The 72,089-nt window shown below is 38.7% G+C and overlaps 2 protein-coding genes across 4 annotated transcripts; one reads left to right on the top strand and one right to left on the bottom strand.

Annotated features, from left to right (window-relative positions):
* The first annotated feature begins 4,495 nt into the window (after nt 1–4,495).
* On the top strand, nt 4,496–32,845 carry LOC105042303 (serine/threonine-protein kinase EDR1). Its single transcript, XM_010919451.4, has 13 exons — nt 4,496–5,085; nt 6,069–6,491; nt 7,089–7,192; nt 8,605–9,884; nt 10,281–10,321; nt 19,885–19,953; nt 20,088–20,188; nt 27,408–27,486; nt 27,617–27,715; nt 28,792–28,860; nt 28,956–29,005; nt 31,779–31,955; nt 32,270–32,845. The coding sequence occupies exons 1-13, from the start codon at nt 4,660–4,662 to the stop codon at nt 32,403–32,405; spliced, it is 3,054 nt and encodes a 1,017-aa protein (XP_010917753.1). The 5' UTR covers nt 4,496–4,659; the 3' UTR covers nt 32,406–32,845.
* Nucleotides 32,846–59,290: 26,445 nt separating this feature from the next.
* Nucleotides 59,291–67,156, bottom strand: LOC105042304 (uncharacterized). 3 transcript variants are annotated; one of them, XR_831501.4, is made up of 7 exons: nt 66,974–67,154; nt 66,623–66,728; nt 61,034–61,078; nt 60,498–60,606; nt 60,144–60,360; nt 59,662–59,983; nt 59,291–59,453 (listed from the first exon to the last, which is right to left on the bottom strand). XR_831501.4 is itself a non-coding variant. In XM_010919452.4 (6 exons), the coding sequence occupies exons 1-6, from the start codon at nt 67,025–67,027 to the stop codon at nt 59,786–59,788; spliced, it is 729 nt and encodes a 242-aa protein (XP_010917754.1). In that variant the 5' UTR covers nt 67,028–67,154; the 3' UTR covers nt 59,580–59,785. The 3 variants fall into 3 exon arrangements, 2 of the variants coding, with proteins under 2 accessions (XP_010917756.1, XP_010917754.1); XM_010919452.4 differs by lacking the exon at nt 59,291–59,453 and having other exon boundaries at nt 59,580–59,983; XM_010919454.4 differs by lacking the exons at nt 59,291–59,453; nt 61,034–61,078 and having other exon boundaries at nt 59,511–59,983; nt 66,974–67,156.
* Nucleotides 67,157–72,089: the final 4,933 nt, after the last annotated feature.

A 72,089-nucleotide genomic window follows, 5' to 3' on the forward strand; every position in this document is an offset into this window, starting at 1 on the left:
GACTCCCATGATAGATAAAACTTTTTTTATAAGGATGATAAGTGAATATTTGTAAAGTAATACTTTTTAAATCTGATTTTCTATAAAATTTTATTTTGTTTTAATATTTGAAGCCATAATTTATCTTTCATCAACAAAAGGTCTTTTTAGACTTTTTTGGACCATTATGTAAGGACATAAATCAAATAAAACATGATAATTTGATAACCTAACCCTACTATTAGAAAATGATCTAGTCAAAATCGTAAAACTTGAATTGCTAAGATTACTTGATCAAGTTTACATGTGCGCTAGAATTAAATTGATGATTAATAAATACATTATCATACTGAATAGTCAACACTAGTAATCTACCTTGCAAAATATTATCATGGGTATAGGTGTAAATGAGGAATAATGCTTGACTTGAAGAGTTGGATATCTTATTATACTTCAAAAGTCAGTAAATTTATTGTCAAACTTATGTATTAGTGATAGGTGTCATGGACTATACTCTTGATAAGGAGTATAGTAATTTATTGGGTTTAACAATGAGTGAGGGCTTAGCTGTCTAGTATAAAAATTATTATAATAATATACTAATCATATTAGAATGTAGACATGGTCAGGAATGTAAGACCTGAGCTTGGGTAGTAACTTAAAAAGCTTTGAAAATAGTTATTTTTAAAAAATAATTATGATTTAATTAATTAGTTTCAAAAAATATTTTATATAAATTTTTTTATAAAAAGTTTTTGGCACCATTTTAATAAACCATGACATCATATAACTAAAGATTTGATAGTGCAATACTCGAGGGTTATATAAGTACATTGGAATTATAGATAAGAAATTGCAATATATAACTTATGCTGGAATAGCGAGATCAACTAGTTTCATTCTGCTCATTAGGGATTTAGTAATATAATATGGATGTCAAAATCTTTTGTTGGACCATGTGGCTAATACGTAAATAAAGCAGACCTAAAGGATAGGTTATCAGTAAGTAGGACTTGATTGACCTATTGCAGTAACGCATCACGCATGTATTATCTATCTTTGGATCAATTGGAATGAGATTTTAGCTGATAATACTCTATCAAAAAAATTATAGATTTTTGATTGGAGAAGTGATTGGCCTAAAAAAATAGCATGAAAAATTAGCTTTGTGCTAGATGAGGTGGAACAAGATTTGAATAAAGCAAGTCATGGTGCCACTTGGATGTGATCCAAGTTTGTCTAGACTATGGGGTGGGTGTAGCCATGATTTCAATTTCAAGTCCAACTTGAGCTTGTTTGATCTAGCTTTAGAAATCATCAAATTTAAGTTCAAGAGTAAATCGAATCGGATCCAATTGACTTGCATATATTAAAATTAGATAAAATTGAGCATAAAAAAATTTTAACTGGAATCTTGATCCTCAATTTAGGTGGACAAGAGGTGCAACTATTGAAGAATTACAAGAGAATTGGATTATGTTAGTATATTAGGTTAGATCGAGTGGACTCCAGTTAGCCTATTTAAGACAACTTATGGAATTAGATAGAACATTACTTAATTAAGCATATAATTGACCAGTTAGTGATAAGTAAGATAGAATGAAGAGTGAATTAAATCTATAATGACTTAGGATTGATAGAATTGGAAGAAAATGAAGAAATTAGCCTTCAAAATTACAAAAATGTGTTAATTTATTCAATTAGTTGTAATTAGGTTCAATTGATCATTTGAGAGAAGGATAGAGTGAGATTTGATCAATCTGAGATATAAAACAAGATAAAAAAGTCAGTATGATGTAGATTAATCAAAAGCTGGAAAATTTTGATTTAGGAATGGGATCATTTTAATTTTAGGTCATAAAGCAAGAATGCCTAGAGCATGTATGATAAATTGATCGAATTTCAAAGATGGATTATGCTAATATATCAATTTTTAGCCCATTTCTTCATAACCATCTCTCTTCCATCCCCTTTTTTTTATTAAATTATAAATTTTCTAATACTATGTGCATCACAAATGCCTTTTGCTTGTAAGCAAAAGCCTCTTTAGGCTTTCAAGTTTGAGCTTATTATTCCTTAGGCAAGTTATTATGACTTTTGGATAGAGAAAAAAACCAAGGGAAAGATTATGAGGTTTCGCATTTATGTGATAGGCTTAGGACTTTCACATTATAGATATTAGATAGATGGTAGATAAATAGGAATTATACATAATGAAATAGTATTACTAGTTAGGAGTATACAATTCGACTAGACTTGACAAATGTACTTTTGAATGTGAAGGACTCTACAATACTTGATTGTTTGAAACAAGATCATTTGCGATATTCATTATCCCTTGCTTCCTTTTCAGCGATTCCTATTTTAAAACTCCCTATTTTGCCATGTAGCCTCAAAGGCATCAATAAGTGCTTACAAATTAACACTCCATATCATTTTCGAGAACCCCACCATGCTTGATACATCAATGAAAACTTACGTAGTGCTTTGGTTTTCGATCCATATTGGCACTTAGGATCTATTTTTTGATGGATAAATATCATGAAAAAATTGGTTAATTTTTTTATTAACCAACTTATCCATATTCTTATACTTTTTAAATGGACCAGTTATTTTTCCATCAGTAGCATTTTTTCATTAAATGGGAATAAGTCTTATCCACTTGGGAGATAGGTAAGTTAATTTTCCATTAGTTGAAAAAATAATTTTCTTTTGTTCCTAGCATATCCTTAACCCTGTAATAATAATAATAATAATAATAATAATAATAATAATAATAATAATAATAATGTATTATATTATTATAATATATTTTATTCTAATATGATATATTATATTATTATTCTATATTAGGAAAGAATTTTTGTGAGAGCTTTGGATAGCTAATCAAGAAAAATAAGAAGAGAGCGAGTTGCCATCTTGTGTTCTATGAAGAGGAGGTTAATAAGCAAGTCTAATTTATATATATATATATATATATATATATATATATATATATATATATATATATATATATATATATATATATATATATATATATATATATAAGGTTCTTCGGTCTTATTTGGTTCGAATCTAAATCGACGAGTTCTCATCTCAAACTCAAATTTCACTTTCATTATCATCTCCCGTTCGTGCAAGATGGATTCGGCTTCAGTGATTCACCATTTGAAGATGAGAGAACATGATTGAAGTCAATATAATATAATATAATAATTATTATATAATAATATACTATAGTATAATATATTATTATATAAAAGATATTATGAAAAATATGGATAGATTTGAGCAACTTACTTAGAAAAGTATGTAATAATGCGAAAAAATATCGATAAATTATTTTTCTATCTAAATATTATCTAAAAAATATTTATCTAAAAAAATATAGATTTTTCGATAAGTTTTTCATTCTTCAAAAAAATGGCCCTTAAGATTTTTATGCAAATTTATTAAAATTTATTTGAAGAAAGGTTGAAATAGGAAATACTTCAGAGTCCACTGATTCTAAGATTTCTTCATTATCGAAAATAAATAGATCCAATACTAAATAAAACTGATTATAGATAATGGAAAATCCATACATTATAGGAGTACCCAGGATGAGTAGAATTTATCCATTTTTGCTTAACCATAGAAAACATTAGGGATGGTCAAATAGCCCTGAATAGGAGCGAGCCATATTATTACATGGACTTCTTTCTTAAATTACTACAATTTGGGAGAAGAATTAAAGATAAACATGAGATAGGCTTTATTTTTAGAATTTTTTTTCATATGAAATTAAGATTAATCTTTTTCTAATGAATTCTCTAATCTCTTTGAGATCCATGCAGCTGGATGGATAATAAAGTTCAAAGTATTTTGAGATCCATGCAGTTGGTGATCTAACAATTAATTTATGAAGGAAGGTGTCTTCTGTTTTAAAGATATAACCTCGATTTTAAATATCAAATTTTTTCATCATTATAGATAGATCGATAGTAGATAGGTAGGCAGGGATTTAGATGATCAAAAAATCCTATTACTCTTGGAGTAGCCCTGACTCACGCACAGAGACCTGACCCATTTGCTTGCGGAAGGTTTTGCAATGCTTGACCAGCCTGGCAAGGGGCCACGTGCCAATATTCAGTGTCCCCTGCTCTTCTCACACTAATTCGTGTCAGCGTTACGACACTGACAAATGCCTGCCAAGTAACTCCACGGCACTGCAGCCAAGCGCCCGACGCGCGATGCACCAATGGAGACCCACACTTGCATCTAATAATCATAATTAAAAATAATTAAATACCACTTCCCAAATTTAATTGACCCAGCGACGACTCACGCCCCCATCCAACCCCGGACTCTACCCCCAAAAGTCACCCCAGGGGATCCTAGCCAGTACACATGGTCACAAAGTTCTGGGTGCAGCGTGGGCCTGGTGATTTTCCAGTGCTCATTGGTTATATAAAGAAAGTAGTTACTTAATTGGTGAATTATTTACTAAAAAACCAACGCCAGCCCTGCCGCGGTCCAAGAAGCCTCCCCTCCGCCATCGTTCCTCTCTCTCTTTCCTCTCCCACCCCCCTCCTGCAGCCCGACATCTTGGCGAAGGAAGAGGAAAAAAATCCCCAAAATCCGCCAACACTCCCACAAATAGCAAAAAAGCGGAGAAAGAGAAGGGGATAAGAGAACCCGATGAAGAACATTTTCAAAATCCACAAGAAAAATCCCCACCGATCCAACGAGATCGCGCCCTCATCCGCGTCCGCCGCCTCCGCGACCGCGACCGCGGCATCGCCGTCGCCCGCAGCTCTCTCCCCCTCATGCGCCTCGGACCACCGCGCGGCGGCGCAGGGGACGGGGGCGACGCCATCGCCGCCGTCGCCCTCCCCGCCGGCGGAAGCCGCACGGCCGACGACGGGGGACCGGCAGGACTACTTCTCCTCCGAGGAAGAGTTCCAGGTGCAACTGGCTCTGGCGATCAGCGCGTCCAAGGAGGAGTTTAGGGCTGATCCAGATGGCGATCAGATCCGCGCGGCGAAGCTGCTGAGCCTGGGGGGCCACAGGATGGATCAAGATCGGGAGGACGGGACCGCGGATTCGCTCTCGCGGCGGTATTGGGTGAGTTCTCGAATCTTTTCTGCTGATTGTTGGTATCGGGGGTGGAAATTGTAAACTGTGAATTCGAATTGGGGGTTTGGAGTTGGGGTTTTGGAGCTAGGCGCTTGTAAATTAGGGAGAGATGGGAACTTGGAAGAAATTCACTGCCTGATTCTTAAAGAAACGATGGTTTATCTTTGTGGCTAGCAATTGAGAGCATTTTGGAACAGTTGCGTTTCTGAGATGTTTCTTGACATTGCAAGAACACTTTCGTTTCGGTTGAACCCTAAGTGTGATTGGGACATTGATTGTGAGAGCATGCCTAATGATTAAATTTATGTTTTAGTTTTTACGTACTTGTTGACGTCCTGCTGTAGTCAGTTTGGGCTCTTGGTGATGACACGGTGAGCTGGAGTCGATGGAATTGAAGAAACTAGTTTCATGGTGGATTAGCCATGTGTGCCATATACGATTTGTACAAACTCTTGCCAATTTGGCTTTCTTTTTATTAATTAGTATGCTGTTAGACTTGCTTGAAGTAAGCACGGTTATGGGAATGAGTTGTAAAAAATTCTGTACTAATTCGATTATATTATAACACACTATGTTGGAAGTTCTCTCTTCATTTTCCTTTTCATCATTCTGTATGATTACTGAGATGTTCAAAGGGATTGAGCAACCTCGTGATTTAAAAGGGTTTTCTGAAGTTGTAATAATCAATTGTTGAGTAAACTAGTAGCGCACATGTTTGTGGCATGCGTATATGTACCTGTTCTGTCTGCTGTCCGTCTGTCTGTATTTGCATGCGTGTCCATGTGCATCTGCCTATTTTTGTTGTATGGAAATATATGAACTGCATGTTCCTTTCAATGCCTTTTCTTGTTATGGAAATAAGTGGTGGTGATTTTCCCAACATGCTTTGCAAGAACAATTAAATTTTCATATGTGCATTCTCCATTGATCTGCTTTCCTCTATTTTGATTCACATCTGCTGTGCTTTCCAGGACTATAATGTGCTTGACTATAATGAGAAGGTTGCTGATGGGTTCTATGACATATTTAGGCTTGCAAGTGATTATTCAAGCCAGGGAAAGATGCCATCACTTGTAGATCTCCAAACAAGCATAGGAGATCTTGGTTTTGAAGTTATTATAGTCAACCGTTCAATTGATACCGCCCTATTAGAGTTGGAGCAAATTGCACAGTGCATTTCTTTGGACTGCCCTGTTGCTGATACTGGGCTTTTGGTGCAAAGGATATCTGAGCTTGTTACGGAGCATATGGGTGGTCCTGTTAAGGATGCAGGCGACATGTTAGCTAGGTGGATGGAGAAAAGCACTGAGTTACGAACCTCACAACAAACTAGTTTATTACTGATTGGTTGCATAAAAGTAGGTTTATCTCGTCACCGTGCGCTACTTTTCAAGGTTAGTTATTTCTTTCTTCTCTTATGGGCAATTTAGGTTACATTGGTTCTCCCCTGTATAGGAGTGTCTCAATACTTCTTTCTTCTCTTATGGGCAATTTAGGTTACATTGGTTCTCCCCTGTATAGGAGTGTCTCAATACTAGCTTTTGGCATATTAGTTGCATATATATTTCTCATAGTAAGTTGGCATGACCAATGGTGACATGGGTACAATACAGTCAGTGCTACATGTCTAAAGACGATGTGTTTGTTAATACATTCCAACTTCATTAAGACATTCTATACAAAAAAAAACAATTAGGGGGATAGAGCTTAGTAACACTGTATGCTTTTGTTTGATTCTGGGTTCAGCAGGGTTTGTTTAAATGGGAAAAGAAACTTGTCATTTGTTGTCTGTGTTATGCTGTGTTTACATCTCTGTAATATGGGATTCTGATTCAAGAAGGATCTTTGTTTCTATGAATATATAAAGATGAAGCTTTTCTTTAATAATAAACTTAGATAGTTTTGCCAACAATCTTTACTTTCAGTTTCCTTTTTTATTTTGTGTGTACTGGACACTTAGTTTTATCAAATAACTACCCACCTGAATGCAGGTCCTTGCAGATAATGTTGGCATTCCTTGCAAGCTGGTTAAAGGGAGTCATTACACTGGTGTTGATGATGATGCTGTCAATATAATTAAGTTGGGTGATGGAAGGTTTGTGCATCTATATTCTATGGGTTCTTCATGTATTTCATTGCCTTAATTTCTTTGAAGATGTTGTGCTATGTAACATTTTGGAAGTTTTCCTCTTTGTAATAAGTATATGTTTTCAAGATACTTATTTCTTATAATCACAGAATTTCTAATTTAATTTCAAGTTCAGAAATTATAGCCCCAAGATAATGAAAATTCTCAACCTTTCTTTATACTTCATTACTCACTGAAGTGGTGTCAATATTTTGTACTGCCCAATTTTTTTCTCATCTAAGTCCTTTTGTGAAGATGCACCACAACTCATAAGTTAAATAATATGTCATCAGATAAGATACTCACAAGCGCCACAACTCATAAACTATATAATATGCTATCAGATAGATACCCTCAAGCATTATAGTTGTCAACTAGTTTACTGCATTGAGTATTTCTGCTCGTATTAGTAGGGATGCGACTTTGCATGACTTGTCATGCGTGTATACGTTTATACATATAGTATGGTTGGTAAAAAATACTTTCCCTTGATTTCTGGTAAGAGAAGAGAACAAAGCTCCGGAGATGCTCAAGATTGGTAAGCATAAGTAGTTGAAAAAAATGCATTTCTCGACTGGTACCTATGATCAATCTACAAGAATGACCCCTTTTGTTTGGTTGAACGCACGAGAGGAATTGGAATGTTTATTATTATTTTAGGATGTGAATATTAAGTAACTAATGAAATTTATCCTGTTCTTAGCTGTTTGGATTTCCTGGATGATGCCTGGATGACAGACAGCTTATCATTAATAGCCTTCTTCATCTGAATAACTCATTTATTTGAAGTTTTCAACTTAAGCAACTAGCAATTGGATATATGTTGTGAGTCTAATTACATGCAAATAATAACCAGCATGTCACTGTTGTCAATATTCTGTCTAATTCAAGTTTAGTCAGCAAGTAAAATGAATACAGCTTGAATCGTACTCTAGGGGCCTGCAATTTTTGGATTATGTTGCCTGCTGAAGAATCATATACAGTGACATGTTCTTTATATATAAACATATGTTCCATCTTCTTTCCCTTTTTTGAGCACTGTGCCGATTTGTCCAAAATGCCTAAAAATTTATCCACTACAATCTTTCAATTCATTTCATATAATTTCAGTCAATTATGTATATTTAGTATCTAGATTGTTCTTTGTTTCCATTCTTCAATTGCATTGAGACAATATCTAGCATTATCTTGTGCCAAAATTGACAAGAAATTTACAGTTCATTTTACTGATTCACACACATCATTTCTTTAATTTTATGAAAAATGTAAAAGCATGGCTGTTCACTTGTATGCTAAGTTTATCAACATGCAAATAGATCTGTCTATGGCATTAAATCTAGTGCCGACTGCCATTGTTAATTTGTACTATTCTGCATTAGGGAGTTCCTGGTTGATCTTATGGCAGCCCCAGGCACCCTCATTCCTGCTGATGTACTCAGTGTGAAGGATGCTGCCTTGAATTCTAATGTGCCAAGACTAAACAAAAATGCAACTCCTTGGACAGCAAATAGTTCACTGGACAACTTATCTAGAGCAGAATCATCATTTGGTCAACATATTGGTGGTCATCATACAGGTGGCAATGGAAGTTCTGCTTTAAGTGACAATAAGCATGGAGAAGCCATGCAAGTAAAGACAATAGTGGTACCTTCTGTTCAAAATGCTTCTGCTGTTACATCATCAGGTGCTGATGGATGCAGTTCTAGTGGTAATACAAATTTGTTTTTGCAAAACCAGTCAAATCAGTTATCTTGTTCTACTAGTGCAACTTCTTCAAAGCAGAAAGGGGTTATTGAGGTTCCTGTGGATGGTGATAGTTTAAGGAATGAAAAGTTGAGCACAGACACAGATTTACAAGATACTGCAGACTCTACAGACCCTTTTGCAGATCTGAACCCATTCCAGGTAGTTGGAATTGGCAAGAATTCTGCACCTTTCAGAGCCACTGATATTAGAAACACTGGATACCAGAGACGTAGAGAGAGCATTGTCTCAGGCCCTGGAAGACCTCAGCGTCCTCTGGTATGGAAAGGCCAATCTGCATGCAATGAGGTTCCTAGCACAAAGCAGCACAATTTTGTGGATGGGCCTTTTCCACGGAAAAAATATGATCTTAATGCATCATCATCTCAAGTGCAGAGCTCTGCTGGAAATATACACTCCAAAGGTTCCAATGACAATATTGCTCGAGTTTCTAGTATTTCATGCTCTTCTGGTGTAGATATGTCTGGTAATGAGATGACTAGTGTTTCTACTCAAACTACAGCCTGTCCTTCCTCTGGACTTAGTAAGTCAAGCATTTCTTCAGAAAAGAATCAACATAGTGAACTGGAACGTAGCTATGTTAATGCCAGAACAAATAAACCATTTACTCAGTCATCAGAAGCGAAATATAAAGGGAATGATCATGCACATGAGTTGGTTTCGCAAAGTAGCATGCCATACCACATAAAGGAAGGTAAAAAGAATGTTATTGGCAAACGTGATTTGAAGTACCAATATGATAGATCTGTGGGAGCAATTATAGAATCAAAAGATCAAGAATCCTCAAATTCCCCATCACAAGTGAGGCCAAGTAGGCTTGATCCAATGCTAGATGATGTGTCTGAATGGGAAATCCTGTGGGAAGACCTTGTAATTGGCGAAAGGATTGGGTTAGGTATTTTCTTAACTGGATATTAAAATGAAGAAACTTTGATAGACACTTTCGTCTTCTTGCATGTCTCTTTGCTTCTGTTTATTGAAATTTGCACACCGATCTCATGATATTAACCAAAAAAGTCCCAAATTAGATTCTTCTGAGGATGTTGTAAAGCAACTTTCTTTTAACTAATATAGCATTCAGTTTTTACCCACTTTGAGGTCAAACATTCTGAGGTTTCCCAAACCCTTTCCATACAATGTTTCTCCTAATGCTTTTAGTAGCATGTTTCATGTTCTTATTCTCATTTACCTCATGAGAAAGGGGTAGGTGGGGGTGAGAAGATTCTTTCACATTCAAGAATGTCTTCTATTTGAGAAACTAATCAAAGGTCATTCTTGGTTTTCTGAATAGGTTCTTATGGAGAAGTGTATCGTGCTGATTGGAATGGAACGGTGAGTAGTCTTAATGGTACTGACTGTAATGAATTCTCACAGGTTACACACTCCTGAAAAATGATCTGACCAGAGAGGAAATCATTAAATTCTATTTTCATTTTTTTCCTGCAGTTCTTTTCTTTGGGCTGGGAATGATTTTTTTTCATGATCATCTTGTTTTGTATTGCCACTTTTAACCAAATTTGATACACATAATAGTTTGCTTTCTGTATCTGTTGAATCAGTTTTGAAAAAGTAACACCACACAGAGAGAAGGAAGAAAGGGCAGTTTCATTTTCTTGTTGGTCGAAAAGAGACTTTCTCTACATTTCGTTGATTTTTATGATCTCAGATATTTTCAATTATTTAGAACAAAATTCCTGAATATGATTGTACCCTGAGGCAAGTGGTTATATTTTTAAAGGCTGTAGTTGTTGATAGTATAAGTGGCAACCTTCCATTTATGCTAGTATCAGACATGTTCAAACTGACAAGTAATTTTGCTGCATTTTTTTTAATGTTTGTGCTAATTCTGTATTCTCATTCTTCTGAAAAATGCATTATCGTAATACCATTGTCTTTGACAGAATGATAATTTTGTGTTATACCCTTGTCTTTGCACTGATTGAATCACGGAATCAGCAGATGAAGAATGGATTATTGGTTTTTCATTGGCTGGATCTGAATGATTTTCAGTGTTTTTGGTCTTCTTAGTAGACAGGCAGTTTCATTTGGCTCTCTTTTCATGCCTGCCATCAACTCTGCGTTGTAGGCTATATCCTCTAATTGTGCTTAACTGTGATTTGGTATTCTACATGCAATGTTTGTAACCTTACTTTTACCCTTGTCTTTGCACTGATTGAATCATGGAATCAGAAGATGAAGAATGGATTATTGGTTTTTCTTTGGCTGGATCCGAATGATTTTCAGTGTTTTTGGTCATCTTAGTAGATACAGTTTCATTTGGCTCTCTTTTCATGCTTGCCATCAACTCTGCCTTGTAATCTATATTGTCTAATTATGCTTAATTGTGATTTGGTAATCTACATGCAAGTTTTCTAACCTTTACTTTTGCACCAATTTATATCTACTGGTCTTTGTATAATTTGTCTATATAGCAGTTCAATTTTGGATATTGTTAACTGAAAGTATTAGGCTTGAATTTCCATAATTGGGTGCACCAGATTCCTCTTTGCTTTGAATGCCCATCATTGAGGGAGTGATTCTGGGTAATCTGCAATGTGCAAAGAATTATATGATATTGCTGCTTAGCGGCTGTGAGAAATGGCCAATAAGCAAATGAAGATTCTGTTTGACTCATTTTGTAAGAAGGAAGGTGCTCTGGGAAATGATGAGATTGTGGATGATAAATACCAAAGATATCTACAGGTTGAGAAGAGATGGTAAATTGGTTTTGGATTTTAGAGGGAAGGAAATATATTTTTTTTCTTGGTTGTGGACTTTTGAGGTAGATAATGCTGAAGGTTATTAATGAAATGGATGACTAATACTTGACCAGAAAAAGACCAATTGGAAGTGGTAGTTGAATGGTAAAGGATGAAATATTCATTAATGTTATGTTGCAAGATATGAATCTGTTGACCTTAGTTTTACTAAAGATCTGGACTTTGGACTCAAGTAGATGATTTGCCCCTTGGGGCTCTTTGGCTGGTCAAATCACTTTTATATAATAAATTCTTTTTCGCATCATTTCCTAATAAAACTATTGTTGCTTGTACTCTAGTGTTGAGTTATTGGTTACAGACATGCATTTAAATGGACGCTGATTGTTTCAAGGTTCTGTTGGATTATTAGGAATGGAGAATCCTGTTCCTATATTGCAGACTTGTTGCTCACACTTACCAAATCCTGAACCATTTTACCATGTTTAACCTATTAGTCTTTAAAAATATATTAAGAAAGAATTAACTTTAAACATAAAGAAACATATGAACATAGTTATAAGATGTATGTGGTCTGGTGATTCTTATGGACTTATATCTTGTGGATTTATTTGGTGTATGGCCATGCTTCTCTGGTAGTATAACTGCCATATTTTTCAATAATTAATCCCAATCATATGCAATAGGTTCCTAATTGTGATTGCTACATTTATTGTCATTATATAAACTTAGAATAACTTTTTTGGATTACATTAGTTCTCACTTTATGCAAAGCAACATGGAAAAGAAGGATCTAATTTTAATGATAAAAATAAGCATGATTTCAAGGAATCCTGGTACTTTCTTGGAACTTCTGTTCTTCTCATGTAGAAATCTTCATGAAATATATGAGTCTGAAATGTCACCAATTTGCTAGAGATCAGGTTCTCTGGCAGTGGGGATTATGAAAGTGTGGATGATGCCATTCGTTAGGACATTGTTGGAAGTGGATTATTCAAATGGAAGACGATGTATACGTCATGATGCATTTCCTTTCTGCATGAGGTGTCACTTGTTGGATTATTGCCTGGGTGCCCTTAAATACTAGCATGCTTTTAATTGACAGAAGTAAGGTTTTAGGTGCCATATCGTATCATGCCAACTCATGGCGCAGACTAGGATGCAGTCAAGAGTATTGATAAAGCTTATGTGTGGGTGTTATACTATGTTTTATAAACAAGTAGGGAAACTATTACCAGCTAAAGAGTTGTTTTGTGCAAGAAAACCAATTAAAAGCAACCAATTGCAACATATATGCATGCTAATTGCAATTATGCATGTGCAGTGCATAATCTAAATTAATATTGCATACAATGCAACCATGTCATGTGATGGTCCTAGTGTTTGATGTGTGAGTCTGTAACTGATTCTAATCATTAGAGACATAAGAATGATAAAAAAACATACATTTTTTTTACCCATTTGTAAAGATAAAACATATATTTTTTATGCACCAGACATGCTATGGAAAACTATGCATACATATTGGAAGAGTTGAGCAAGGATTTATTATTTTGACCAAGGTTCACTGTACCAATATCGGAGCCTGAATCAGTCGGTTAGTGGTAAGGTTCGATGACGCCCCTGTGCCATTCCATATTGGGCCCATGAACCGGCATAGAGAGGGTGGAGAGAGAACAAGAGAGGAAAGAGAGAGAGAGGGGAGAGGTAGAAAGGGCCTTTAGAGGTTGCTAGAGAGCAGTCGAACTTATTGTACACAATGGAAGTTAGAAGAGGGCGAAGGGAGGGAGAGGGAGAGGAGGCCGTCGGAGGCCTCTGGAGGGCCAGCAAGGCTACTTTGCCACCATTGAGGCCGGTGAAGGTCGGAGGGGCTCCTCCCTCTTGAGCGAAACAGGGGCTTAGTTGACTTCAATCGAAAATCTTAAAAACATAGAAAAAATAGTTGCCGACTTCATTCGATAAGTCATAAAAAAATGAAACAGGGGTCGAAATCTCTGTTTTGAACGGGAGGAGGGCAGAGCCTATCCTCCGGCTTCATTGGCCTTGATGGTGGCCAGGAGGTCTTGCCTCCTTTGAAGGCCTCCTCTCTCTCTCCCTCTCCTTCCTTCCCTCTACCCTCCTCTGACCTCCATTGGTGCAGCAAGCTCCGCTATATTTAGATGGCCTCTAGAGGCCCTCTCTTCCTTTCCATTTCCTTCCCTCCCCCCCCCTCTCTTGCTCTTTTTCCTTTTTTCTCTCTTGCTCCTTGTTGGTAACTTGTTTCGAATGCTGGAACCATCTCGATCGTCCATCGGTATAGTTCGACAAACCATGATTCTAACTGCTCATCTATGTGTCATGTTATCACATAAATCATTTCATTACCCTTTGTGGTAGCCTCTGTGTCCCTAGGATGTCTTCCATAGAATTTGTTTATAATGCTTCATGGTGTTAGTTAATAGTCTATATCACCATTTTCCCTTTCCTTTTCTCATACTCTGATAATAGGAGGGATGACTACTCCTAGAATCAAGATTCACTAACTTGGAACCGGACTTTGTGCCCGCGGCCGGCAGTATGAGTCGGTATGCCCCATATCAGACTGTATCAGGAGCTCGAGCCGACATGGAAATATGGAAGAATCAGGGAGGAAAAGAAGGGGGAGGGAGGGAGAGGAAGCGAAGGAAAGGAAGGCTGGCAGAGATGCTGGTGATAGCCATCAGAGGATTGCTGAAGCCTTTGGGGTTCCACTAGAGAGATTAGAGAGAGATAGAGAGAGGGGGAGGGAGAGAAATGGAGGAAGGGGAAAGCGGCAGGGAGGCGGCCACCTGGCGGCCCTCGTGGCCGTCTACCCACCACCTTCCCCTCCATTTCTCTCCCTATCCCTCTCTCTTTAATCTCTCTCATGGAGGACTGCGGAGTTCCGAAGGTCTCGATGGGCCATTGCTAATCTTTTGATCTCCTTCCCTCCCTTGTACTCTCTCTCTTCCTCTTTTTCCTTCTCCTTTGTTCCATTTTCGCCGTTGTTCCAAATCGAATGTCTAAACTGCATAAGTTGGCCTTCGATATGGTTTGGCATGCTCTGAACCTTTCGATTCGGGATAATTCGGCATTCCATGCCTAGAACCATGATTTGCATCTTAGGTATAATAGTTAGATCTAGTCTCCTTGGTTTATAACCTTGAGTCTTATTGGAATGATACAAATATTGCATCACTATAACCCCTTTTTGTGGGCCCGTGGTGATTGTTGTCAGCTTAGGAACTTGGCACGTCAACATCTAAGGGGTGTAAGCAGGTGGCTGTTATCATTGCCAATTGTCATGTTGCCTACAATATTGAAAGTACCAACTACTGTTGGTCGCCCTAGTTAACATCATGGCAAAAGGTCAAGTTGAATGTCGCATCTTTTGATTGGGTTGGTTTCAAAGTCATTCTCATTTCAATGAAGAATGCTAGATGAACCTAGTCCACACAAAATGGTTTGTAGATAACCATAGTTAGCAAGTGTTGCAGTCAAGGGCTCCGATGGGTCGGCTGGGTTAGTCTATATGCCCACGCACATGAGGTATTGTTCGCTTTGGCCTGTATGAGGTGCTGTATGGTTTTGTCCTATGTAAAAGGCACCTCGCTGGAGGGAGAGAAGACTCCATCCCATATAAGCCAGATTTTCTCTTGATTCATAATTGATGTGGGACTAAAGGTGCCGTCCTCCCATAACAGTAGCCCCCTCAGTCAAAGGAGACTGTGCATGGGTAGGTGGATCCCACAAACGGCGTTATTGTTGTGGTCAAGGGATTTGATGTCTCAGATGGGTTGGTCGATGCGCCCGCACACGAGGTATTGTCCGCTTTGGTCTATATCAGGTGCTACATGGTTTTGTCCTATGTAAAAGGCTTCTCGCTGGAGGGAGAGAAGGCTTCGTCCCATATAAGCTAGAGTCTTCCTTGTACAATAACAAGTATGGTGTCAAATTAGATAACCATGCTCTTTTAATATTTCTAGTAAACCATTTTGAAACCAAAATCAATTTTTTTATGGAAGGAGTATATTTTGGCCCAACTCGATGATATTGCCAAAAAACAAGTCAGGTAGATAAGATCTTGTTAGGTTATTTCAGAATCATACTGTTTTCAAGGGAGGATTTTGGGTGAAATCAAATTTCTTTCCTAAGAACATTGTTTATTCACTAAACTCAAGATAAAGTTCATGGATATGGCCAAGATTAGTTAAAAAAAAGTTAATCCCATCAATTTTAAGCAATTGAATTAAGAAAATATTAAGATTTAGTTATCTTACAAAGAAATCCGACCCCTTGCCCTCCAACATACACACAACAAACACGAAAACAAAAATAGGTTAGAAAGGGAAAGGGTAAAACATACTTGACCTTTATATGGTGACTTGCAAGTATGGTAGAATGATGGCTTTGGTTTTCACGTTGTCAACAGAATTACCAAACAAGTTTCAAATGGAGTTCATTTGATGCTCTCCACTTTCTCCTTTATCTTCAAAAACAGCAAATAAGCTCCTCATCAAAAAAACCACCCAATAAAAAGTAATGTGCGTTACTGGTCTGATCATGTTTTTATAATGGTTTGTATTGGTCATATCATATTGCTATGTCTTGATAACCAATGTTGATTGGAACCAAGGTTCGTTGAATCGATCCAAACCGGATGGTTCAGGGCGTGCATAATCATACCAATGGCTTATCGGTATGGTTCCAACATGATGAATCCGCAACACCAAAGGAAAAAGGAAAAGAGAGAGGGAGGGAGGGAGGGAAGGAGAAGGAAAAGCCATGGAGGCCCTTGGAGGTCGTCTAAGGTAGTTGGAGGGTTGTGGAGGTTTGTGGTGCACAAGGTAGGGTGAACTCGAGAGAGAAATAGAGACAGAGAGGGGGGAGGGAGGGAGGGAGAGTGAGAGCCGATCGTGGTTGGCGATGGCTGCCAGAAGGCTAGGGAGGCCCTCGGAGAGCCCTCCCCCTCCATTTGATTGAAACAGGGGTGAGAAGCCCCTATTTTGGTCACGATTCATGATCCTTTATTCTTTGCACTGCTTCATGGTGAAACTGGCAAAGCAGTTGTTGGCCTCACTGTAAAGTGATAAAAAAAATTCGATGGCGAATCATGATGGAAATAAGGGATTCTCGCCCTTGTTTCAACCAGACGGAGGGGGAGGGTGCTCCGGAGGCTTCCCAGTCCTCTGGCAGTCACTGCCTGCCGCAGCCGGCTCTCCATCTCCTCCTCTCCCTCCCTCCCCTCTTCTCTTTCTTTTTCTCTCTATGGTTCACCCTATCCTGCACACCACAGTCGTCTGTGGCCCTCTGGTGAGCATCTCTGTGGCCAGCTAGCTTGTCGCACTCCTTCCTTCCCTCCCCATCTCTCTCTCTCTCCCCTCCCTCCATCTCTGATTCTCCCTCTCCACTTTCTTTGTCATGCCGATTTGGGCTTGGTACAAGGGTGCACCATATTGTAATGCCAATTGGACGGCCTCCCTCTCCACTTTCTTTGTCGTGTCGATTCGGGCTTGGTACAAGGATGTACCGCACCGTAATGCCAATTGGCCGGCCTCCCCTTCTGGTTCTCCCTCTCCACTTTCTTTATCGTGCCGATTCGGGCCTAGTACAGGGGTGTACTGAACCATAATGCCAATTGGCCAGCATGGGGTCCAGATCCGGTTCGGCAAACCTTCATTGGTACATATAGTGCAGTGGGTTGAGATTGTTGTGCTATGATTCCAAATTGCGATGGAATGCGACACATGTTAATGCGTAGTGGCCAGGGTTTGCCATACCGGACCGAACCGCCCGGTACGGGGCGTGCCGAACCGTCCCGGCGAAGAATCGAGACGGTTCCGGCATGCAAAACGGTACATGCCGTTGCCGGAAAGAAAAAGAGAGGAAGAGGGAGAAATAGAGAGAGAGGGAGGAAAGAAGAAAAAGAAGGAAGGGGATCCGCCGGAGGGGCCGTCGGAGGCCCTCCGGCGGGCAGCCGTGGCCGTCGGGCGGCGGAACGGCCTCCCGCGGCTCCGCACGGGGAACAGGGGCGGATTGCCCCTGTTTCTCGGATTTTTTTTAAAAAAAGCTTTTTCAAAACGAAGTCGGCAAGTGGTTTGCCGACTTCACTTAATTAAGTCGGCAAACCGCTTGCCGACTTCATTTTGAAAAAGCTTTTTTAAAAAAAAATCGAGAAACAGGGGCGAATCGCCCCTGTTCCCCGCGCGGAGCCGCGGGAGGCCGTTCCGCCGCCTGACGGCCACGGCTGTCCGGTGGAGGCCCTCCGGCGGATTCCCTTCCCTCTTTTTCTTTCTCCTTCCCTCTCTCTCTCTATTTCTCTCTCTTTCTCTCTTTTTCTTTCCCGGTTTCCTTTGTCGGTTTGCCTCGGTTCGGAACGGAACGGAGGCGTGCCGTATCGTAGCGCCGGCCGGCTGATCCTTCCACCTGTACCGGTACAGAAAACCTTGGTAGTGGCACTTCATACCTTTGTTAAAACAGTGGTTGTTTGATGTCATACATCAATGTTTTACTGGTTCCATAATGTTTTCAGTGCTTCTAAATTCTAACAATTGAGGGATGAGTTCAAATGTTTGTTGGGCAGTTAGACCATAAACATAAACATAAACATTTGGTTTCAGCTCTGCAACCTCATAACCTTGTTTATGAAAATGGACTATTGTGGAACTTATAGAATATTTGCTTGGCAGTAATAATTAAAATAGCAGGTCCACCTCCATGTAAATTAAAATGAAGGAATTCTACTACTTTGTCTCTGAAAAAGTGTCATTTTATGTAGTTTTGGAAGTGGCTTGTAGCACATGAAATAGTATCTCTGTTAGAATTGGCTTCTACCTATGGATCAAGAAATATGCAAAAGCTTGTGTTTTAGTATTGCTTGGCAAACAATTATTCACAATGCCTATCCAGAGTAGTTAGAATAATGCCTAATGTTTAGGGTAGAATAGGGCATCCCAGTGTATGAGGCTTTTGCTGTTGTGGGATCTATGAAATGTCAGACATATGCAACTAATGGTTATCATAAAGATACAGGATTTGAATCATTGTTCTAAGTCCTGGGTGGTACTTGTCTATACTAGGTGTCCCCGATCATATTTTTGATTGTGTGGGTCTTGAGATGCAGCTGGACCCTGATCACCTCCATACCAACTGGTACCAAGCAATATGGGAACTGACATCCATTTTTATGGGCCGATTCAAATTGAGACGAGCATACAAGGCATGTGGTCCCCTTTCTTTTGCTGTTGGCATTCCAACAGGGAGAGGAAACAAGAAGGGAGAAAGGGAAACAAAAGAAAAAAAAAAAAGAAAGCAGCTGATAATCTAAAAAAGAAACAAAGGAAAAAACATTAATACCTCACTAAACCCTAATTTATGACCTAAACAAGCATAAAAGCATCCTAAACAACAATTTAAATCATCAAACAAAGGCAAAAAATAGGGCATCCTATATGTTTCAAAATGCTATCGTGTCCCAATTGTTGGTATTGTACCATCCTGGAACCACATCGGCCTGGTCTCCAATCAATACTGGTATGAGGACTGACTTTGAACCTTGATTTGAATCATACAGTCATTCAAGCCAAGTGAAGAACAGTTATTTCTTTGTTTGATCAAGATTTTCAGTATTGGTGGGATGCCGAGGCTTTCCACTGCTGGACGTGCCGGGATAGGGGCCTATCCCAGGTGTCAGGATGGAACACATCAGGAAACTGACCAATGGCACAGGATATCCACTGCCTCTACTGTCAGTACACAGGGCATCCTGTTCCACGTTCAGGATGGCTTTGTTCCATGTTATTTAAAACCTTGGTTTGAATTGCTTGACTGAGAGTAAACAAAAGTGCATTAATTTGCTGGCTGCTATGCATTTCAACTATACTACATTTGTGAAAACTTTGTCATGGTACCTGAAGATGGGTTATCAGGAAACCGTTCAAGCTACACTGTCCTGTCATCTGAACATTGAAATCTGAACTCCTGAATAAGCAGAATTGAAGCACATTCTTCATATGTCAATAATGGTTAGCTATTAGTAGTCATTAAATTTCATCATAATTCTTTCACTGCGCATTTATGGAGGAGTTAACCATATCATGAGAGTTAAACATGTAAAACTTGCCCATTCAATATTAGCTAACTATATAATCACATTCATGCCTTGTGTGTTTTCAATTACAGGAAGTAGCTGTGAAGAAATTCTTAGACCAAGATTTCTATGGAGATGCTTTGGATGAGTTCCGAAGTGAAGTAGGTGTTCTTTTTTTCATCTGTAGTTGACTTTTACAGCATTTCTTGCAAGTTTGTATCATAGGCTTTTGCTTCAAATGTTATTACACATCAATAATGAATAATCTTCCACTAATATGGCATTGTTTGGCTAGGTGCGGATAATGCGCAGGTTGCGGCATCCAAATGTTGTTCTTTTCATGGGTGCTGTGACTCGGCCTCCAAATCTCTCCATTGTTTCAGAATTTCTCCCAAGGTAAAACAAATTTCCATCATACATTATATCGCTGGATTTGAGACTATAGTGAAAGAACTTTAATTCTTACATTCAAATGCCAAGGCATGTACCGGACACCAGGGGTAACCAAGTCCTGTTACCTTTGGGTCTGCTGAAAAGATCATCTGAGAAGCCAGTGATAATTGTATGAGTTCTGGGCATTGTTTGCTGACTTTTAGCTTAAATTAGTAATCTATTAATGGAGACCTTGTCCATTTTGTGCTTTTGAAAATGAAGATCACCACTTAAGGACCTTGTCTTTTACAGCATCATTGCACTTTTGATCTATTATCGAAAAAAAAGGGGAAAAAGAAAAAGAAAGTCCTTAACACCAAGAATTAAAACTTCTTATAGATACTTTGTCCCTTTCATTCTTATCTTAAACATTGTTAATGAATGTCCAACAGAATAGCATAGGCAACAACATCTTATGTTGGTAACTAGCAGCGATATGTTTAGTGAGACATGATGAGCTGGCTTTACTGTTGGTGCAAGTAGACCTTTCATCTGTTTTGATAGATAAATAATGATTCACCACCTGTTTTGATTATTCAAAAGTGAGTATGATTGTGCAGGAAAGTCCCTTTGCAGGCTAAAACTATCTAAATTATTTGATGCACAATGGAGGGAGTTGAGGGACAATTGATTCAATGAAACATGTAGTATCTTGCTGTTCATTGTGAACCACCTGCTGCAACTAGTCGTATTTGCTGCAAAATTGATCAGTTTTGCAATTTCATTGAGGGCAGGGCCTTGAAATAACCCATGTTGTATAAATTGTAAACTCTTGGTTGACCATACCATCTATTTACCATGACCAGGCTGGATTTGAAGGGCATGTGTTGGACTCGAGCCAAGTGAATCCTTTTTTTTTCTTTTTAAAGATTTGGAAAACCTGGCATGCATAAAGGAAATATCATTACTGTGTCACTTGCATTCTTGGAAGAGATCAGTCTGGTGGACAATTGATGATGGTACAGCAGTTGTGGATGTGAATCCATGGTAAACTGGGGGAGTATGGAATCTCTGCGAAGTTGGGTGCCAATTGCTGGAATTAGAGAAGACAAAATGGGTATATGGGTGACTTTGGGGCAGCTGGCTGCTAGTTTTAAGAGTGGTATAGCATTTAGAGCTATAATTGGAAGGAGAATTTGGAACAGTAGCAGTGGCTAAAGCTCAATAAGGAGACACTGACAATTGCTGTGGATCTAATTAACCAATAGAAAAACCATTGATGCTGGGACCGTGGAGAGATACTGGGGTACTGATTGTTAAAAACCTTAGCAGGTTGGGAAGCTGGGACTGTGGAGAGATACTGGGGTATTGATTGTTAAAGCTTAGCAGAAAAGTGGGCCTTTTCTGGGCACTGACTCAAGTTGCATATGATATGGTCTACTCTTGCAACTGACACCCAAGCTTTATCTGAGTTCAAGATCAGCAGTGGTTCTTCTAACATTAGTTTCTTGAAACCCAAATGTGCATGCACACCAACCTCGCCATTCTGTCGATTTCAGGCAGCTATTCTATTTTAGCATGAATATTAGAAGCAATGATAGATGATTACTTTGAGAGACCAGTCGTCTTTTACTTATTTGATACATGTTCCAAAGATGGCTTACACATCTTTGACTGCCTTCTTTCTTCCAAAATATATTGGAATTCTTCTTCACTTTGACCATAACCTTGTCATGCTGTTTGATTATGTAAACGAGAGAAAATGAGGAAAGCTGTTCAACTTGGGAGTGACAATCCTTATTTTAAACGGATTTTCCTGTCTTCCCTCTTATTTCATAAACTATTTTTCCAGCACTGGCTGTAAAACATCTGGTTCACTCCTCCCTCTTTCACAAGCATACTAAACTTTAATCTTCATTCCATTAGCTAGAGATTTGATGTTATATCTGGCAGTTATGGTTACACGTCTTTCATGAACAATCCATTCCTTTTATTTAGCAATTGGTAAGTTGTTGATTTCACTTTCAAGTTTTAAAATTTTGGAACCATTCTGCTCAGGTCAAGCCACCAGATGGGTTTCAGTTTGGCAGTTCTAACTGTTTTGAAAGTTTTTCTAGCCAAAAAAAATGCAGAAAGTAGAAATATGCTAAAATATCACAAAATGGAAAAAATATAAATCAAGGTAACCTCATTATTTTAGAATATGTTGTATTGATTAGGATTTTTGGCTATACTTTTCAGTGGTTTCATTTGGAAACTCCCAAAATTTACAATGGACCATATTAAAGGAAACAAGCCATGTTTCAAAGTATGTTAGTGTGATGCATCATTATTGTTCAATGAGAATCTAACATATTATATGCTACTATTAAATTCCCACATGCAATATATGGTTCACAAAAATAATAATTGTTAGGTAAGGTACCATTAAGTTAGTTTATTTAATTTTTTCTATTCTTTTTTGATTGAAATGAATGTGTGAATAGCAAAAAGAAAAAAAAAAAAGATAAAACCTAAAAGTTATAACAAGAAATATAAATAAAAAAGTAGTAAAAAAGATAAAAGAAGTGCAAAAAAGGATCATTCTAAAATATAGTAATTATTAAAATATATAATAAAATAAATAAATTTTTGAAATAAAAATAAACTGAAAGAAACATAAAAATCAGAAAAATAAAAACCTTTATAGTAAAAGTAAAATCACTAGACAGAAATAAAAATCTAAATACATAAAAAATACAGAGTCAGATAGCACAGGTTTTTAAAAAAAGCAAAAAAATAAAAATTTAAAATAATGTGGATGAATTAAAATTAAAAAAAAAGTTTAATAGAACAGAATAAAGCAAAATGTAAAAGTACGTAGCAAAAGAATAATATGGATCACTTAGCAAATGATATAATGAACGAAATACAATATACTTTTATAAAATAGAAAATAAATACAACAACAATGAACTTAACAACAAAGTGATAAAATATAAAATATTTAATAAACTAAACATGTAGAATAAAATCGCAAAACATGAAACAAATACTAAGCATAAAAATGCACGAATTAAATTCCTACCATAAAATAAAATTAAACTAAAGAAACACAATAAAAATTAAAATTGTATAGACAATATTATAAATAAAATAAGTAAATAAGGGGGATATGGTTGGTGATCGGTATTGCTTTGAATTGTGAGGCATGTAGAATATATCGTAGGGGCAGGGCGGAGCAGCGAGGAAAAGGGGGAGAATCTAGCACGAGGGAGGGAAGGCAAGAGATAAGGTTGAGGATGACAATGCTTGGGAAGGGAGTGAGGAGGGAGAAGATGGGGGAAGTTAGGATGCGGAGGGGGTAGGGTGGTTGGAAAAGAGGGAAGTTGGAGAGATGTAAGGGAAAGAGAGGGTGAGGGGATGAGGGAGAGAATATGTGCAAGAGAGAGGGGGATAGAGAGGTGATTGTGAGAGGGAAGTTAGGTTGTATCCTGGACTAGGGAGATCCTCTCAAAAAGAGAGAATTTTTATGTTATTAAGAATAGTAAAAGAATTAACTTTATTAGTTGAGAGTATTTTGAAATTTATTGAAAAACTTGTTGAAGGAGAATTTCATCTAAAATTATGATACACATAATCTATTAAAGAATATACCACAATTTGAAATTTCCTTTTTATGTATAGTATAAATATGTCTATGTTAATTTCTAGTATTGCCAAACCTATGAACCATGGATTCAGGTCCCAGCGGGACGTCCCGTGGGACACCGGGATGGGGTATCATCTCATGTATTGGAACAGACCGTCCCGTTAGCGTCCCGATCGGGACACTTTGGGACATCCTTTGTCCCAAGTGTCGGGACAGACCGGGACGGCAACGCGTCCCGTTCCATGAAAAAATCAGAACGGCTCCTTCCCACGGGATTTAAAGCCTTGCTATGAACAAATAAGAACATAAATAAGAAGATTCTAGAGAGGAAAAGGAGCACTTTATTTATTGATGGATGTTAACATTTTAAATGTAAACATTTTAATGATGACTAAACATTGGAGTTCGTGGATGTTGATGTCATCACATGGGACATGAGTATGACTATGCTATGATAATAACTCGGCATGACTCATGGCTATTTTTTAACATGCATGTAAAAAGATATAAATGTATATATTGCCGTATGCTAGATATTTTATATCCTATTTTTCCAATATTTTCCCTATCGACATATCCATATTTTGTCATGTCCGTGTTTGTCCATGCTTCATAAAAGAAAGATTTGCTGCATTGTCAAGTATATTGACCCATGCTAGTTGTTTCTTTCGTATTTCTTATAAGTTAAATGATCATATTGTCATTGGAGAGCTTATTTTAATGTTGTTTAACTAACACAATCTTGCTTCTCTCTCCGCATGGTGTTTATTGGGATACCAATGTAGTGTTTTCAAGTTCAAGTTACACCTAGTGTAACTTTTATAGTATTACACCTTTTTATATTGGATGAGTCACACATCCATGATTCGAGTGGTTGGATGTGATCTATTACTTCTATATTGCAATACACACCAACAATTATATATTGTAAAGCGCTCTAGTCTATGCATCAAGTGGTCGAAATTGGTCGGTTTAAATAGTATGAGAGAAATTGATGACTTGATACATAGGCTAAGGGTCTCCAAATCACATATTTTTTGTGAATAAGTAGATTGTAGGTAGTAGTTTATATCCAAGGATGACATGGATCCCTATCGTCCAATTCAAAAAAAGGTGTAACTTCATAATTGTTCCACCAAGTATAACTTGATCTTGACCCTATATATGTACACATACATAGACACACACACACATATATGTATATGTATACCTTTCATCATGTTCTTTTGAATTTGAGAGATATATATTCATTTCCTTTTTTAATTAAAGATTCTGCACTACACAGCATTTAATGAACATGAAACCAAATATTGTAGCTGAAAACAATTTGCATGTGTTGTCTTTATTGCACTTGGCATTGTGTTACATCTATTTTACATGTTACAGGAGTTGCTGTTTGCTGCTGCTTTTTTTTGCCTCCTATTCTTATTATTAGTTTGCTCACTATTGGTTATATGAATCATTGAATACTGTTAGAAAGTGAGATGTGTTTTAATCTTAGTATATATTAGATATGTCTCTATAAGATGAATGCTAGATAATTCTATTTTATTATATTAATTTTGTTTTGCATCATTTCTTTGCATAGTTCTCAAGACTTGTGATATGCACTTTAAATCATAGCTAGCATACTAGCATATGCAGTGGTATTAGTAAATTATGTTCAACCATTACTATTTCCATCTTCTGCTCTAAATGTGTCATTTCATCATACTGAGAATGCTTTTTGGGCTTATATGACTGCATCTCTTTTAGAGATGGCAACAGGTTGGTTCGGCCAATATTCATACGCGCCCTGCAATTTAAAACCCTGTATCCATACCTGCCTCAGGTCGGGTCGGGTCGGGTCTGGTTAAGTTGAGTAATGTAGATGGTGTAGGTCAGGTTGGAAAGATAAGATGGGTATGCCAGGTTTGTAAGGAACCCATCATGCAAACATTCTAAAATAATTGTAATTTTGAGAGAGGGGTTTAGATAAAGATTATATCAAATTGGATTTGGGATGGGGCATACCATTACTCATACCCAATTTGAACCTGCTTTGGGTATTTTATCTAGAACTCATATCAGCCTCAAATTCTAATTGGGCCAAATAAAACCCACCCATTTAGGTCGGATATACCGTATATGATGGGTCAGCTATAATTGCCATCCCTAATCTCTTTAGGATCTGCCCCCTTTTCCAATAGGCAATGGCCATGGTTTGACTGGTCCTTCTTGTGAGGTCAAGTTTTGATGCTGGTGAATGTGGAAGAATCACACCTACAACAGATGGCCTTAGAGTCCGTGTATCATTGCTCCTTGTCACATGGAAACATAGGGGAAAAATTAGGAAGAAAAACTTGCATATACTAAGCATGTCTTTTTCTTAATCATAATTATTGCATTTTTTTTATTTTGTTGTGCACCATAATTATTCCTAGTTATTAGCTTGTTTGGATTTTTTTTTTTTTTTTTGCATATCACACCCAAGATTTTATCAATGTGATACACCATCTTTTATCCCTATTTATAAATCAACCCAGATGGAGTTAGCTTGTATCTGTAAATTATCTTAACTCTAATAGATGAATGGATGGTTTTTTCTTCATCATCTCCTGTAACCTTTACAAGTTCGGAGATGAAATCACCCGCCTCCCATTGTCTTTCTCCCGCTCCCTTTCTTCTAAAATTAGGTTTCTTCACGAACTCTGCACAGTCTTCTAGGCCCAATCTCTAAGGCTCCAAGGTCTCATGATTCACTGCTTTCCCTTTCTCATTTCCCAAGTGAAGAGGACCATAGTTGAACATTGTGGTGCATCACAGAGAGGACAATGCTTGGGTGAGGGTGCCTTTAGGAAGACGAACTCCTTGTTGTCGTGGCTTTCCCACCACCGAGTCCTAGAGCCGCCACCATTGGGCTGAGCCGGTGGTGGGCTCTTCCTAACCTCCTTGGGTTCGGCACATCATTGAGACATTTAAGAAATCAAGGCCAACGAGTGATGAGAAATCTTTGGGAAAATCCTTGACATGGAATTACAAGAAAGGTCTAGATGTTTCAAGCTTTTAAGGGAAGCCCATGGATGCAATGTTGAGGTCATATGGGGAGCGGTTGAGCACTAGGAGGCTGCCAAATTGGGAGGGGCCCATTATGCTGGTTGAACCGGTTGTTGGAGAGGTTAAGGACCTTTAGAGGTGGCAGGGCCTTGTGGATCGAGCTCAATTCGAATCGGAGGGCATTGCTGAGGTGGTTGGTAGAGACGTTGACCTTGAGGGGGGATGGGACAGACCAAAAGTTTGCCTGGGATGGAGCTCTCGACAGCATTATTGGAGAGGTCAGGCACTTGGAGATTTGTGATGCCCACAGGAACACCCAAGACACCATGCCACTATAATTGTATTGTAATTTGGAATTGTTGTTGCTCTTTGCTTTGGGTGCAACCAGTCATGTGTTATTTAGACTTCTTTTGCATATCATTTTATAAAAAGCAATTGTACTCTGGTGTAGTGATTGAAGAAGTTTGTTTTTGATCTACTTTTCTTGTAAATACAATTCCACTAATTTCTTTGTTTGTCTGAGGGGCAATTAAGTCAGCATGTCTCATTCATGACTTGTTTCCAATTCAATTTCAGAGGAAGCTTGTACAGAATTCTTCATCGTCCAAATTGCCAAATTGATGAGAAGCGTAGGATAAAAATGGCCCTTGATGTGGTATGAATGCTGGAAACTTGCATGCTCATCTTCTTGTTAACCCTTATTGCAAGCTACTCTCTCTCTCTCTCTCTCTCTCTCTCTCTCTCTCTCTCGGTTGCTTGCTCTTGCTTACTTATTCTTCTCACAGGCCAAGGGCATGAATTGTTTGCACACTAGTGTACCAACAATTGTTCATCGCGATCTGAAATCGCCAAATTTGTTGGTAGACAAGAATTGGACAGTTAAGGTATGCAGTGTTCTTGTCAACCTTGAAACTTCTTTACCTAGTATTTTCCATTCATTTTAATAGCATTTTATTAGCTATTTTGAAGTAATTCTAATGCTAGGTGATGTGAGTCGACTAGAGAAAGGTTTAATTGTTAACTTTTAGTAGTTAGATATGTTTCTTGCAAACATTTTCTCTGATTTGCCTTTGCAAATACCAGCTATGACAACTCTCTTGATTTTGTTCTGTTTTTCTTTTATAAGTATATGATACACTCGAGTTAGATGCTGGGGAAAATTGAATGTTCAATCTATCTGTTTTTGAGTTAGTGAAAAAAAAAAAAATCTTTGGCAAAGTTATTAAGATAACCTGGATTGCATTTTAGTTTCGAAATTAATGAAAATTCACTTAGGCTTTGGAATTACATGCAAAGGTAGTAGCCCACCTGGGCTTTGGGTGTTCTTTAATGGGAAACTAGGTTTTTAATTGACTAGATGTTTAACTTATTTCTTATGAGATATGATGCAATTTCATCATCAAATGAGAAAGTTGGAAACTTTTAGCCTTGAAAGATGTAGAGACACCAGCTTCTGACTTTAGTTGAGGACTGCTCCTTGATAACTTGTTCTAGCTATGAATTGCTCTGTAGATTTAGTCTTGATGGTTGGATTTAAAATTTTATCTAGTTAATTTAGAGGTTGGAATATGATTTTCATCAATGCTCCTGTATTCCCTGCAAATTGCACACCACTGCTTAGCCAGGATTTGGTGAGAGAAGGCCAGTCAGTTAGGGGCCCTCCCAAAAGCAATGTGTTCTTGTGCGTATGTTCACTTGCATTGGTGTTTTGTGCATGTTGGGTTGGGATTTGGTGGACCATGCATCTTGCTACCACTAGAAATCCCGCCGGTACTCATATCTAGGTCTGCCAATACAAGGCTTGTCTTGTTTGTACCATTGCCGACCAAGCAAGTGGTAGTCATATGTACATGTAGCTGTTATAACTAGGTCAATAGAAGTACTTGTATTTTATAAGATGCCACACATAACTAAACATATCAATTTGTATTACATGTCTTTGGTTCCAAAAAAACTGCAGGTTTGTGATTTTGGTCTTTCACGCTTGAAGCATAATACGTTTTTATCATCCAAGTCCACTGCTGGCACGGTATGCAAATATTGTCAATAAAGAAAATTTTCTGTTTGGCTGTTTTATTACCAATGCTTGACTGTATCTTTGCATTGATCTGTTTGATGTTTTAGCCTGAGTGGATGGCACCAGAGGTGTTGCGCAATGAACCATCCAATGAAAAGTGAGTTTCGTATCTAGTATCAATTTTAGGCCCTTTTTTAAGTATGCATTTATTTTCTAATTCTGTCTATAAGTGTAAAAATAGGTTTTTCTTTCAATAAGATAGTAACTTATGATTTTTATAATTTTCCTCAAAACATCTCCAGAAAAGATCCATTCTTTATCTATTTTCTATCATAATGACCGTCTAACACATGTTTGGTTAGGGAAAGAAGGTGAAACAGGGGTCAGTATAAGTTCAGATTCCAGTCTCCCTAGCCCACTTTTTACTGAAACAGCTCTACTAAGACTAGTTCAGGGCTCCACTTATCCAGAAGCAAAGCATTTTGTTATGTTATTGCATTTAGCCTTTCTAAAAGATGCTGTTTACTTGTGAGGTCTAGTAGGACTAGGTAGATGGTTGGTTCTTGATAAGAATGTGATATATATTAGATGAGGTGGACTGGAGGTGATAGGTGCGCCTTTGAGGTATTAGTGATGCAGACTATTTGTTCCCACAAATGGGTTAACGCATCCACCTTTGAACCATGCCCTTAAACCTGGCAAGTGCTATGCCGGATCTGCTTTTGAACCAAGTGTGTCCAAACCACTTCTGCCCAATCCATTGCTGTACCATGCCTATTCACACCCCAACTACTACCGAGCCAAGCCAAAACTGCTCAAGAACCACAACCACCCAAATCATAGGAAAATGGCCTAACCAAGGCCCTAGCTGGGGCCCATGGAATTATCCTCACATGGGGTTTCAAGTGGGGAACTGTTTATTTGAGGCTTAAATTGGTTGATGATGTGCATGAGGATAAATTAATCATACTGCTAGTATAACTTATTGAAGCAGAAGCAGTGGTGGAAAAATTTAAGGATGCGAAGATAGCTGGTCTAATTGTCACAGATATAGCTAGAACTACATTGTGGTTCCGATGAACTCAATAGGCTCATGTAGGTCAGTGTCAACAAGAGAAAGGGTAAACAATTCTGCTAGCAAGCATAGTAACAGTTTTCTTGAAGGATTGGAAAAAAAAAACTGGAATTGTTACTTTTTTTCACTTTGTTGAGTGATTCTCCATATTATTCTTGGATTATTAACTAAGAATGGTTTGATAAATCATATATTTTAGATTTTATTTATGAGTATTGCTACTGTTATTGGTGGTGATGGTGTTTTTACTATTATTTATTGTTCTTCTTTCCCCTATTCCTTTTTCAAATGAATAAATCTGCAAATATTTTTGGTTTCATTTTACTTCAAATTTATAATTGTCTCTTCTTTCTGAATTTTTTGCAATTTTTTAATTCCTCCAAACTTAAAACCTTGGCCCTAGCTGAATGATTCTTGAATGCCAAACTTACCAGTACAACATGCAACAATTTAATCCATTCCGAAATCGGCATCTTGACCTGGCAACTATTCATGAGACACTTGGTATGATATCATGATGGACTATTCTTGGCAATGAAGCTGGGAATTTGCCATATTCATGTTCTTCCTCTTGATTGCATTGTGAGTGTTGATTGAGCTGCTGTGGTAGCATATTATCTAGATATCTAAACATTGCCACAATTAGTGTTGCTGATGCAATGCTGTAGATTGGAGAGTTTGGAGGATTTTGGGAGTGACTGAAGGTTAAGGGACACCATGATTTCTATAACATTGTTAATTGCATAAAATGGACATCCTTTGATCTTCTATAACATGTTTCATCAAACAATGTATATTTAATTTAAAAATTGTGATATACTTTCATAAGACAGGCTTTGCTACTGTTATAACATGTGCTATGCTAGGTATGATGGTGATATAGCAATGCAAGAAATGCTATTTATTCTAATGAAAAGTACATGCTATTTATTCTAATGAAAAATACATGCGGGCATACACACATGCATGTAATCATTAATGGTTGGTATACCCTTAATGTACCACTGTTGCAATTATTGTAATGCAAGTGGTCATGTATGGTACTGTTTAAAACACTTACATAGTACAAAGCAGTCTGAAACTACTACATTGGCTAAATAAAATTAAAGATTCATTCAAGGACGATACCGTACTGCATTGGACATACAGTACCATGCCGGTAAATAGTCTCATACCATACCGCCCCTTGGTATGCCTCACCGTCTCATACTATATTGCATACGGACATGGTAATAGGATGATATTTTATAATACGTTCGAAAGGACAATGTATGTCTGATAAAAAATCATTGTATACTCTTTCAAGACAGCCCTTGCTGCTGTTATAACATGTGACATCCTAGGGTTCAATGGTTATATAACAATGTTATAAATGCTGTTTGGGCTAATGAAATACACATTAACACACACATGCGTATAATTACTAATGGCTGGTATAACATTTATGTGCCACTGTTACAATTATTGTAATGCATGTAACAGTTATATATGGTCCATTATAAATGCTTACGTAGTGCAAAGCAGTATAAAACTACTTCATTGGTTATTATGAAATTAAAGATTCCTTTTGACAATCATGATTTATGAATAAATGGTGAAGGATAGCTACCTTTGTGCCAACAGAGGTACTCCACAGTCTACGTAACAAATGATAATTTGGGATTTTTGAAAGTATCTGTTTAGAAAAGTCTTCGATATTTTGTTAACTTGTGTGGAATATACTTGTAAATTTAATTTAGGCGTTTAACATAGTAGATTTATGGTAGAATAGATGATTCTTCCTATTATTTTGAACAGGGAATGATCCATTTTGACAATTTGCACATCTCATAAATCAAATCTGAAATTTGTACAGGTGTGATGTCTATAGCTTTGGAGTGATCTTATGGGAGCTTGCAACGCTGAGGATGCCATGGAGTGGGATGAACCCAATGCAGGTGGTTGGTGCTGTTGGATTCCAGGAGCGACGGCTTGATATTCCAAAAGAAGTTGATCCTTTGGTTGCAAGGATTATTTGGGAATGCTGGCAGACGTAAGTGGTTAGGATACTATCTAATATTGGAATCATATACCAGAGCATTCTTACTGGAATCAAGGTTGTGGATAAGAATGCCATATGAACAAATGATAAGGAGTGCAGATCACCACTAATAGCTCAAAACAATTCAGTTGTTTCTAGATGTTGAGATGTTAAACGTGCCCTAGGATAATGGCCTTTGGCAATCTAGTTCTAGATGCATTTTGATAACGCCCTGATATAGATTATTGGTACTTTAACCTCTAATTACGGAATGGCTCGTCTGGTTTATAGTTCTTACTAGTGCCTTCAATTGCTTTTGTTAACAGAGACCCAAGCTTGCGTCCCTCATTTGCACAACTGACAACTGCTCTGAAGTCCTTGCAGCGGCTTGTCATCCCTTCCCATCAAGACACACAAAGCCCACCGGTGGCACAAGAGATATCGGTGAACTCTACACCCTAAGATCTTGGTGAACTGTGAATAAAATTGCCGCTGCAATTTTTTAGGGTTGGGTTTAAAAATTGGAAATGTGAATGCTGTGTTTGGTAGCTCTTTGGCTAGTAGTATTCATACAGTCCCCGTTGCTGTCATGCCCAAGATCTGTGGCAGTGACTGTACAGAGAATGGTGTCTAGCATTTCGAAGTCAAAACGTTCGTCTTGTAAAGAGAATTGTGTAGGGCTTTTCGGTAGGTGTGTGCTTGCCGGAAACCGGCCAGCTTTAGTGAATACTACCCCAAATTTAGAGGGGAGGTGTATTTTATGTCAGTGATTGCTTTTTGGGGGGAATGCATATTGATATAAATATTGTCGTGTCTTTCTGCAAATAGTGTATTATTATTATAGTACAAACATTGGACCTTCTTTTCCTTATTGAGAACAAGAAAGAATAATTATTTCTCAATGTGGTCTATCTTGCAGTGCACTACCATGTTCACAAGCAGTTGAGTAAGACCCATTTGGTATGAATGCTTTCCAAGGAGAATTTAAGAAAAGGCAGTTCTTATTTCTTACCTCTTAAACATGTTTCCCCTGTTTGTTTGGGAAGAGTTTTATCTAGGTTAATGCGATAAGTTTCAAGAAATATTGTAGGAACTAGTTTCGATAAATCTATCCTATAATTTTGGTTGAATAGTTTCATAAGGGTTATAAGTGGCCGAAAGGTAGAATATTATTTCCACCATAGTCCTCCATTCTTCTTTATGGTGGTTTGGAAAAAGGTTTTAGTGAGTTATATGCAGGTTCTTTTTATATTTTTTTGAGAAACCTGAACGAACGTGATTATTTGGGTTTCGTATCATAGGGGATTCTTTTTTTTTTTTTCTTTTCTTAGTAAATTGGATGAAATCAATCTTTCGGGAATAGGTACATTCATGAGAATCAAAAAATAAAATATTGAACAATTGAACTAGAATATTCATTGAAAAATCCCATTATATAGATTCTATATGGTTGGCCATATAAGATATTATCCAGTCATTTGTGTTATTAACTTTCCTATAAATTTGTGCAATCTCAATGTACAGCAACATGCCCATCATCTCTCAATAATTTTGTAGAAGTGGATGGAGTCTGGTATTGGCAAAATGTAGATATGAAAGCTGTTTAACAACTGTCAAAAAGTCTCCCTCTAAATGGATAGGGAAGCCCTCAATGTCTATATCAACCTCTCTCATGCCACATGCATTTCCGCCATTTAAACTGTAGCTTTCGAAATGCGGACACCAAGCACCTCTCTTGTACGATATGATCAAAGTTAACCTTAATTATGTAGGAGTCTCTTCAAGTTATGGTGAGTGGCAACTTAAAGTCAGTGCTGTTGTTCCAGGGTGACCTACTGAATGGACATGGGTCAGGACTAATGTATAGCCATGCCTGGAAAACATGGTATAACTTGGAAGTAAAACTACCTTCAGGGTCTATATCCCAATTATTTTTAGTTAAAAACAATTGCTCCTCACAAAGTTCTAATATTTCTATTAATATATAATATTAATAATTCAATTTTTTATAATATTATAATGTCATAATATTTCATAACATTATGCTATATTGTTATATACAAGAGCATACCATTATATCTGACAGTATATAAGTGGTTGAAATGTAGAATATCGTTCCCGCGTTAGCCATTCATTTTTCATTATTGTGGTTTAAAAAAGGTTAAGTGGGTTATGTGCTTCTTTTTTTTTTTTTGAAACCAGAACGAACGTGGTCATTTGGGTTTCCAACTGTATGGGATTCTATTTGTTTCCTTTTTTCAGTCAATTGGATGGATTAAATCTTTCGAGAATAAATATATTTATGAGAATTAAAAAATAATATTTAACAATTAAATTAGAATATTTATTGAAAAATCTCATAATATAGATCCAATATGTTTGGCCATGTAAGATGTTTCCAATCACCTGTAAATATATGCAATCTCAATATGGAGGAACATGCCCGTCGTCTGTAAATAGTTCTGTAAAAGTGGATGGAGTTTCGTATTGCCAAACCGTGGATACAAATGCTTTTTGATAACTATCAAAAAAATTTTCCTTTTAAATAAATATGGGAGCATGTCAACCTCTCCCACGCCGCACACAGTTCTGCCATTTAAATTTTAGGAGATGTTTGGTTGGGGCCATTTAAATTTTAGGTGTTTGGTTGGGGGGGGGGGGGGTCTAGAATCAGAATCGAAGCGATTGATTTTCGTTCTAACTGTTTGGTTGGGAGGAGTCTCATTCCGGTTTCGATTTCGGGGTGGAATGGAGATGACTCAAATCTATATAGAACTCAATCCCTACTCTCCTATATGGATTCAATTTTTCATTCCAATTTCGATTCTGATTTCGGTCACGAATCAGACGCTTCGAAGGATTTGGTCATTCCAATTCCGATTTCAAGCCATTCTGATTTTCATTTCTATTCTGATTTTGGTTGCAAACTAAACATCCCCTTGGTGTTAAAAATCCCGACACTATCTAAACCAATAAAACATCGCTAGCACTCCTGATGATAAAGGCCGCTCCACCACAAGTATTTTTCTCCTGTATGATACCATCAGAGTTAATATTAAGGGGGTGTTTGGTTCGCAACCGAAATCAGAATAGGAATGAAAATCAGAATGGCCAAATCCCCCGAAATATTTGGTTCGTGATAGAAATCAAAATCAGAATCAGAATGAAAAATTGAATCCATAGAAGAGAGTAGGGATTGAGTTCTATATAGATTAAGCCATTCCCATTCCATTCCGGAATCGGAATGGGACTCCTTCCAACCAAATGATTGGAATAGGAGTCATCCATTTCGATTCTGATTCCAGACCCATACTCTTCCCAACCAAATACCCCTTAATTATATAGAATTCTCTTCAAGTTAGGGTGGATGGCAAATTAAACTCATTGCTATTTGGTGATCTACTGAATGGGCATGGGTCAGGACTGTTGCATAGCCGCTACGCCTGGAACACATGGTACAACTTGGAAGCAGAATCATCTGCAGGGTTTATATCCCTATTATTTTTAGTTAAACACAAATGCCGCTCACAAAGTTCTAATATTTTTTTTAATATACAATATTGATAATTGAATTTTTCTATAATATTATGACCTCATAATATTTTCATACATTATGCTATATTATTTTGTCCAGGAGCATACTATAATATTTGATAGTATATATATTTTATGTATAATAGTATAACAATGCCATATTATATATGTAGTTTTCAATGCAAAATAAGTTATATATAATAGTACGATACTATATCATATTATATATTTATGAGTTTAATATAATACCGTTCTAGCATAATAAGATATAATCAATATACAGTTCTAGCATAATAATATAATAAGTAACTGTCCATTTATCACCAAACGGCTTAAGAGCAAAGGCATTTGTTGATTCCAGTATATATATATATATATCCACAAACAAATCCAAGCGCACTTCCTATTCAAGCATTATCTAGTAGAGTGGTTTCAACCACCTAACATATCTTTGTTGTAACTTATCCTCGTGTTATTAAATGATGAGGGGCAAAATGCATTCCCTTTACAAACTACGCCCTGAGTTAAAATACAAACATTGCAAGAGGGAGAAGGTACAGACTCGTGTTTGCCGACTCAAAGCCAAAGCCCTTTCAGAGGAAGAAGCAGGTCTCCTGGTTAATATGGTAAGACAATGAAAAGGGATGGAGCCAAAATAATTATCAAATGGCTATCTTCTGCAGAATCTCTGACGGTGAGAAGCATGGGGGATTTTGGTTGCTGGTCACTGGAAATGAAGCTGCCAAAGCTAGAAAGAACATGTACCGATGCTCAAAACATCATCATATTTTTAAGTTGTGCCAAGACATAATATCAATCTATGTAATCTATTGGTGCATTAAACCAGTTTCGAGATATGTGACATCATCATACGAGTCAAAAAGATATCAATCTTAAAGCATCAAATCTCAGCATACCAATTTATCTGTTGACAGATTCAGTTCGGTATTTTATCGATCTGAATAAAAGACATCTTTATATTCTATCCGGACGACGTCTCAACTGACAAAAAAATATTCAGATCGGATATCTACCGACCTGAACCCTGATACCTTTTTTATCTGGGATGAATATTATGGCATCTCTATTTTACTCCGATCATCTACTGAGGTGAGTTATTATTGTGACGGACTTAACTGTTATGCAAAACACTCACGATGACTTCCTCAACCCGACCACAGCTGGCCACAATCTCATATCCAGCTCATATGTACAGCTATATGTTAACTCACTTACAAGTGGCTCTCTAACCACCTAACAAACTCCTCTAACGGCCTAACAAACTCTGTAATGATCTTCTCAGTCCCTCTACAAATAGAAAGCCAGAAATCCTCCGTCGGTAAGTTCTACTCTTGAAAATTAAAAAAAATTATGTCAGTAGGAAATTAAGCCAGACCCTTGGCTCCTACCTAGTTTTCCTTCGGTTTCATTCAATTTCTCTTATTTTTTCACTCTTTTCCACCTCTGTTTTCAAGGCTCAAATTAACTTAAGCATCGGAGGGTCAGGAACCGAAGGATTTTCATTCGGTTTCTTAATTGATTTTATAGATTGAAGGAGTTTTTGCCAAATCACAAGGATTGCTCTAGCTCAATCTCACCCAAGTCGATCCACTCTACTCCAGATTTCGAGCCCTGTAGCAATAGATTGGCGCTAGAGGAAAGGTTCTCTGATTTCTTTTATGGAAAAGATGGTCAAAGTACGAGCTCAGCATCCCTCTCCTTTTGCTCCAGAAGGAGCACCTGAGTGCCACCTTGTTCAACAAGTCCAAACTCTGATAGCAGCTGTTCAACAACTTCAAAAGAAGGAACAACCGTCTAAAGAAGTTCCTCCCTCAAATGCTTTGTCTCAGCATAGCCCTCAACCAGCCCATCAAGATGAACATCACATTGATAAGGCTGACAGTGAATTTGCCTCCAGTTCTTTAAAAGTTCAAAAAGAGGATGACCTGGAGCACAAGGTCTTGGATCTTGAAAAGTATTTGATGGAGCTCCAGATAGGAGGTCGATCTTAGAATAAAGATAGTTTCAATCTCCGATCTCCTTTTTCTCATAAAATCTTAAGTGAACCCATTTCAAATCGATTTAAGATGCCTACCATCGAATCTTTTGATGGCTCTTCTGATCCAATGGATCATATCGAGGGTTATAGAGCCCTTATGACTTTACAAGGAGCCTCCGATGTCCTATTGTGCATTGCTTTTACTGCAACCCTCAAGAAGACAGTGAGGGTTTGATTTTCTGGACTCACGCAAGGGTCCATCTCTTCTTTTAAGCAGCTTGGGAGACTGCTCGTCACTTATTTTGGCACTAACAGATCTCATTTGAGGCACATGGATAGTCTTTTCTCTGTTCAGCAGCAAGAACGAGAAGATCTCTGAAAGTACGTAACTCATTTCAATGCGGCCACCCTGGAGGTGAAAATTTTAATGAATCAGTTATTATATCTACTTTGAAAAGGGGACTCCGAAGCAACCGTCTGATTTTCTTTTTAAACAAGAACTTTTCAGATACCTCATCGTCTCGATCGGGTGTGTAAGTATGTCCAGGCTGAGGAGGAGGCATCTTAAAGCAAACAAAAAAGGATAAAAATAAAAAAATAGTCGAGGGAGAATGATGAGCAGACTAAAAATTCAAATTGGTCCCAAAAAAATTCGAGGTTAAGAAGCCCACCTCGGCATTTTAATTCTTATGCTCCCCTGATCGCTCCTCGAGCTCAGATTCTGATGGAAATCGAAGGAAAGAGATATCTTCGAAGACCTGATCCTTTAAAGGCTCCTTCAGAGAAAAGAGACAAATGGAAGCACTGCCGCTTCCATAGAGATCATAGTCATGACATCGAGGAGTGCAGACAGCTACGAGAAGAGATAGAAACCTTGGTGCGCCGAGGTTATCTCAGTAAATATATCAGACCGGCCAAAATCGAAGAGTATAGGCCTCCAGTAGAAGAAGCTTTTGATGATCACAACTGATCAACTACTGATGTTATCAATATGATGTCCGACATCCTATCTGATATTGATGACCCATCCCCCAAGAGGTAGAGAATCGAAGATGTTATTTTTTTTTCTAAAAATAATGTAAAAGAGATCCAAATCCCTCATAATGATGCTATCATCGTTTCTATGACGATAGCAAAATATGATATAAAAAGAGTCCTTGTTTATAATGGAAGCTCAGCCGACATATTGTTCTATAATACTTTCTCAAAAATGAATCTGATTGGATAACTCAGACGGATTAGCACTTCCCTCATCGGATTCTCAGAAAATCTGATAGCGGTTGAGGGAGAAATTACTTTACCGGTTATAACAGGATATGAACCAAAGCAGTCAACCATATAGCTCATTTTTTTAGTAGTCAGAGTTTCATCTACTTATAATGCTATCCTCGATCGATTTGATCTCAATGCCCTCAAGGCCATTGTCTTTACTTACCATCTGTTGGTGCATTTTCTGACTATAGGAGTTGATGAAATGCATGGCGACCAAACGGTGGCTCGACAGTGTTTTACGATTTCTACTAAAATAAATCAACCGACAAACATTATGTCCGTTGATATACTGGATGCATTAGATGAGGTCAAAAAAATCCAAGGTGAACTGATAGAAAGGCTTGAAGCTATTCCTTTGGGAGATGATCCAAAAAAAATGGTCCAAATTGGTGTAAACCTCAAGTCTGGTATGAGAGAAAAAATGATCAAGTTTTAGCGAGTAAATGCAGATGTCTTTGCTTGGTCAGCCTCTGATATGCCTGGCATTCCTACCGATATGATTGTTCATAAACTAAATGTAGATTCAAATTTCAAATCGGTTCAGTAGAAGAAAAGAAGTTTCGCCCCGAAAAGACAAAAAGTCATTGATGAGAAAGTTGACAAATTTTTAAAAACAAGATTCATTAGGAAAGCTCACTCCTTAAAATAGATAGCCAATGTTGTTATGGTCAAAAAGACTAATAGCAAATGGAGGATATACATCGACTATAAAGATTTTAATAAAACTTGTCCGAAGGACAGTTTTTCTCTGTCGAGAATTGATCAACTTGTAGATGCTATCTCTGCTCACAAGCTCCTCAGTTTTATGGATATTTTCTTAGACTATAATCAAATCCAAATGACTCCAGAAGATGATAAAATATACTATCTTTATCACCAAAAGATATTTGTATTATTACAAAATGATGCCTTTTGGTCTTAAAAATATAGGTGCTACATTCCAATACCTCGTCAACAAAGTCTTCAAGTAACAAATTGACTGAAATATGGAGGTCTGTGTTGATGACATGATAGTGAAGAGCATCGAAGAAGATCGGCATATTACCGACTTGAAAGAGGCATTTGGAGAACTTATGAGACACCATGTGAAGCTCAATCCTAAGAAATATGCCTTTGGAGTTGCTCAAGTAAGTTTTTTGACTTTCTCATTAATCAAAGAGGAATAGAAGCTAACCATAAAAAGATTAGTATTATTGAAAATAAAATATCCGACCTCTATCAAAGAAATCCAGCAACTCACCGGATGAGTGGCAGTCCTCAGTCGATTTGTTTCTAGGTCAGCAGATAGATGCCTTCCTTTCTTCAAAATATTAAAAAATATCAAAAATTTTAGCTGGACAGAAGAATGCTAGACTACTTTTGAGGATCTTAAAAAATATTTTGGCTCTTCATCTCTTTTTTCTAAGCCAGTTGAAGGTGAAGAACTATACATGTATATTTTAGTTTCACCTTATACAGTCAGCTCGATTCTTATCCAGAAAGAAATGGATACTCAAAGACCTATCTACTACACCAGCAAATTATTACGAGATGCGGAGATTGGATACAAAAAGACCAAAAAGATGATATATGCTTTGATCATGATAGTCCGAAGACGTAGGCCTTACTTCCAATCTCATACTATTGCAGTATTGACGAACCAGCCACTCGGATCGATATTACAAGGAGTTGATACTTCAGATCGGATTGTCAAATAGACTATTGAACTTGATGAATTTGATATCTACTATCGATCTCAAACTATAGTTAAAGATCAGGTACTAACTAATTTTGTTACAGAATGCACTGTCTCAGATGATGGGTCGATCCCAGCAAGTCCTAAGAGTGATGATTCATTCTGGATTCTACATGTGGATGAAGCCTCAAATTCTCAAGAAAGTAGTGCCGGTTTGATTCTGATTAGTCTTGAAGGATTTGTAACTGAGCAGGCCCTGAGGTTTAATTTTAACACTTCTAATTATGGTGCTGAATATGAAGCCCTAACGACGGATCTCATGATGACAAAAGAGCTCAGAGTCAGAAAATTAAAAACTTTTATAGATTCACAACTCGTCGTTGGCCAAGTCCGAGGTTAATTTAAAGCCAAAGATTTCACGATGGCTCGTTACTTGTAAAATATCAAAAAACTGTCTGAAAATTTTGAAGAGTTTGAAGTGCTCTAAATTTCTAAATCGAAAAATGCCCGGACCGACGCTCTGTCGCACCTCACCATTTCAAATTTTTTCAAACTAAATCAAAAGGTACTGATTGAACAGTTGGATAAGCCAAATATTGAAGTGCTCTCCATATTTAAGGTCGGTCGTGAGCCGAGTTGGATTGATCCCCTCATAGATTATATATCTAAAAGAGTTCTGCCTAATGATCTAACCAAGGTTAGAAGTATTAAAAGACAAGCTCTATGATATGTTCTTCAAGAAGGTCACTTATATAAAAAATTTTACTCTCTTCCTCTACTTCGATGCTTGACACCATATGAAGCTGACTACACATTTCGAGAAGTATATGAAGAGATATGTGGAAACCATCTGGGGGATAAGTTATTTGCTTATAAAGTAATTTGACAAGATTACTACTAGCCAACTATTCAAAAAGATGTAGCTGATCTTGTCAACAAGTGTGACCAATGTCAAAGGTACGCTAATATCCAACATCAACCTGCTGCTGAGCTTATTTCTATTACCATCCCTTGGCCCTTTACAATTTGAGAGATGGAAATACTAGGGCCTTTCCCGATAGCAGTGGGTCAAAAAAAATTTATGATGGTAGCCATTGATTATTTCACAAAATGGATAGAGACAGAACTTTTAGCCCAAATCATAGAGAAAAAGATGCAAAATTTTATCTGAATATTCATAATATGCCGATTTGGTTTACCTCGGATCATCATCACCGACAATGATCGATAATTTGATGATTTCAAGTTCAAAAAATTTTGCTCCAAATTTTATATTGATCACCGACTCACTTCTATCGGACAGTCATAGTCAAATAGTGAGGCTTAAGTAACCAATAGAACTATCCTTCAAAGTTTGAAGACAAGGCTCACCGATGCAAAAGGGTTGTGGGCTGAAGAGTTGCAGAGCGTACTGTGAGCATACCGAACCACATATCGGATTCCTATAGGAGAAACTCTTTTTAGGCTCACCTATGGGACTGAAGTTGTGATTTCAGTTGAAATTAACCTATTATCCGATAGAGTCAGAAATTTTCACGACACAACCAATTCTGACCCATTGAGGATCGACCTGGATCTTCTTGATGAAGTGAGAGAACAAGCCCATATCAGAATGGTAACCTACAAGCAGAGGATCACTAAGTATTACTGTTGTTGCTTAAATCGATCGAGGTCGGAAGGGGACGCCTGGTCCTCATGCAGGGATGCTCGCACTGGAGTGACCTTCAAGACAAAGATGGCTCTGGTTGGAGACTTGTCTTGTAGATCACTCTAGTGCCAGCATTCTTGCACGAGGACCAGGCACTCATCTTCCAACCTCAATCGATTTAAGCAGCAACAAATAGAGGAAGGGTCCACATTTGTATTCATAGCTCAAAGACGGACATGCTGAGCTGAAGTGTTCATGAGGTCTAACCTGTGTATGAGCTGCCCACATCATCTCAGCTGACTTATCTCTTCAACATGCGTGATGGCTATCCATCCCGAATAGATAGGATCTGACGTAACTATCTCCCCTGATCTCGTGGGAGAGATTAAAGGCTGAATTATCTTGCGCAGTTTGACATGTCCAACGATCAAGTAATCTCGGGATCATACAATCTCACAGCTAATAACCCAGCTGTCTGACATCTTTCTATATAAACAATCGAAGCCCCGAAGATCCAGGTAAGTCCAATCAAATTTTTCTTAGAGAATCCGTTGCTACTCTTTTGTCTCTGCTCTTCTAATTTGAGCATCGGAGGGTTCTCGTTAGAGCCACCACCTCCGGTTTGGAACTTATCTTGTAGGTCACTCCAGCGTCAACATCCCGGCACGAGGACCAGACGTCCATCTTCCGACCTCGATCGATTTAAGCAGCAACAGATAGAGAAAGGGTCCATATTTGCATTCATAGCTTAAAGACGGACATCTTTCTAGCTTTCCAATGCCATCGCTTTTCGATAGGCGGCTAGCCAGATTGACAATCAAGTTCAACCACTGGTGCTAGAAATCCTTCTGTTGGCTCAATCGATCATCCCTCCATCGATTCAATCAACTCAGCAGGTGCCTGCCACGGCTGACCAATTCGATCAGCTCTTCCAGTAAGTTCAACATCTGACGACCACAATCCAAGCAGTCCAAACCTTTCTTATGCCATTTCAGGCCACGCCACAGCCTCCCCAGACTGTCCTTACACCTCCTACAATGATGCATCATACAGTTTTCTCGGTAGTGCTGCCTGTGCCTTCCACAGTGGGCCCCCTGCAGAATCCTGCTTTGATTACGGCTCTGTAGCCACCACTTCAACCAGAGCCGCAGGTGGCTTCTTTAAGTCTGGAGAGGTTGACTTATCAAAGTTACCCTAGGGCCTAGCAGCTAGCCAGATGGTGATCTCTAAGCCCACAATTGGGCCATGACTCAACCCCCAAATGCTAATCTCCTCTGCGCTCTGAGGCTGGTACCGTCTATGAAGTTAATTTTGAAAGGCGGTTCCAAGAGCTTGATTAACAGTTGGACTACAAAATAGAAAAGGTCCTCAATAATAATGACTCCTTGGTGCTGTCTTACGAAGGGTATAATAGCCAGCCGCCCTTCGCCCCGAGGATTGTGCAGGAACCACTCCTCCTGTACTTCAAACTGCCTTAGCTGAAGATTTATGACGAAACCATCGACCCCATCGATCATGTGGAGACCTTCAAGGCAGCCATACTCCTTCAGGAAGTATCAGATGCAATCCTCTATCGAGTATTTCCTCCAATCCTTAAGGGGACTGCTCGACAGTGGTACTCAAGTTTGAGGCCGACATTTATCCATTCCTTTGAAGACTTGTGTCGATCTTTCATTGGCCATTTCATCAGCAGCCAGCAACAGCAAAAGCGATTCGACTACCTCCATACCATCAAGCAAAAGAAGGGCGAGTCGATCCACTCTTTCATGAATAGATTTAATGTGGTGATCCTGGAGATCTAAAACCTAGACCAGTTGACCGTGATAGCCGCGATGATGAGTGGTCTGCTGAAGGACTTGAAAAAATTATTAACAAAGACTTATCTTCAAGATCTCTCAGATATGTTTGTCCATGCGGAGAAGTATGTCCGTATGGAAGAGACCTTTGCCAAAGATACTCATGCCGATTCAGCCATGGCGGGACCCAGGAAAGAGCGCCATCCAAGATGAGAGGAGAAAAGCCACCAATGCTCTCGATCTCTGCCCTAAAGGTGGAATGATGGGGGTCAAAATTATCAATCCCGAAGTCCTCCGAGAAGGATTCGATGACCATCACCTCCTAGGCAGTACAATAACCACACACCCCTGACTGTTCTTCGGAGCGAGATGTTGTTACAAGTGAGATCTGAGTTACCTGAGCCTCGACTGATGAGAACAAGATCGGAATGCTGTCGAGATCCGAATAAATACTGCTTTTACCATCGTGACTATGATCACGATACTGAAGACTGCCACCAGCTTCGCACCGAGATCGAGAGGCTTGTCAAGTAGGGATGGCTGAATCATTTTGTATGGAGAGCGGTCCTTCCACATCAAGCTCTGAGGGTTCAACAACCATCCCCTTTGCCTCAATAGCATCTCCTTCTACCTCAGCTGCAGCAAGTGCCAGCGTGACAGGAGCGGCAGGAGGTCGGAGAGCAAGTGGCGGAAGAAGAGCGATCCATCCGAGAAAAAATCCATATGATTACTGGAGGGGCTGGAGGAGGTCATCACCTTCACCAAACGTGATGCAGAGGGTGTGCTCGCCCCACATAATGATGCGATGGTTGAAACAACGAACATCGCTGATTTTAATATATACCATGTCTTTATAGATAATGGAAGCTCGGTAGACATTTTGTATTTTTCCATTTTCACCCAAATAGGGTTTACACCTAGCCAGTTAAGTAGTTCGATATCTTAATTCAGGATTTCTTCGAGAGTTCTGTGACCTCGGAGGGAATGATTAAGTTACCTCTCACTGTGAGAATCCCACCTAAGCGAATGCAATTCAAGTTAACTTCCTGATGGTCAAGCTACCCTTGACTTATGACACCATCCTCAGCCATCCTAGCCTGTGGACTTTAAAAGCTGTCATCTCAAGCTATCATTTGATGGTAAAGTTTCTGACCAAATATGGAGTAAGGTAAATCCGAGGGAACTAAGCCATGGCTCGTGAATGCTTTGCCGCCAAGTTGAGAGCAGAGAATCAGCTGGCCCCGATAGAGATCCAGCCCGAGGTCCCGATAGGGTTGGGTGCTAGGGAGGACCCAATTGACAGATGCCCCCAACCAACCGAGGATCTTTTAGATATCCCATTAAGGAAGGAGAATCCAAGCCAGACGGTGAAAATCGACTCACATCTAGATGAGGTAACCAAATATCGACTAATTAATTTTTTACAGGAGAATGCGGATCTTTTTGTCTGATCTGCTGCAGACATACTCGACACCAATTCTGAGGTGATATCCCATCACCTAAGGGTGGACCCAACCTGTCGATCGGTAAAGCAAAAGGCTCGAGCTATCCTGGACCACTCAGAGGCTTCCAACTGGTGAAACACCTTTTAACTTGGCTTTCGGGACTGAGGCAGTTATTCCTGTGGAGTTTGGACGTCTTTCTCTTAAGGTCAAGGAATATAATGAGGACACCAGTTCGATGTGGACCTGTGCCATCTGATTGATGAGAGTAGGGAACGCACTGTTGTTAGAATGGTTTCCTACTGCTCGTGAGTGGCCAAATATTACAACTCCCGAGTTAAGCCAAAAGAGTTCCAAGCTGGTGATCAGGTGCTACGGCAAGCCAAAATCTCACAGTCTATCGAACAGGAAAAGCTATCTCTCAACTGGGAAGATCCTTACCAAGTGGATGAAGTGGTACACCCAGAAACTTATAGGCTAAAATAGCTTGATGGGACTCTAATTTTCAAGCCATAGAACTCGACAAACCTCCGCATATATTATCGATGATGTAACAATACTTTTCATGAAAATAAAATTTACAGACCCATTAATTTGCGATGGGCGTTCGAGTCCTTCAAGAGTTGCCTCCTGCTACTTAAGATCCTGAACTATAACTACGGTCAACTAATGTGAGGGCTAACTTACCAAACCCTTGAGAAGATCTCGACGACTCTGAAATGGGGCTAACTTACCAGACCTCTGCAGAGCCTGAGTCGCACGAGAAGTGGAGGGAGATCCTTGAGGAAACCTCTGAAGGGATAACTAATCAGACCCTCAGAACGCCATCGAGAGTGCAAGATGCCGTAGGCACAAGCTTGTCGCTGACACACATTATCTCTCATGCGAAGACGAGAAGTGCTAAATGCTGTAGGCACAAGATTGCCACAGACACACAATGTCACTCGTGAGAAATAACTAATCAAACTCTCGGAACGCTGCCGAGAGTGCAAGATGCTATAGGCACAAGCTCGTCGCTGGCACACACTCTCTCGCATGAAGACGAGAAATGCTAAATACCTTAGATACAAGATCACCATCGGTATACACTGCCTCTTCAGAAGAAGAATAAAAAGATGGACAACATATGGCTAGAGGTATTATTTCAACAGTACTCCTTCCGCCTGAGGCATTATCTCAGACTCAGGAGTAGGAGGATAGTGGTGAGATGATTATTATGATGCCTCAGATCTATGGACAGTCGGACTATATTCAAGTTATTCCAAATTGCTCTAAGATCCATAGACGGTTGGACTATATTCAAGTTGCTCCAAACTGCTCTAAGCTCCATGGACGGTCGGACTATATTCAAGTTGTTCCAAACTACTCTAAGATCCATGGATGGCTGGACTATATTCAAGTTATTCCAAACTAAATTCACTTCAATCGAGGTTGTCCTAAATATATTTGTGCTGAAGCTGAGCTAGTTAGAACCTTACTTGTGCTGAGCTGAGCACTGAGCATTTTCTTATGCTGATTTGAGCAATTTGGATCCTTATGTCGAGCTGAGTATTGAGCATTTTCTCATGCTGATCTGAGCTATTTGGATCCTTACTTGTGTCGAGCTGAGCAGTAAGCATTTCCTTACACTGATCCAAGCATCTACTTATGCTGTTCTTTACGAGTCGAGCAAAATTCATAGATACAAATTTAAAGTTGGAATCAAAGCAAAGACTTCTAAAATAAAGTATTCTTTTTTATTCATTAAAGTCTTTACAAAGAAAAAGCCAGTGCTCTAGGTACTTTACAAAGAAAAAGCTGATATTTCGAACACCTTATAAAGAGAAGACGGTTGCTCCAGGCACCATCTTACGAACAAGAGAAGAAAACAAGAAAGGTAAGAAGAAGATGAGGAGAGATGTCCCGCTGCAATCGACGGAGCGTTAGACCAGTCAGGTGAGCTGGTTCGATCTTTGTCCATCAAGGACTTCGCCTCCTCACTGTCTGGATGAGCTGATTCAATCTTCATCCATCGAGATCTTCACCTCTTCATCGGTATCGCCAGCCTATATATCGTGAAGTTCTAGATACGACATTATCCTCAGCAGACGGACCTTACAATCATCAAAGCCCTTGATGAAGGTGGTGGCGGTGACATCGAGCATTTTCCTCCTGAATGCCACAGTATCCTGAAACTCTGTAATGCAGCGCTCTTGAATTGCAGGTGGAATGTGCTCAAGCTGAGGGGGGAGCTTGATCACAACGAGCATAGAAGGGGAGATCCCATGAGAAGAAGATGTGTCGGCCCGCCTAGCTCTCTCCCTTTCACAGGCTAAATACCTCCGATGGGCATCCCTTGCAACGGCATTCTACTCTCTCACCCATTGCTTAATTAACTCCAAAGGTGGCAGGTTCGAAGGCAACGATATGGCAACAGACGAAGAAGGAGACTTCTTGCCATAGAAGGAGAGGTAGAGATCCTTTTGCTCTCTAATTTTCTATTTATAAGTGTTAGCAGCCACATCAATCACCAATCGACGCTTTTCAGGAGTTAATGGCCAAGCAGTTAATGACGTATTTTCTCCAGAGTGGGAATAAATCCCTACGATGCTTCGCAAAATAGAGTATGCCTACGTGGCACATCTTCATAGGCCCCATATCGTCTCCTAGGCATGGCTTTATCAGGTGAGTCATCGATCATCATTTTTCATAATCGTTTGCAGTTAAGGGAGCAGAATGAGATTATCGTTCAATTAAATTTGCTCAGATCGGTATAAGTAAGTTCACATAGCAGAAGAATGACAAAAAAGATTCTACTTATCTTATTTCTTTCAAAATTTTCTTACAATGATCCTAAAGCATGAAAAAGAGAAATACAGAAATCACAGGACGGTGTCTGAAGCTGAGGTGCCGGCCGCTGAGATATCCACCACGGTAGGATCCCAGATTTTATCTAAGAAATTTAAATCTAAATCCAGATATTTGGTAGCAACTCGAGCTCAGATAGACTGCCTTTAAGCATCATAGGCATCGGCGGAATATTTAGCTCTTTCTTTCTCATATTCTTCTGAGGCCCGAAAGTCCTCCACATCCTTAGAAGCAGCCTCAACTGTTTGCTTCTTCTCAACCCCCAGTCGGGCCTTCAGCTCTCTTATTTCCTTCTGCAAGCGAGAGTTCTCCTCGTTAGCAGCCGCGTTCCTCTTCGCCTGAGTTTCGAACTCCGCTGCCTTGTCCTGCAGTCGAGAATTCTCCTCAACAGCCTTCCTCAATATCGCCTCAACATCTTTGGCTCTCCTTTCGGCATCGACTTTTATAGAAACTTCTCCAACCTTCTTCTCGAACTTCTTTTTTGCTCTTTTGAGCATCTCAACTTCGAGCCCAGACTTCTTCGCCTCTTTGGCCAGCTCATGGGAACTCCGCTGCCTTGTCCTGCAGTCGAGAATTCTCCTCAACAGCCTTCCTCAATATCGCCTCAACATCTTTGGCTCTCCTTTCGGCATCGACTTTTATAGAGACTTCTCCAACCTTCTTCTCGACCTTCTTTTTTGCTCTTTTGAGCATCTCAACTTCGAGCCCAGACTTCTTCGCCTCTTTGGCCAGCTCATGGGAGCTTTCAATATACCTATTCAAGTAATAGGTGAGCTAGTAAGTGAAAAAAAATTCATTAGTGATAAATGAGTATACAGTAAGTGCTAAATAGGAAAGCTCCAACATACCTGGATGAGGCAATCTATGGCTCCTCTCCTCATCTCCCTCCGAAGAATACTCAGCAGCTCGTTCACTTCGACAGGGAGGAGCGGTCTGGAGAGTAGCTCGCTCGCTAGTGTGGGATCCCTCAGTGCTGAGGTCTCAAGCTTCAGCTCAGCTGGCGTAATTCCAAACGCACCAGCAATCTCGACTGGTGCCTCATCAGAAGAGGATTCGATAGGGGATGAAGCTGGTCGGATTGGTGAGCTGAGAGGAGCAGATAGGCTCAGAATCACCTCCTTTAGACCTTGGTCTGCATGATTGACCTAGCAGCCTGCAGTAGCTGAAGTGGTAGGCAAGCCGCTTTTCATCCGCGTAATCTCATGGTCTTCTGGCTGAGAAGGTTCAGGCTTCCTGGTCTCCGAAGTCGATTGTGCGGGATCTTTGATTCTGGCAGGCTTGGCACATCTTTTTCGTAGGATTTTTTTCTCCTTTTCTGGCGAGCTTGACCTCTTTCCAGCATCCAGTTCTGCGATTATGGTGATCAAATTGTAAGACGAACAAAATCAGAGGATTTAAAACTAGAATAGCAGGCTCACATACCTTGAGGAGTGACTTGACTGATATCGACATTAAATAGCATCTGAGCCGACAGCAGCTCTTTTAACTCTGAGACCCTGAAGCTCTGCAGAGCTGCCATCTCCTGCTTTAGGCTGTTGTTCGTCGAAAGTTCCTTTAGCGTAGCCTCTCGAGGTTTGCCCTAGATAGTAAAATTTTAATCTTCGCCTGACGTCTGCAAGACAAAGAGAAATCTTGGCTTTCAACTATGCACGGTGGAAGGCACACTCGAAAATGCCAAGAGGAAGCCACCCTTCTTCTTCCACGGAGTCACGTACCACCACTCGCGTGAGTCTGGGTGCCGCTTGAGATTGAAGAGAAAATGAAAGAATGTGATATTTGACACAACCCCAGCTAGCACGCATACCGTGGTGAAGCCGCAGATATACCGCTATGCATTCGGCACCATCGTACATGACGATATTTCAAAGTGTTGGAAGGAGTGCCACAAAAAAGGGATAGAGATGAAGCCTCAGCCCAGCTCAGAAGCACTCCTCGTAGAAGCCCATACGTCCTGAAGGCGGATGGCAGACTCGATCACTTGGCCTTGGGACTTCAAGTTGAAACACGGGAGATATTTGATATTGCTCATGCGGCACGATTATGTCCCGCTCTATCAACTCTGATCTGAAGCCCAACGGCGCAAAGTCAGGCTCCCTAGTGGCCATCTCTCTCTCTTGCAGGAAAGCCATGAAAGGATGAAGAAAGGAATTCACAGTAGAAGGAGAAAATAATCAGAACTCTACAAGGTCCGCATCTCGTTCTATCTGAAAATTTTAAATAACCTCAGACTTTAATGGGACCTCCAAAAGCTGCCTCCCATCGACGCATTAATTGCAGAAGACGTGCATGGACAGAAGACTAACATATGCACGACACGTGAAAACTGCGAATGGATGTGATTGCTGTTGTCGATACGGTAGTTAATACCAATGACAGGCGAATCATACTTTACGTCATTTTCGAAGGAATGTGTGCAGACGTGCGCCAAATTCCTCCCATGCGAATGCAATTCAAATTCAAGTCTTTTCAAAATCTGTATGACAGGTATGGAATTTTGTCCCGGATCAGAATGAGAATTATAATCTTTAGTACACTTACAATTCTAACTACAGCTAGAGCCAGCTCGAATTTTCATCCTTACTTCAGCTCGATTCATGCCTTATTTAAAACACAACACAGGCTAAGTATTCGCCTAGGCTATTACTCTAATCAAGTTTTGTAGTTATAGCCAGAGACCGAGCATATGTTAAAGATTTTGATTCATATATTTAAAAGCGTAATTCATATTTATCAAAAGAAGAAGAATACATCTGTTCTTATAAAGATTCTATTACGAGACCAGGTGCCTCGGATCACAGAGAATAAAAAAAGAAGAGGACATAATCACTCCTCAGGGGGATTATCGGGGCGGTCGTCTGAGGGATGGTATTTCTCAACATCAACGATGCCTTCGGTCTAAATGGCTACATCGATCTTGTCCACCTCATTCGAAAAGTAAGATGTCATCATAAATCTCGATCAGTTATCCAACGACACCATCTGTAAATCTTCATCCAGACAATCAATTTGAAGATGCTTGATGAAGTCAGGAGGAAGGTGCACCTGGACAATGGACTTGCACTTTTCGAAGCCCATGAAGAATGCCGCTTTGCAAGCTTGGGCTATGATCTTAGCCCCTTCCTTCTTCAGCTACTTTCTCCTGCTTTCAGCGTATTTGAGTAAAATCCCTTGATCTATAAATTTGCCCTAGAGAAGTTTATAATTTATCTTTCTCTCTTCCAACCTCTTCTTCAGGATCTCTACCTCTAATCCGATCTCCTGAACTAGAGAGCGGCTCTGAGGAGGCTTGAACTCTCTTGGAAGCGGAGCACCCGTCTCCTCGAAGAGTTCTCTCTCCACGGTTCGTCCTTTCGAAGATTCTGGCCCTCTTGGACAGACCACCACTATGGCTACTTCGAGAGTGAGTTTCAAGGCAAGGAGAACCTCTTTTCACTTCAAGTTTCCTCCTCAGATGCTCCAGGTCATCACAGGTCCGACGACAGTCTCTCTCAGCCTCAGACCTCTGTCTTTCGAGGGTTTTAATCCACCTTTCGAGATCTTCAGCCTTCCTATCGATCCTGAATTTTTGTCATTCGATGACCTCAATCTGTCTTTCGGCCTACCGCAGTTCTTCGTCCCGATGGAGAATCGACTCCTGCACCTCCTGAAAAGCCTCCTCTGTAAAGCTGAGCTCTTTGGTCAGTTCAGTATTATCCCTCTCTAGATGCTCTAACCGATACTTCAACAAGTCGATCTCCTTTTCCATCGTCGGAACATCAAGGTTGAAACTAGTGAGACTCACTAAACATTGGCCCACATGTATAAGGGATCTTAAAGCGTCAGTATATTGCTTTTCCCCCCTTTGTTCGTAGAGGAACAACCTCTCGACTGAAGGTATGACATTCCTCAAGTACTCCACTGCAGATTGGAGGATCTCTCTAACGTATGGAGCACGAGGCATCGGATCTAAGAATCCCGCATGAGAAGTGGATGCAAGAAAGCGCCCAGCAGGAGTCGCCATCTCCAGAGATCCCCCAATCTCCATCGTCGTCATCAGATCATTCTCCAGATTGTTAACCACCTTCTCCATCCATGCTACCTTAGTCAGATCTTTTTCAAAATATTCTTCAGCGCTCATTTCTGATACTGTCTCCGTCGATGCCCCGTCGACTGGAACTTCTCCTGCAGAATTCTGTGTCACAGCTTCCAATGGTGGGACTATAGGCTCAGCAGCAAAAGCGGCATATTTTTCTTCTCCGATCGTGGGTCCTATTTTAGCAACCAAAACTATGACCTACCTCATATGAGTCAGAATTTGCTCAAATCTCTTCACGTGTTGTGAATCCATCTTGCTCTAAGGAAACGTGATGAATAATCAACAGAAAAGAAGATCAGTGGCTATCTGTACCTTCAAAGCACAAATTTAAAGATAGAAGAAAATGAAAGGCTATCGTAAAGTAATTAAAACTTCGAATGGACTGTTGTCTGGATGATCCCATTAGTTATGCCTATCCACATCAGTCGCATTAGGCTGACGTCACACGCTTTAAATACAGAAGGCAGGCGTGAAGGCTGAAGCACATAGCATTGGATCTGAGGTATTTTTTTGGAGTACTCCTTTCGTCTGATTCTCAAACTCAAGAGTAGGGGGATAGTGTTACGATGGTTACCGTGAGCATCTCGAATCAACACTACATCACAAGACATTTCAAGTTTTTGGATCATCAATATGATCGCTGATCGCCGTATGAGCTGAGAACTCCGTTCCTATACTGAGCTGAAGCATCCATGAGGTCTAACCTGTATATGAGCTGCCCACATCACCTCAGCCGACTTATCTCTTTAATGTGCGTGACAGCTGTCCATCCTGAATAGATAGGATCTGGCGTAATCATCTCCCCTGATCTCGTGGGAGCAATTAAAGGCTAAATTATCTCATCTAGTTTGACATATCCAATGGCCCGATAATTTCGGGATCGTGCAATCCCACAGCTAACAATCCAGCTATCCGACATCCTTCTATATAAACAATCGGAGCTTCGAGGACCTAGGTAAGTCCAATCAAATCTCTCTCAGAGAATCTGTTGCTGCTCCTTTGTTATCTGCTCTTCTAACTTGAGTGTCAGAGAATCCTCGTCGGAGCCACCACCTCCGATTTGGGACTTATCTTACAGATCACTCCAGCATCAGCATCCTTGCATGAGGACCAGACGTCCATTTTCCAACCTCGACCGATTTAAGTAGTAGTAATTACAATGTCTGGTGAAGCCGAAGTTATTTGAAAAGGGTGATCTTGTCCTAAGATGAGCTGAAATTTCAAAGTCCGCTAAGCGAGATAAATTAGCTTTCAATTGGGAAGGACCTTATCGAGTCACTGATGTAGTTCATCCAAAGGCTTATAGAATCGAGAATTTAGACAGATCTATTATTTTTCGTACTTGAAATTTTAAAGATCTCAAAAAATATTATCAATAAAAATACTCTAATGAGCTCTTTCTCATATGCCATATCCTTCCATTTATCGAAATTCGATCCTTAAACAGGTAAAGTCCCGAAGGGCACATATATCAATCCGAATTTCAATCCAATAAAGCCTCGAAGGGCACATCTATCAATCCAGATTCCAATCTGGTAAAGCCCCGAAGGGCACATATATCAATCTGGATTTCGATCCGGTAAAGCCCTGAATGGCACATATATCAATCTGGATTCTGATTCAGTAAAACCCCAAAGGGCACATATATCAATCCAGACTTCAATTCGGTAAAGTCCTGAAGGACATATTTATCAATCCGGATTCTGATCCGGTAAAGCCCCGAAGGGCACATATATCAATCCAGATTTCAATCCGATAAAACCCCGAAAGGCATATCTATCCACCCGAATTTCAATCTAGTAACGCCCCGAAGGGCACATCTATCGATCCAGATTTCGATCCGGTAAAGCCCTGAAAGGTACATCTATCAATCTGAATTTCAATCCGATAAAGCCCCAAAGGGCATACGTGTTGATCTGGATTTCAGTCCGATGAAGCTCCAAAGGGCACATAATTTAATCTGAATTTCAATCCAATATTATCACGAAGGACTTGATCCCCCCATCGACTGATGAGTCTTGTATCGAATACGAGATCGAAAAAATTTTACATTGATTTCGAACCGATATAATATTATATTGATCTCTAGAATGAGATTATCTTTAGATTCTCTTGAAAATATCGATCTCCGAATCGAACTTTAAAACTTGATCCATCTGTGGTCATGCAAATAAAGGTACATCCCATCCTTCATTTTTAATTAATTGATGATGGATAAATTTAAAGTTATCAATTTTCGATTCTATTGAATTAGTTATCAGTTTTTGGTTCTGTTGAATTACAAAGATACATGTGATTATTTTATTCTGGCAAGCAATAAAATTTAGAATATATGACTCAAGTACGCTTAAGAAAATATCTCTTGCATTGATATTTAAAGAAGATACAAAAATAAGAACCCATATCGGGTTTACATGTTTTCAAAAAAAAAGAAGACTTATACTAGGTCAGTACATCCAGAGAAGAAGAAAAATTTTCACTAGATGATCATCGATGCATCGGAGCTCTCCTTGGTTGGTTCTTTTTTGGGTTGCTCTGGCTTTCCAATATCAGTAATAGCAGGCCGCATGGCTAGGGTGGACTTCGATTTCTTACCGATCTTGAGAACTTCAACCTCTACTGGAGGCACCATGGATATAGGCTTCGCAACGATAGCTTCTGTTGTTTTCACCCTGGTGGAAGATTGACCAAACTCCTTTGCTGGCTCCTTTGCCGCTTCAGAGGGTGACTTAAGATCCCTAATCACGCCCATCTCGACAACCACTTTTGGAGTGACCTTAAAGATGTCTACCTTGGGATACAACTTTTTGAAAAGGTTGCGGTATTAACTGAAGACGTAATCGTATGCACCTTCAGAGCTCTCGGACACTTGATCCTCGAACTCCTCGGAAGCCTTGTACAATTCCACCACCATGGCCACTTTGTTCTGCTTTTTAATCTACCTCTTCAAAGCCTCGATGGCCTTCTCATGAGCCTCATTGGCCTTCTCTGCCTCTTTAAGCCTCAACTCCAATTTCTTATTCTTCTCTGCAATAGTATGCGAATCAAAAATTTTCTTCTCCTATTCGTTGACTTTCTGCTGAAGGTCCAGTAGATTCTGATTCTTTTCCTTCAGAGCCTTCAGTTTCTCTTCGAGTTGATGTTTGAGTTTGACAGCGAGTTCGGACTCCTTTTTCTTTTCCTCCTGGAGAATGATCAGATTGACATCCATGGCTTCTTTATTCTTGTAGATCATATTCTCATACGTAACCTTAAAATCAACAACGACCTACAGGATAAAGGTTCAGGTCAGTCATTCACCGAAGTAAAAAAAACAGAGAGAAAGAAAAGAAAGAAATACTCACATGCATGAGTTGTTCAAATCAGTGGTTGACGATCTTCTCTGATTTATTCTTGCGATGCGCCTCCAGATCGACGGTCGGTATCATCGATTTGAGGAGATCGCGGCCTAATCGGAGCCGCTCCAGGAGCATCCCCCTTGATCGAGCCCGACGGGGCCCCAAAGATTATGGTCGGCTTGTGCTTGGGCTCTTTGGAAGGCGATGCAGGCCAGGCGTTGTCATCTTGATCCTCACCACAACAGATTAGCAAGGTGGAGGTTCCAGTGACAAAGCCCGAGGAGAATTTTGTTGTCCCCGAGAGGTTTCACTTCTCCCAGAGTTGGTCGGAGAAGGCGTCACTGATGAAGATCGGGATGACACCAAGGCAAGAGGAGATTCTGCACCTTTAACTCTCTTTGGTGCAGGGACAGTGGTAGATGATTTTGGTTGATCCTTCCTTTTTCTCTCCTCCACTTTCGCTGGATTGAACATCATTTCTGCATCAGACATTATGTTTCAGAATAATGAAGACAAAAAAAGAAGGGAGAAATTAAAAAAAAAAATACTTCGATCTTATCTTAAAGAGAGTACAGACCAATATCGACGTCATACAATGCCTGATCGTTTATCAGAGAAGAAAGCTTGGGTGTTTTGGTGATGATCAGAGTTGAATGAGCCACCTCATCCCTGAGGAGAATTTCATCATTAGAATTATGTCAGATGTCCGGATGCCCCTAGGAAGTCCTAAAGCCTCTTGGAATGGGAGTTCGGACAAAGAAAAAATGTCCTTTTTAGTCATGAATTGAAGAGGGAAGGCTAGGTCCAAATTTAAAATTTTTTCAAGGTGAGAAGCACCACCAATCTTTCTCACCCGAATGCCTTTTTTAAAAGGACCAAAGATCTAAACAAGGAGATTCTAAAATCTATATCAAGAAAATTACACATGATGATGAATATTATGATCATCCTAATTGCATTTGGAGTTATTTGAATGGGATGGATCCTATAGAAATCAAAGAAATTGATGAAAAAGAGGTGCAATGAAAACCGCAGATCGGATCAAAGGGACTCATCATAGAAGGCTATCAGCCTTCGAAAAGTTCAAAGACTCGACCTTCTAAATCTGGCACTATCATCTTATACTCGTCAGGTATGTCGTATTTGTCCCTAAGGATTATGAGGTTCTCCTCAATCAGAATAGATCTTTCTATTTCTGGACCAAGGTATTCTGTGAGACCATGCACAGAAGGTTCTGCATTGTGATCCAAACTCCCCTCACTTATAGAACCAATTTCAAGATCCTCCGAGGTGGATTTCCTACCTCTATGGCCAGTAAGGGCTGGGTCGACCTACTATGTGGGTCACCTATGGTCTCCTTCCCCTTTCTACCTCTCTTGGACATGTTTCTCGAAGAAAAAATATGAGGAAAAAACAAAAAGAATCGAAAGAGAAGGAGGGGCTTCTTTACGGTTGAAAGAGAACAAGGCTGAAAGAGAACAAATGAGGGAGGATTGATACCTAAGAAAGATAGATGAAATCCTCCCAAGAGATGAATAGTGGACTCCTCTCCTCCCGCTTCGGTGAAGCTTCTCGCTATCTCCGACGATCGTTCGACGCTGAGAAGTCTCTGAAAATATTTTGGCAGCACCTTCGCACAGTAACAGCAGAAATGAACACTAACCGAAGGGCAAAAACCTTTTATAGGCGAATCAACGATCTGGATTAACTGATCTTCTTGTCGATTTGTGACATCTGATGTTAATCCGATGCTCGATCAGACGGCGGTTAGGTACATCTCCCTCAAATTCTATCACGACGAATCGATCCATGCCCAAGCTAATAAGCCAATCAGACATTGACAGTTGTCGCATTCTTATTTGATATTTTTAAATCGTCTGACCAAGCAATGATGATAGAAGATTTGATGGATCATTTTTTGAAAGGTCAAATCTCTTCTTTTTCAACCAAGTAATTAATTTTTATGCTCTCGAGGTGCAGCATATTTATTCCAAGCGGTGGCAACATCAGTCCGAAAAGTTTCAAGGTAAAATGCGGAGATAAGATCTCTTGATTGATAAAAAAATCAAGCTAAAAATCAAATATAGAGATAAATTCTTCTGGTCAATAAAAATCGGACAGAAAATTTAACTGCGAAGATAAGATCTCCTGATCGAACGATCGAGTCAAAATTTAAGTATGGAGACAAGATATCCTGATCGATGAAAAATCAAGCCAAAAATCAAACATAGAGATAAGATCTCCTGATCGATAAAAATCGAACCGAAAATTCAAGTGCGGAGATAAGATCTCCTGATCGGTAAAAAATCGAGCCAAAAATCAAATGTAGAGAAAGAATCTCTTGACCGATAAAAATCAGATCAAAATTCAAGTGCGGAGATAAAATCTTCTGATCGGTAAAAAATCGAACCAAAAATCAAATGTAGAGATGAGATTTTCTGATTGGTGAACGATCGAATCAAAAGACAAATTGAGCCAGAAAAGGCTAATCCAAAAATAAGATATCCCAATTGATAAAATCTGATTTTTATGGCAGACGCTTTCCAAATTGATTAAAATTCTACTTTATGAAGATACTCTTACTTTCTAATTTGATCAGAAAATTATCATCTCGAATATAGAAAGTGAGGGGCAAAATATCGGTACACTAAACCAGCCTCGAGACACGTGGCATCATCATACGGGATCAAAGAAATATCAATCTTAAAACGTCAAATCCTGATATACCAATTTACCTGTTGACAGATTCAGCTCGGTATTTTACTGATCTAAATAAAAAACACCCTTATATTCTATCCGAACAACATCTCAACTGATAAAAAAATATTTAAGTCGGATATCTATCGATTTGAACCTTGATGTCTTCTTTATCCGGGATGAATGTTATAATATCTCTATTTCATTCCGATCATCTACCGAAATAAGTTACTATTGTGATGAATTTAACCATTCTGCAAAATACCCACAATGACTTCCTCAATTAGACCACAGTTAGCCACAATCTTATGTCCAGCTCATATGCACAGCTGTATACCAACTCACTTACAGATGGTCTCTAACCACCTAACAAACTCCTTTAACGGTCTAACAAATTTTGAAATGACCTCCTCAACCCATCTATAAATAAAGGATCAGAGATCCTCCGACGATAAGTTCTACTCTCAAAAATTAAGAAAAACTCTACTAGTAGAAAATTAAGCCAGACTCTTAACTCCTACCCAGTTCTCCTTCAGTTTCATTCAATTTCTCTTGCTCTTCCACTCTTTTTCACCTCTATTTTCTAGATTCGAATTGACTTAAACATCGAAGGATCAAGAACCGAAGTATCCCCACCTAGTTTCTTGATTGATTTTGCAGATTGAAAGAATTTTCATTAGATCGCAAAAATTGCTTTAGCCTAATTTCATCCAAATCGATCCACTTTACTCCGGATTTCGAAATCTGCAACAACATAATCTACTACCAGTTTTTCTGAATTTGTTGTCAGCTTTAGACGGCAGCATCTAAATTGCACTGCACTTACGGTCCTTGCCAAGCATCCATTTCTAACAAATGCATGAGAAGCATCCCATGAATTTCAGAACCCGGAATTACCTTTGGCTTGCGGCTCTGCTCAGCAATCTACAAACAGAGAGCATGAGGACTGAGGCATTCTATAAAATGGACGTGGACCATTGATTGGCTAAAGAACAGGTTGCACATGCCTGCTAGTCTAACAAGATGAATCAATCAGGAAAACCCATTTGGGCCTGCAATGATTGATGCAAAAATTCTCAATAAAGATCAGTAATAAGCACATCACTTCAGTTTTCTTATTCCCCTTGGTGCAAAACTTCAGAATGCTTCAAGCTATTTTTCTTAAGTTCAAAGGTAATGCAGCGAACCTACAAAATAAAAGAAAGAAAAGGTATGTTGTTACCAAAACAATCCAAACATCAGCGTTGTTGATCAAGAGTTAAACCGCTTAAATGGAAAGTGAAAGCAATTGCTACAAGGATGAAGCCAGCATGAACTCCAAAGAAATCCTCTATTATCATGCACCAGGATAGAAGCCTCATTGAAGTGTGGGAACATCACAATACAACAACGTACCTTACTAATTTTTATTAGTGAAACACCACTCAGCTCCTTTGCTTCCTTAATCTTAAATATACCTTTTCCAATGCACCACCATCAAAGCACTTCTCAGAACCAAAGTGTCAATAAGTTTGGGTTTTCAGTCCTGATAGTTTGCATGATCAGATGGAAATTCAGAATTTCTAGCTCGGCGATGCCGATGAGCTCTCCTGTGGGAACGCATCTGTCTTCTAGGATGTGTTCTCATGTCGTCAGAATGAGCGAACTCCATGTCACTATCTGGATAACCAAAGACACAGTCCAACGGATCTGCAGTCATATCTCCACCTAGGCTCCTCTGGAAATAAGGGAGGATAAGTACTATACAAACTAGAGAATCATTCTTCTAGATTTCCACAGTAATAACAAAATTCATGTTGAGAAGTGAGCGTGCAGTTAGGCAAAGCAGTTATTTAGAAGTTCTATGATCAGTTCAAGCTTCAATTTAATATACTTACAGTGGAGTGTCTCGGTTGTGTGTCAAGTTTATCAAGATAGCTGCTATCCTCTGGACCTTCTGTCTTTTGAACAGCACTGTTGTCCACATAGAAATTCCGTGATCGCCACCTGAGAAAAGGTTTATCTGGATTTAAGTCATTAAATACTTGCTCTGGGTAGAAATGTTTTTTTACAAGCTGCACCCTTGATAAGTTATCCCTGTGTTTTGTCAATATTCTGCGATCAAAGAGCAAAACCAGATCATAAATTAGATGAGTGAATGAAAGTTCAGTTATCTCATGAGACCACAAGTAGAAACCATTAGAATTGATTGACAACTTTATATGAATCATGCGGTGAGATTGAGGATTTACATATTTGCCAACTCCCTCTGCATGCGACTTCCTTCAAACCCTAGAATTTGATCAAGGCATGAGTTTAATGACCTGTCAAATCTCCACATTCCCGTGAGCATGGCAGAGCCTACAATACAGCCACTCAGTAGTTCAAATCGCGCATCTAAAAATTACTAAGGAAAAAGAGCTCAACATGCAGGAACAGGGGGCTATTGTTCCTTTGGGACAGAATGTAGAGACTACCAAACTCCACAATTAATAAGCCTTGACGAATCTCATTACCACAGCATAGAAAATTCCTTCCACATTAAGGTTTGAGACAATGACTGACACCAATGTGAAAAGTAAATGTATTAGCCACACTCAATCATGAAATCAGGTTACTTGGGTGAGTCCAACTTTTTCTACTTATAACCTAGGCAATAATTTGAACTAAGCATCCCTATCTATGTACAAAAATTTGTTTTGCCACCCTGCTGAGACTGACAGCAATGAATATGCTTGCATTTAACTTTGAACAACTGTTTGCAGCAGAACATGTGTCTGCAACTTACCTACGGAAATATTGAACCTCTGCCCACGTGTTAGTCTCCTGGTTGCTGCATTGTAGTGAAGTATTCCATAGCAAGTATTTGAGGTTAGAGAAAGAATATATACATAAACGTTCATACAATTGACAATAAAATAATTATATATGTAAACAAACATATATAGCTATTTTAACTTTAATCTATAAGAATTATTACATATGCATGTATGCATACATATAAGCAGCACCATATTTTTTATTAAAAAAAAAAAAACTAGCAACAAAGATCAAATACAACTTTACCAAAATATGATTATTACATACAAAGCATTGTATACAGACAGGGACTTAACCACAAGTTCAGAAAACCCAAAAAGCGGGACCCAGCATCAAGCTATAGACATAATAATAGCACCAAGCATGGGGAGGAAAGGAAAAACAACATAAATCAGACAAGGCTCAGCACTACCATTATGATGATGAGTATCAAAACACTCAACTGGATAATCATACTGCTACACACTTAACTATATAGTTCATATATGGTAATACATATGCATATCTATTTTCATAAGTATACTTATTTATATCAAACTGTTAAGCTAGGTGCATCTAAAAAATTATACACTGGGACAAGAGAGGAGAGGAAAGGAACCTCCCTGCTATTAGGCACTTCCATACCAGCATCACTCCATGTTTTGAAGCAAATTTTTCACATCATTGCATTCATCATCTACTCCTTTGCTTCTTCCTTCATTTCCCTTCATATTTCTTCCTTGATCTTTCTTTTCCCTCCATTTCTCTAGTAAAACCTAATTTAGTTGCATTTCTTTCTTCCCCATTGTCTTTTTCCTTTTATACTCTTCTCATGCTCTTTTGTCTCATATTTTGTACTGTATTGTCCCTTTTCTTTTTGCCCTTTTATTTTGTTTCTCTTCTTTTCTCCTTTTTCCTTTTCTCCACTGCTGCTCCCGCATTTCCTTCATCTGCCATTTTTTCTCTTTTACTCATCATTCTTTTTCCTTTTTTCTTTCCTTCGCCTAAGACCCGGATGGAGGGATAGTTCATAAGGTCCACAAGCCAACATCTACAGTTGACCAATAACTCAACAGTCCAGCTAGTTCAGCAATTCAGGGCCTTGCAGAACAGATGACCTCTCAATTTTTGCCCTTCATTGCCCACTTGGCCAGAGTAGGCTCTTGACCTTTCAAATTTTTGTCATTGAGTTCAAGACATGATTCAATCATAGCATGCCAAGGAACCCTACATAATCAGTACCCCAATCGGTTTTTTTTAATTGACCACCAAACAATGGGTACGTTAATGGGAAGAATGTGTATGAACTCCTAAAATAATCTGATTAGAAGGGGAAAAACAAGATTATCAACTCTCTTTCCCTGTTCAGCCTGTGGAAGATGGGTTATTAATTATCTCCAACCATGAATTTCTGAACCACAAAGACTGATAATGAAGCACGTAATACTAAAAGAACAAGAGAAACTACAAGAAAACCTTTGATAGGGAGAAAAAAGATTCTCTCATTCAATGGAACAAAATTTCCATGGAAATAATTACCCTTCTAGAGTAGATTATAAATGCTGCTGGCACATGCAGCTACAAGAAAATCCAGGCCTTTTGAAAGCCTACTGCAGATGTTGACACAAACTATCTCAAAGCTCCAAATTGAAGCCCACTTAAATTTAGTTTCTTAAACAAACTCTGATGAGTAAATTATTCTAGCCTCTCCAAGCACTTTATCATCTAATATGTACCTACATGTGAAACTTTAAGTTACATGAACCAGGAGAGGTATCACAAGTTGATTTGGACACAACGCACAGAGCATATTGTTATAGTTAATAAATAACCATAAAGAATAACTTCCAGAAGTAACATTAGACAATGCTATTAATTTTTTAATTCAATATTTGCAAGCTTACAAAAGGATCACAGAACTATATAATAAGAAATTGTATAGAGAGGATGAACGTAGCGATAGACAATTCTACAATAATTATTAAGCTCATAGCCCATTAGCATATGAGAATGGGAGTAAATTGAATTCCTAGAGCAGCACGTAACCAAGATAAAAGCCTTCCACAATCACATTACAAGTCCCCTGTCTTTCAATTAATAGCTTTGTTTTATGTCTTTAAGGAATCTGGTTTTGGGCTTTAACTTCAAATATTTATCTAGAGAAATTTAAGTGTTATGCTCTTTTAGATTGTGCAATGGGCATGTCACCTTTCTCACAGAGGTAATGGAACATTATAAAATAATATTGCCCAATATTCTGAAAATATTACATGTCATTTCAAGTTTTCAACCATAGGCACACTCCCAGTCAATTATCAAACAAGACATTGATAACTGACACTAACCTTTTATGCTTATTGAGTCACACTACATGTTCACTTTACTTTCTTTTTCTTTCTTTAGATTTTATATTCAAAGGCATAAGAGGGAAGATGAAACATAGGAAAAATGAGATCATGCCCTTCTTCAAGATCATAAAGGTGACAAGGATCCTGATTGAAATCACAAAATGCAAAGCAAACAAAGGTTTGACACAGAAAAATGGCAAAATGTGCATGGCATCGTGGACTCAAACCAAACTTTGGAAATAATATAGAGTATTGGCCAAAAAAACATTTTGTGTGGAAATTGTATGGTTTTCACAAGAACTAATGAGTTAAGGGCCTGTTCTTTTGAGGGAAAAAAATTTACCCAGGAATTTGTATTTTTCTGGATAAGTATTTTCCAGACAACATTTAAACAGAAAAATAATTTACCCATGTTCTTTTATGCATTGGAATATGGCTCGAAAATCTGTTATCCATATTCTTTTGCATTATTAGTTTTCTTGGATAAATTGCCAAGATCTATCCATATTTTTCATAATACCTTTTATTATATAAATATGATAGTATAATATGATATATTATATTATAATATATTAATATATTATATTATTTTATTGTTATATATTATATGATATTATTATATATAATAATATGGTACAATATAATATATCATATTATATTATATTATTATTATGATATACTATATTATAATATATTGTATTATTATGTTATTATCATGATAATAAGATTAAGGATATATTAGGAATGAAATAAAAAGGTTATTTTTTTAGTTGATCAAAAATGATTTAGCCATCCCTTAGGTGGGTAAGATTTTCTTCTATTTGATGGATAAATGCTATCCATGAGAAAATAACTTATCCATCTTGAAAAGTATGAGAACATGAGTAAATTGATCAATAGAAAAATTGACCAACTTTTCCATAATATTTATCTACCAAAGAACAGGCCCTAAGGATAATGCCCACAATATGAATGCTGGGGTAAATAACTGTTGGGTGCATGTAAGGGGTGAAGGAATATGAAGCTTTGTAATTTTTCAGATCTTGAATGAGGCAAAATGTAATAAGTGCTCATTTTTTGGCCGCATGTATCAAAGTGCATAATGAAGTTGATGAGAGGCGAGCAAATTTCTATTTGGTTCTCATCCAATATTGGATGGTTATACACACTATTATCTCAATAGCAAGTTGAATCATTTGGTGCTATGTAAAAGTCAAATTTTATGGATCACCACTTAAAAAGGAGGTAAAGACATCCTTTTTGTATCACCTAGTTTCCTATAAAGAGTAATGTTTAGATTTGCTAAAGAAAGGGAAGTTCTGAAAATGATATTGACTAAGGAATAAAGAATGAATTGAATAAGACAGTGATGACATGGTTTCCATTTATCCATGATATTGCTATTAAAAATTTAGATGCATTCTCTTTTTATCAAGATATTGGAAGTTACAAGTAATACATGGTAGGCTTGCATTGAAAGTGAGAAATTTCTACAGTCAGGACCATCTCAGGCTACTCATTTCAGCATGCATATCACATAGTTTTGGTTGTCAACCGTTTGTCAATCCAAACAAATCATAGCATCCTCATTTTTTTCTGAGTCTTTCAAGGATCAGTTTTTTAAATACAATATTTTATTGGTCAAAATTGTTGTAGACAAAGACAGGACTACATCCATGAAGACCACAAAAATGCAATTCCTAAACATCACAGAACTCCTTAAAGTGAATCAAATGAGAATCATCAAGCCCTAGACATAAACAACCATGCACCACAAAACCAATGCCATTTCAACATTTCATTGAACAGTTTATTATAGAGTGAAAAACTGTACTATTTGTAATAAATCCTTATAACAATACTGAAGCTGCTTTTGGTTTTTCCAGGAGCTCTTCAAGAAGCCCTCCCATGGAATTGCTTTGAAGAGAAGCACTTCACCAGCTTGCTTTTGGGTGAACACATAATGCAAAAGCAGTTTTAGGCATAATTGGTTTCATTAGATGTTTTTGGTGTAATTGCTTTCACTCAGTTAGTATATAATTCTGCTAGACTTGAATTCATGTAAGTTAAGATTTTGGTAAGGATTAAGAACTTGGAATTGACCCACAGGATTACACGTTTGGGTTAGGGTAGGTTCCATGATAGGTTGGACGAGAACATCAAATCCATTTGCCTATTACAAAATTTTACTCTTGAAAAAGAGGAATTCACTATTTTCAGGTAACAAAAGCAGGTGCTTCAAACAAGCTAAGACCAGAAGCTTATCTTCTAGCTTCCCTTAATTTAGCAGCCTTTTGACTTCCACTCATCTGAAAAAGCACTTCCCAGTAGGCACTACTGAACACTTTATTTTTACAATAAAGTTTTAATTTTGCTTTTTTTTCCTGTTAAATTCAGAACTGTAAATGAACTTCTTAAGAAATATTTCAAACATCCCCACTCTCAACTAGTAGGAACTTAATAACAAACCATGCTAAACTCTTAAATGGATCCCCCAAAATCAGGTTCTCCGCCACCTTTCTGATGTTGTCTCATAATTTCACCCTTTTTTCCCTCTTTGATTGGTCACAAGTATGTTTTTCCTTTCTCCTTGAAATTACTTATCAAAATGTTTTACCACCAAGTCTTCAGTCAAGAAAAAGGAAAAAAACATACGTGATACATATAAAATATGCATCACTTCCTATTACCTTCCAGCTCATATTCCATACTAGCCAACTTACCAAAATAACTCTCTCTAGGGGTGGCAACTGGTTGAGTCGGTTAAATCATTAGATATCAGTGACCGGGTGTTGATCTCATCCTGACTCTGATATCAGCAGGTCTCTCTCTCTCTCTCTCTCTGCTAGCTCTCTCTGCTCACTCTACACTATCATTATCGAATGCAGGCCCATCTTTTCTTCAACATATAATGATAACAACATTTTTACACATAACACCAGTATATTGAGATACTACTCCTTATTCAACCCTCAATTTCGAAGGTTGCTTGAGATTCTATGACAAAAACCCAGAGTCGAGTCATAGGTCATCAACAGTAGTAAAATTAACCTTAAAAAAAGTGCATCCTTTTAGCAATTCTTCAAGCACTGAAAGTAACTTCAACCTAAAGACTAGAACTTTGCACACTATCCACCAAAAGGTAAGAAAAGAAGAAGCCTATAACACTAAATGTGCACAAGGGAGTAATTGGAATGCATCCAGCAATGAGTAGAAAACAGAAGCAATACCAGTCCACACAACGGCCGAAGAAAAGCAGGCCCCGAGCGTGAAATTGCGAATGGCCCTCGCCTTGCACGTCTGAAGAACCAGCTCCTCGCCCGCTGTTATCTTCTCCTGCAAGCAAGCAAGCACATTCCACCATTCAATTGCTCATTCTTCATCCAGAAATCCATCCGCCATTTACAACTTGATTGACAGTTTAAAACCCAATTCAAAATAATAAAAGTTTTTCAAGAATGAAGGTTTTTTTTTTTTTTCATGAAAGGCGGAGATTGAAACCCTGATACGAGATCAAAATGGAGAATTTGGGAAGAGAGAAACCCTAGAAATTGGGGATATGAGAACGGTGGGGATCTCACCTTGTTGGGTTTGGAACGGAGGACGTCCTCCAACTCGACCAGAACATCTCCCATTCCCTTCACCGAGAGAGAGAAAGGGGGGAAGGGAGGGAGGGCTTTTCTTTTTGTTCAGATTTGTATCACGTGATGACGATGGGTTTGTGACGCGACCGCCTCTGCGGGTTCGTTGGATGGATGGTTCCAATGAAAAAAAGCTTATCGGGTTTCTGAACGTAGAATGGCTTTGCAAATGATCAGGTTGATCGTTTATCAAAAAAAAAAATTTGCAAATGATCAAGTTGATCGTTTATCCAAAAAAAAAAAAAAAAATCAGATTTACTGTGTCCCGACACGACCCTAACCCAATACTTCTTGAAGACCCATCAATCGAATCAGGTTAAATATTGAAGCCGATTTTAATAATAGGTTGGATCCTTTTATGCAATCAGACCTGCCCTGTATAGCATCTGAGCCTAATTTGAATAAACAAAAACTAAACCCGCATCAACCCGGACCTGATCTAGTTCGACTTGAAAACTTATTCAAATTAATTCAGCAATCTCATCTATGACTGCAAATAGGTTGGGTTGACCCATGATCTAACCCGACCCACTTAGATCCGATCAGACCTATATTAAAAGACCCATGGGACTGCAATGGAATTTAAAATTGAACTTGTTCCATTTTTCAAGTCAGATCTGGGTTTACTAAATTTGGATCCGATCCGACGCAGTTCAACCCGCTAAGTTTTATGGGTTGGTTTGGATCTTCTGCTTAATGACTCGATCCGATCTAACTCGATTTGAACTCAGAATTGGATCCAAACGACCGAATCTATACCATAATGCCGACCCGTTAGTACTCACCATCCAAACATGATAATCGGAAATCACTCTCCTCTTAATCTCTCTACTCTCTCCCAAATCACTCTTCTTACTCTCCTTGTCTCCCTGTGCCATTTTATTCCTTTCCGAACAATCTCCACTGCAAATCGCTCTCTTCGCTTAGTCATGGACTGTATCTATAGGTAAACCGACTATTGTGGGGGTTATACTATCTTAGTTGATATCCTCGAGACTCATGCTCAAGAGCTCTCGGATCGATAAGAATACCTATGTGAGCCATGACTGTGGACCTCTTTAAAAATCTGACCTCATCAAAAGGCCGACCTCATCAGGAGGCCAACCTCATTAGGAGGCTTACCTCATCAGAAAACCAACCTCATCAGGAGGTTGAGCTTATCAAGAAGCTGATGTGATCAGAAGGTTGAGCTCATCAGAAAGCCGATCTCATCAAGAGATTGAGCTCATTAGAAAGCTGAGCTCTTTAGAAGGCCGATCTCATCAAGAGGTCGAACTCATCAGAAAGTTGATCTCATCAGGAGACGGACTTCATTAGAAGGCCGATCTCATCAGAAGATCGAGCTCATCAAAAAATTGACCTCATCAGAAAGTCGGTCTCACCAGAAAGCCGACCTTTGGCTATATGGCAGTATCAGTTAAGATTGATTTGCCGATCTACTTAGCTAAGATCGATAAATTACTGATCTACAGGTGAAACATCGTCATGTTACATCAGCTAGTCTAAAGGTTCACCAAAGCCACTTTAATCCAGATTGGATGATTACCGATCTACCAATATGATGTTCAATTCCCAACAAGGGGACATCAGATTTGACCAACCTTATTAGGCTCAATCGACCTGCTCAATTTATACTAACGAGATATCGATTTTAGCGGACCTCTCACTCAACCAGCAAGGCTTCAAGTCAATTATCTTCCAATACATTACAATTGTGCTACAGCTAGATTATAGCTATACTCTATGTGAGAGAATGACAACCCACGATCTCCTGGTCATTTTGTTATAACAAACTAACGACCTAACAAAATGATCTTCCAAATCAAGCGGTTACTAACTGCCCAACAAACTCTCTCTATGGTTTAACAGCTAAGTAACCTCCTACATATAAAAGAGGACTGGGTACTCTTTAGAAGGTAAGTCTAAATCATAACTCATAGAGCATAGACTCTACTAAACTCTTTTTAATTCTCCCATTAAAGAGAATTTGAGTTCTCTCCATTTCAATTTTTATTTCTTGCTCTTTATTTTTTTATTTTTCACCATCTGTTCTCAAGACCCCAGCTTACTTAAGCATCAGAGGATCCTAAATCAGAAGGTACCCCACCAATCTTAGAACTTTTTTTTTGCAGGTTCACTCATGGCCTACAACGATCTAGTCTTCAGCAGCACTCCAGCTCGATCCAGCATCGATCATGCCTTCCCCCTGAAGCCTTGTAGCAATAGATTGGCACTAAAGGAAGGACTTTTTATCCAAAATTTTATGAAAAATAGTAAATCAGAGAGGATAAAATAATTCTATGCCTTCATCATCTTCTTCAGAGGCATGCCAGAAGCAGTCCCATCTTCAGTGTGGTAGATCCACAATAATTTAATCTTTTAGTTCAACAAGTCCAAGCTCTTACTATTGTGATACAATAGCTTCAACGTACCACAGAACAACAATGAGAGAAAATTTTTTTAATAAATTCTATCTCAATATAGTCAACAACCAATCCCTAACAATCAGCCTATTGTTGGGATCATTAACACAATTTCAGATCTTGGTGGAGATCAGGGGGTAGCTGAGAGTCCTCCGAAAAGGTAGGGATGGCACCTTTAGTCTCACATTTATTGTGACTCAAGAGGAAGTACGGTTTATATGGATTAAAATCTGTTGCTCCTAGATTGATTTTGATGATTACAAAGCAGATTGAAGGGATACAAATAATTTTTAAAATGAAAAAGTCCTTATGCTCTTCAAGGGCAAAATCGTAATTTCACTAAAATCCTGATTTGATAGTATCATTTGATAGAACAAATGATTTGTAAACTATTGGTAAAAATTTAATTATTTTTAGACTTATATTTTTGAAGTTATGAAGGTTTGAATTGCATGAGTCGACTCATGAGTCAACTCATGGCACTATGAGCTGATTGGCACGCAAAAAAATTTCCATGGCACGCTGGATTTTTGGCTTGGCACGACCTGTGAGTCGACTCATGAGTCGACCCACAAGGCATGAGTCGACTCATGAGTCGACCTCTGCTGATTTGGGCCAAAAAATCCAGAAAATCATGTTTCTGGTCTTTGCAACAGAAGTCGACTCATGAGTCGACTCCTGAAGCATGAGTCGACTCATGAGTCGACCCCTGCGATGGAAAATGTCAGCAACGGCTATTTTTTTGCCCATTTTAATTACCTTTTTTGCTTCCTAAAATTGCTCTAACGGCTCTTTATCTGCCTAAATTATTTTCTCTTGATTCTTATTGCTATAAAATGCTTCAAATGGTGAAAGAAATTGCAGATCAAAAAGGAGAGATCAAACCTATATACAAAAGGATCCAAAATCCACACGAGAAAGCCTGAGATCAACGAAATACCCAAAAGAAAAAGAGAGAGGATCCACAATATACAAGAGAGATTGTGAAAGAGATTCAAGAGCTTTCAAAGAGAGGATTTGTCACGCCATTGTTTCAACCTTGATCAAGAGATCTTTCAAAGCCTTCAAGAAGTCCTCAATCAAAGATCATCTTCTTCTCAAGCATTCATTCAAGCGTTCATCCACCTTGAGAAAATCCAAAAAGGGTTTCTTCATTTGAGTAAAGTGTTTTTATTGTTCATTTAAGGAGCTGTTATTGTATTAATTTGTGCTCTAAATTTTCTTACTCTTTGTAAGTAATTGTTCTTGTTTTTGGAGGATTTCCAAAACAAGAAAAGGTTGATCCGAACCTGAAATCGGAGTGTTTTGGATTTACTTGTACCCGAAAAACAAGTAGACTAGCTTGGGATAGCTAGTGTCGGAGTTTCTGACGTTTTGTATTCGGGTTGAATACAAGTATAGTGGATTGAAATTCCCAAGTAGGAGCTTGGGGAGTGGATGTAGGTGCAAGGTTGGCACCGAACCACTATAAATCCTTGTGTTTGTGGTGTGCTTTATCGCTTCACTTTATTTCTTTATTATATCCTTGCATTCCTGCTTTAGGTAATTAATATTGAATTAAAATCTTTGTCTTGTTCATCATAAGAAATTAATTAAGTCTAAAATTTTTAGAAACCCAATTCACCCCCCCTCTTGGGTTGCATAGCTGGGTAACAAGTGGTATCAGAGCCCGGTGCTCTAGCCCTTCTTTGATCTAACAATCAAAGAGCCAAAGATCTATGGCAACCCATGTCGGTACTTGTCTAGCCGAGGGGCAATCTACAAACCGACCTCTACTTTTCAATGGGTCTAATTACACCTATTGGAAAGCTCGGATGAAGATATTCATACAAGCACTCGACTATGATATGTGGAGTATCATAGTGAACGGTCCTCACACACCCACCAAGATTATAGATGGTGAGGAGTCAACCAAACCCGAGAAAGAATGGGATGAGGTTGATAAGAAATTGGCACAATTAAATGCCAAAGCCATGAATGTTCTTTATTGTGCACTAGATGCAAGTGAATTTAATCGCATTTCTACTTGTGCATCTGCTAAAGAAATATGGGATAGGTTAGAAGTAACCCATGAGGAAACAAATCAAGTAAAAGAGTCTAAAATAAACATGCTTGTACATAAATATGAATTGTTCAAAATAGAGCATGATGAGTCCATAACTGCTATGTTTACTCGGTTTACTGATATAATTAATGGTTTGAAGAGTCTTGGCAAATCTTATACTAATAGTGAGCTTGTAAGGAAGATTCTCAGGTCATTGCCAAGAACTTGGGAAGCCAAGGTGACTGCCATCCAAGAAGCAAAAGACTTGAACACTCTACCTCTAGAAGAGCTTCTTGGATCCTTGATGACTCATGAACTTAGCATGAAGTAACATCAAGAGGATGAAGTCAAAAAGAAAAGAACCATTGCCCTCAAATCCACAACTTCGCTTGATTATGAAATGGATGATACTAAAGATGAAGAACAGGATGAAGAGATGGCACTCATCACCCGGAAATTTAAGAAGTTTCTAAGAAAAAAGAAACAGGGGATGAGAAAGAAGTTCACAAAAGGAGAACAAAGCAAAGAGAAAGAGAAAGATCAACCCCTTATATGCTACGAGTGCAAGAAGCCGGGACATTTCAGATCC

Source organism: Elaeis guineensis, chromosome 3 (assembly GCF_000442705.2).
Source record: "Elaeis guineensis isolate ETL-2024a chromosome 3, EG11, whole genome shotgun sequence".
In the NCBI taxonomy this organism is placed as follows: domain Eukaryota; kingdom Viridiplantae; phylum Streptophyta; class Magnoliopsida; order Arecales; family Arecaceae; genus Elaeis; species Elaeis guineensis.

What these genes read in the sequence shown, in the direction of transcription:
- LOC105042303 (XM_010919451.4), top strand. Translation starts at nt 4,660, where the DNA reads ATGAAGAACATTTTCAAAATCCACAAGAAAAATCCCCACCGATCCAAC. An exon ending in CGCTCTCGCGGCGGTATTGG is followed by an intron (nt 5,086 to 6,068) that starts GTGAGTTCTCGA and finishes TGTGCTTTCCAG; the next exon opens with GACTATAATGTGCTTGACTA. An exon ending in CCAAGTCCACTGCTGGCACG is followed by an intron (nt 28,861 to 28,955) that starts GTATGCAAATAT and finishes TTGATGTTTTAG; the next exon opens with CCTGAGTGGATGGCACCAGA.
- LOC105042304 (XM_010919452.4), bottom strand. Translation starts at nt 67,027, where the DNA reads ATGGGAGATGTTCTGGTCGAGTTGGAGGACGTCCTCCGTTCCAAACCC. An exon ending in GAGGTTCAATATTTCCGTAG is followed by an intron (nt 60,607 to 61,033) that starts GTAAGTTGCAGA and finishes GCTGTATTGTAG; the next exon opens with GCTCTGCCATGCTCACGGGA. An exon ending in CAGAGGGAGTTGGCAAATAT is followed by an intron (nt 60,361 to 60,497) that starts GTAAATCCTCAA and finishes CTTTGATCGCAG; the next exon opens with AATATTGACAAAACACAGGG.